The sequence below is a fragment of the Carassius carassius genome, chromosome 37, assembly GCF_963082965.1.
Source record: "Carassius carassius chromosome 37, fCarCar2.1, whole genome shotgun sequence".
In the NCBI taxonomy this organism is placed as follows: Eukaryota; Metazoa; Chordata; class Actinopteri; order Cypriniformes; family Cyprinidae; genus Carassius; species Carassius carassius.
This window is the reverse complement of record NC_081791.1, coordinates 6,136,121-6,208,209: the sequence shown is the minus strand read 5'-3', so window position 1 is coordinate 6,208,209 and position 72,089 is coordinate 6,136,121. Positions and strand designations below refer to the sequence as shown.

At 41.1% G+C, this 72,089-nt stretch overlaps 2 protein-coding genes and 1 long non-coding RNA gene across 3 annotated transcripts in view; all 3 read left to right on the top strand.

Moving 5' to 3' along the window:
* LOC132117662 (uncharacterized) overlaps positions 1 to 3,999 on the top strand; it is a 150,746-nt gene extending 146,747 nt beyond the window's left edge. The window contains exons 2-3 of the long non-coding RNA XR_009425813.1: positions 2,532 to 2,632; positions 3,582 to 3,999. This is a non-coding gene — a long non-coding RNA (uncharacterized LOC132117662). The remainder of the gene's footprint in view (positions 1 to 2,531; positions 2,633 to 3,581) is intronic.
* Positions 4,000 to 25,524: 21,525 nt separating this feature from the next.
* On the top strand, positions 25,525 to 30,350 carry LOC132117887 (F-box only protein 30-like). The gene is made up of 3 exons (XM_059527227.1): positions 25,525 to 25,712; positions 26,598 to 28,973; positions 30,041 to 30,350. Exons 2-3 carry the CDS (start codon positions 26,646 to 26,648, stop codon positions 30,242 to 30,244), a joined length of 2,532 nt encoding a protein of 843 aa, XP_059383210.1. The 5' UTR covers positions 25,525 to 25,712; positions 26,598 to 26,645; the 3' UTR covers positions 30,245 to 30,350.
* Positions 30,351 to 33,249: 2,899 nt separating this feature from the next.
* epm2a (EPM2A glucan phosphatase, laforin) lies at positions 33,250 to 56,623 on the top strand. The gene is made up of 5 exons (XM_059527226.1): positions 33,250 to 33,348; positions 38,834 to 39,119; positions 41,922 to 42,096; positions 55,566 to 55,810; positions 55,904 to 56,623. The coding sequence occupies exons 2-5, from the start codon at positions 38,870 to 38,872 to the stop codon at positions 56,185 to 56,187; spliced, it is 954 nt and encodes a 317-aa protein (XP_059383209.1). The 5' UTR covers positions 33,250 to 33,348; positions 38,834 to 38,869; the 3' UTR covers positions 56,188 to 56,623.
* Positions 56,624 to 72,089: the final 15,466 nt, after the last annotated feature.

Genomic DNA, 72,089 nt, shown 5'->3' with positions numbered 1-72,089 from the left:
TTGAAAAGCCTATTATTTGGCAAATAGACTAAAAATTCATCAAGCATGTTAAAATATGGCATGAATATTAAAAATTAAAGGTATTTAGCTGTGATATTGTCAGGCTTTTCTATTTACAGCGCAGTAAGTTAATCGACGACGCATAATATGATGGCATTATAATATAGCAATGCAACTTGTAACAATAAAGTTGGCAGCGGCATCATGAAATAATTTAAAACATTAAAAAACGAAGTATACCTAATGCACATTTCTTTGTTCTTAATTTTCTAGAACAAGAGTTTAAGAACATTGCTGTATTTTTGTGTTTTTAATTAAGAGAAAGTACCCGCCATCTTGCTCCGACGAAAGTGACTTGAACGCACATGCCGTCATAAGCACGACTTCCCACCTCGTGCGTACGAACTTCCCAGGAGGACTTGAACGCACCATAAGGGACAGATAACATTTAAACCTTAAACTAGCAGCGCTAGTCACTTTCTGAGTGAAGTGCGCGACGTGCGCGTGCCCGTCATTTTGTAACAGTCAACTTTCAGCGGACGGACACGGAGAAGGTAAGCGCTATAAATCTACTTTTATTAATAGATTTTAACTGATATAGCGTTAGATGCCATTGAAGAGGAGTAGTGTTTTGTATTTTTGTAGGTTTTCTTATTCAATTTAAAAAATAAATACTCTGTTTTGTTAATTAGCTCAAACGCTGTCTCAGAGGTGGTCTAAGGTAACGTTAACTTTTAAAATCTAATATAACGTTACCTGTTTTAAATTATTTGAAATTTAACACGATAAACTATACAGTATTCTCTTTCTAATTCTTACAATTTTAACCGTAGTAATGTTAATTCGTTTGTTTGAATGTCTGCTGCTCGCTCTTGATGATGCTCATGCTAGCCATGCAGTGAACTTGAATATAAACCGCTGTATAAAGTTTAACATTAATTAGACCGAGGCTGCCGAAATCATGTTCAGTGTATATGTGGGATTAATAATTACCCCCTTTCTCCCTCAAGTGGCAGGCCTGTAAATTGTCATCTGCTCATTATTGGTGTTAATGGTGTTTTTCACTGTGAGGAGCGGGGCGGGGCCGAGGGACGTGGGAGCGAGGCCGGTGGAGTGATTGGGGATGAACTACACCTGTTCGACCCACCGGTCTCGAGGCCCACGGAGGAGATGGAAGGATATAAAACTGGAGCGACGACAGTGAAGGACGAGAGAGGACCAGGCCTGGGCTTTATTTTAGGTTTTGGTTTTATTTTGTGCGCATCACATTTTGTTCCCGCCTCCTTCTTCCCGATGATTATTAAAGTTTAATTCATTACAGTGGTGCCGAAGCCCGGGAGAAGGAGGGACGCGCTGCTGAAGATCCCTCGCCGCTGTGGTGAATCCACGGTGCCATCGAGCAGGCGAGGAGTGTGCCGCCATGGACGCTCGAGGCGGTGGACTGGAGCGAGTTGCCGGGGACAGGCGAGCTCGCTGCCGGCCGCCCGCGATGTGGAGGGACGGCTGCCCTCCGTGAGGGAGCGGAGGAGTCGGCGCCGTTCGCCAGGGGGCCGGAGCCTGCTGCCTCCGTGAAGGTATCCGGAGGAGAAGGAAATGGGGAAATGCAGCAGTCCTCCATTCAGAACGTCTTATGCAAATACCCTAGCACAGACGCAAGCCAATCGAGTGCATGCAATACCAGAAAACTAATGTGATTGGCTGTCACTATGAGAAGAGACAGTATCTGCCAATTCCAATCCGATATCAGTGTCGTTTTTTGCATTTTTTAAAAATCAATGTAGATTTTCTATACTTCTGTGTAGGGAAGTAAATTTTGGATCATTCCCATGATCGATCATCGTTTAAATTAACGATCAATTAATCAATTAATCGTTAACCTTAATGCTGCAAAATGCTGCATCTATTGCAGGAACATGCAGTCACCGGTATGACAGGATGTGCAAAAGTATATATATATATATATATATATATATGTATATGTGTGTGTGTGTGTGTGTGTGTGTGTGTGTGTAAAATACATTTCTTTTAGATGTATAGCTCAGTAATGAAGGCAGCAACATGTGGTAGATGGGACAGAACAAGAAAGACTTAATAATCTTTCATTGTGATAATGTATTATGATACTAAAGGGTATGGCTCCTATACAGCGTGCAGCGCGTAAACACAACCAGTGCGCAGATTGATGCGCTTGACGCAACACAGAGTCACAGCGTGTAGCATTACTCATAGAAATGTTCAAAACACCAAGGGAAGAGATATTGATGTTGTGTATTATATGTGTGCAATATTTTGAGCCTTTTTTTAACAGTTTTAAATCTCAGTTATTGTGTGCTCTTGAAGAGATTTCATTGTTTTGACTGTAGTAACTATGTTGGGATGATACACTAATCTGCCGATTCAATACTCAATACTTGTGTGCCAATTCAATATATATTTATAATAATATATATAATTGAGTATTGTGATTATATAACTATTGCAATTCGTGACTTATCCAAATTGTCTATAAAATTATTTGTTTGTTTCTGTAGATTTGAGGGAAAGATTAAAAACAAGGAGGTCTGGGAACGACTGAAGAAGACAGCAGTGAGGGAAGGAAGTAATCACCAGAATGTAAGTTCTTTGAGAATGTGTGCATTGTTTATTTCAAGTTGTGTTTTCATTTAAATGTAGCAATGTACACAGCTGGTCAAATGTTTTAAATATATTTTAAAAGTATAGTTTATTATTTCTATAATGCACAGCTATTTTCAGCATTAATTACTCCAGTCTTCAGGGTCACATGATCTTCAAAAATCATTCAAATATGATGATTTACTGCTCAATAAATTTTTTCTGATTATTATCAGTGTTGAAAACAGTTGTGCTGCCCAATATTTTTGTCTACACTACAGTTAATTTTTTTTTAGTAGGGGATATAATAGCAAGGATGCAAATTGAATACCAGTGGTAGAAAAGACTTTTGTAATTTTAAGATTTTTAATTAAAAGATTGTTTTGCAATATTTTGAACTTTGTATTTATAAAATGATCATGAAGCTCTCCAGAAATGCAAAGTTTTCTTCTCCATCATTTCTATTATGTGTAGCGTTTCCCAAAACCAACTGTGGTCACAAGTTCCTTCATTACCAATAGAGTTCAGTGGAACTAACGACCGTAATAAGCTAACTGCAGGTGTGATTCACATCATTCATATATGTCATGAGCAGATACACACTTTGATCATAGCGGCAATAATGCGATTAGGTGCATGTAAATGCACTGATTGATGATTATCAGCAATGTTTCCCGAGTAGCAAATCAGTATATGAAAAAGATCATGTGACACTGAAGACTGGAGTAAAGTTACTGAAAAAATCAGCTTTGCCTCATAATTATTTCAATAAATATCTATTTTAATTATATTTTTTTACAATATTACTTTTTTTTTTTTGATCAAATTAATTTAGCCTTGGTGAGCAGAAGAGACTTCTCTTGAAAACCATAAAGAAAAGATTCCAGATTTTGACTGGTTGTGAACATACATGAGCAACATTAACAAGATGATCCTCCCTTTCAGCTGCCAGAGAAGGATGTTGACAGTGCAGGCCCAGGATGAAGAAGAGGAGGAAGAACACATTTAACAATTTTCTCATAAACTTGCCATGTGTTATAATAAAAACAATGACTACAGTAATATGCTAAATGTTATTAAAAGATTCCAGTTTGCAAGAAATCTGAGTGTCTGACTCTACACTAGAGGAACTCTTTTCTGAAGAACATCAGGTGCTGAGAAGAAGCCTTGTTATACATCAAAACACTGCATCAAGCCTCCTGTCCTTCCATCAGAAGAGCCTGTCTTCTGCTGCTGGTGTAAGAAACACACTCTTCCTCTTCTCTGTCGGCTGTCCAGCACCTAACTCTGCCTCCTCAGCACTGTCTGAAAGAGTCTTCTCCACAGTCAGTAATCAGAGATCACAGATTCTTCTGAGAAAGTCAATACGCTCATTTTCTTAAAAACTGTTTGTTTTTTTCGGGTGGGACAAATAATACAGGAGAGATGCTAGAAATCTCTATATTGTTCATTTTTCATTTCTTTACCTTTTTATGAATGTTTTTTTTTTTTTTTTTTTCTGAGAAGCTCAAGAATTATGGTTCTTTGGTAATTGCTTTATTGTTTAGGTTTATCTTCTGATAGTGAGCACAGAGCCCCGCTCATGACATGCAAAAAAAAAGGGGTCCTGTCCATGATTTACTAATTCTTTCCCTCGATGTACTGAAATGTGCATGATTACTTTTACATTTCATTGATTTGCTAAATCGTATGCACAATTTACTAATTTGTTCTCTTGATTTATAAATATTGTACACGATTTAGCAAATCGAGGGAATGAAATAGTACAGGAATTAGCCTAAATTTTTTCCTGCATGGCGTATAATTAAAGCAGATCACCACCAGACATTTATACCAGGAGCCTCATATATGACGCTTAAGAAACAGTTTTACTTTGTTTCGGAAAAAAAGTTCAGTATCTGCTGAATTTTTTCATATCTACTTATCATGTATTTATTTGCTGCACCAAATTATGTAGAGTTGTATCAATAAGTGCACTGATAATTATTTATAATTTTCACTGATAACTTCATTAACTATCCCCATCCTTAAGACAAACATTTTCCATTGTTTATATTGTGTAATCTTTGAATTGATGTGTTTAGTTTTCTGTGCTCGTGACTTAGTAACACTTTGCATGCTTAAAGAACTGGTGCAATGTTCAAAATGTTTTGGCTTAGTATTTGTAGAAAGTAGTGCAGAATAAATGTTGATTTGTGAATGAATGCAGTGTGTTTTTGTGTATTTTATAGAATTGATTGTTTTTGTATTGGTTTGCATTTCATTTATGTAATGAATGTATTTACTATGAATCCCCTATAATTAGATTACAATTAGATTTATTTTTTTACACCAGAGATGGATTGAGTTTATTAGTTCTTTATGTATTTCAAGGTAATGGTGAGGTGAAAATACGTTGATTGATTTATTCGTTGTTGTGACCAATATGATCCGGTAATGTCACGTCCTCATAACGTGCCAGTTTGGTCGTTAGGACGTACTCATCACGTCCCAGCGACGTTCCACTATAACTTCGCCACGACAGATATGGGAATCACAAAGTTATGTCGCTGGAACGTTATTTGGTACGTCGCTTCGACGAATATGGTCTAGTCCAGTTACGTTATCACGACGTAACTGTGTTAGCTGGGTTATTGTTTATGTCTTTTAATAACTATTGGATAGCTTAAGGATACATATTCATGTTTAGTGTGTATGTGTTTGAATCTGTTAGCTTGAAACAGACCTGACCATCAGTTATTTGTCAAATGTATCATATTCTTGTTATAGGAATCATGTCCAAAATTATATCCTGCAAGAGCGGGAAAATTCGGTCCACATGCTTGATAAGATAACATATGATTTATGATACCCCCGAGCCAAGACAATATCTGATTGGTCAAGACAACATTTGAGGTGTGGCCAACAGGCCAGTTTAAATACTCAGGACACCATAAAATCTTGCTTTTTGCTTTTGCTATCAGTCATGCCAGCTTTTAGTATGCTTTTAGTATGCTTTTAGCTTGTAGCTTTGCTTCTTAGCTTTTGCTTCTAGCCATGCTGTTAGTCATCACTGTTCTTTGAGCGCGGTTCCAGCGTGCTTCGGCCTGCACGCCTGCTGCTACTTAGCCATGATTAGAAGAAACACCACCTAGTCTCGTCAAACTTTACTTCTTTTCCGTTTGAGAGTTTCGTGTTCTGAGTTAAGTTTTGTAACGCCGTGTCTGACCTCGAGTGCCCGTTCAACTTCAACCAGCCACACAACTCTGCATCTTCAGCCAACGCCCAACCACGGGCTTCCCAAGACATCACTTCAACGACTACTGAACTTCCAGCCAATCATCGACATCGGGAAACCCCCTTTCAATGACAACTTAACACAGGCAATGTACCTCCAGACTGTGACCTTTACTGGTGTATCTAATATAATTTTAACCTCATTGAGGAACTCAATGCGAGGGTTAATTAAGTGATTGATGGTTGTTAATGTCTATGCAATTTAATGTATTGCTGTAAACTTGGGATTTCACATTTTAATTCTCTTAAACTCATCTTTCCCTAACTTTCGATCTTCCTGCAACTTGTGTGAATGTGTGAGTGTGTGCGTTTATGTGTTAGATTAGTTTATATGTCTTAGATTTATTTAATAAAGTCTTATTCATATTGAAAAGAGAAGTAACTTGTGTTTTGTGCTTACAAGTTAATGTCTTAAACTGCCGATCTTGTTACTGTGCTAATTAAGAGTGTTTTCACTATAGTTCAGATATTAATATCCAGCGCAGATTTGATGTTAAACGGTTCGTTCAGTGAATCGCAGGGCATCTCAGTGATCAGCCGTGAAACAGTGATTCTGTTCAAATTCCCTTTAAAATCTTAAATGATTCCCTTTGAGCTAAATTGACCTGTTTCCCTTACAGTGTCATTTAGAAACTGCTGTCTCTTTGTATATATGATGATAGTTTTCTCAAAATAAGTAAAATGCTCATGAAGTGACTCAGAGCAGTTCTAGAGATTGATGTGTTCATGTATTAATCTATTGAGGCAGCAGAGGTTGAAGACACTGTTAGCATCAGTAGGCCTATGTATAACGAAACCTATATTACCTATGGTAAACGAAACCGTGCCATTAATTTCCATGAGGGGCGGGCTAGGAAATAATTTCAGACCGGGAAATCTCAAACTCCTACAAACAAATTAATCGACAACACAATTTTTTGTATGGACCTGACATAAAAAAGGTTTAAATCTCTAGGTTGGGGACATGCCCTGATATCTATCTCTCTCGTGATTTTGATGCTCAAGATTTAACAAAACTATAATTTCTAGATTGCCTAAATGTCAAAATTAGTGCATCACTACAATATCTTTACAGAAAAATCCTAATACTGAACATGAGTCATGGTTTTACCTTATAAAAATTAACCATGCTTTTATTATAGTAGAAGTACAGTAACCAAGGTTATTATTTTTTATTTTGGAAAAAAGGATTACCAATTGTATTTATTTTTAAATAAATTGATTTGTAAATTAATGTTTAATTTGTGGTTACCATAGTTTAACAATAATAGTAACCATTGTCTTTGGATTCATAGTAAAATCATGTTCATTTTCATAAGGGTTGTGTTTTTGTCTGCCTTAGCTCCCCTTAAACCTATTATTAAATATGATTATTTGCTATTATACTGCTATTATACTGCTAAATTACTATTGTAACATTACAATAGATAATAATGATCTCCTTTATACAGTATGTTGAGTGATTACTGATGAGCAATATGTGCTGTTGCTGCTTAACTTAGTAAACAAAGACAAAACTACAATAGCATATTTACAGATGAAACTGGCCTGCACTTGAAACCCTGAATAGTCGTTTTGCTTCTCTGCTCCAGCTGTGAGCTTCCACGGTCCACTCCATTCTCTCTCTTGCATTGATGACTCTGAGTCTGATCCACACCGTGTGGCTTTGCAGTTACGACTAACCGATTCATGATTTATTAGAGATTTAATTATCGAATGGCGGATTCGGAAATAATCGCTTTAGTACATTCGCCATGCAATTATACAATAATAATATTAAAATAGCGGTACAAATTGGCTGCCAGGCCACTGGGAATTGTCCCGGTTTTCCCGATGACCAGTCAGCGCCTGATTTCCACAGACACACAGAACGTGCAGGATTCTTATATTGCCTTTTTGCACTTAATATTCATAGACACTAGTCCATATCGCGTTTTGATTCAAGTGTACTGGCCTACTTTTGATTTATTCGTCCAAACTGTGGCACATTCCGTCCGCATTAGGCTATAGGAATTCTGTTTTTATGACTGGATGACGGTGGCCGAGAGAGTTCAACACGCTGTAACATTCACACTGCGATTCCGGCAAATACATGGGTAAAGTGTTCCGGGAATTGTTCCCGGGTCGCTAGATTTTGCATTTACACAATGCCAGTGATACCCGGGATATGTGCCTGCTTTCAAACACAACCCGTAAAGATCCCGTAACGACACGTGACATCAGGGCGTGACGTGTAATGTACAAGTCGAAAACGTTAGGCACGTTATACTTTCACTGAAGCAAGCGAAAGATCTCGGCATCAGCGCAGAAAGTGAGGAACTAACTGATCTCTGCTTCATTACAGTTTGCACATATTATTTTGTCACGAACATTGATCTTCCTTCAAAACAGCCAGTAAAATAGTCACATAATAATTTGCGTCATCACTACGACACGGCATTAGATCTGGCTTTTGTTCACACAGCGCTCGTCCCGGGATTGAACCCGGCAATGTTACTAGGTCCCTGACCCGGGTTCAATTCCTGAATCAATCCCGGGACGTGTTTGCTTTCACACAGAAGGCTCCCCTCCGGCAATTTGCCGGGTCCGACGTGCAGTGTGAAAGGGGCTTAAGAAAACACATGCAAACTGAAAAAACACCAGCAAATGAAGAAAACATCTGCATTAGTTTGACAACACAAGTGTTGCAAATCATCACAACACATGCATATAACGAAACGCGCTGCAAATCATCACAACACATGCATATAACGAAACGCGCTGCAAATCATCACAACACATGCACATTAAGAATTAATGAAGCATTGCAAATTTATTTTCATTAACCTTGAAATTATATTTAGCTGAGGATATTAAAGTTAACCATATTAAGGAACATTTTACATTTAATCATGTAATTATTCAGCTTATGTAGGCTAATAATATCCAAAAGATAAAGGAATCACGCAATCAGGGTGTTTAAAAAAAAAACCCTCACCTTTCAGTTCACCAACAACTCCACTGTAGCCACTGCACGATAAGCAAATCCAAGTCGGGTCTGACATTTTTTGGGGTCTCCTTGAAACATTTCCATTGTGGTCATTGCTATTTGCAGCAGGATTTGCAGCACGTTTCTTTATATGCATGTGTTGTGATGGATTTTGCAGCGCGTTGCGTTTTATGTATGTGCTGTGAGGATTTGCAGCGCGTTTCATTATATGCATGTGTTGTGATGATTTGCAACACTTGTGATGTCAAATTGATGAAGATGTTTTTTTTTTTATTTGCTGTTTTTTTTCAATTTGCATGTGTTTTCTTAAATAGCAGCGCGTTGAGCTCTCTCGGCCACTGTACTGGATTCTACGAACCAGACTGTGTTTTCCTCATAATGGAAAATATAGGGTGGTATGTCTCAGAATAGTCAGTGCAATTTGGGAAAGAAATCAATTAAATCTGTATGTGGATGTGTGTAAAATATTCAAATGTAATCACCTTTGTAATCGTAATAATTTTTATAAGTAACTGTAATTTAATTACTCATTTTTCTTAGTAACTGTAACGGATTGTAATGGCCACCCTCTCTGGTTGCAGAGTCATACTCACTCACAGCCAGCAGTAGAGATGGAGATGTCCGCACCTGCAGAGGCACCACAAACAACTGCACCCTGCTTCACCTGCACTGCGGACAGATTTATAACGTTAGCATAACCGCTTCTGCTGGAAACTGCACCAGCATGGCCAGTCAGCAGGTCACCTTCTATAGTGGAGAGACCACATGTTGGCTTGAAGACACATTAAAAAGCATTAATTTGGCGTGAAATTCATGCCATACTATATTTCATCTGCTTTACATAGTGCCCTGTGAGTTACAGAACATGACTGTGAAAGTGCAGTGTGACACCAGAACTGCTACACTCCTGGGTGGAGGGCCAAGGTTCTGTGCAGTACTTCACAACGGCTCAAACTATAGATGGGCACACACTTCACTGCGACACCACGAGCACATCCTGTAGCATTCACAAACTGACTTGTGGGACACTGCACAATTTCAGTGTGCTGGCTTCAGATGGAACCTGCAACATCTCCCTCACTGTGCCAATCCCGAGAGGAGCAGGTATACAACCAGATATGTCTGAGAATGTAACAGGATCTGTTTATCTGAAGATTATAAAGCTAAAATTTGAAAACTGGTGGATGAGTAAAGAGGTGGATAATATAAAAATAAACTATTTTGCTATTATATCAAGTTACTGTTTTCTTAGAGCTTTTTATTAATGAAAATTGTTCTCAATAAATAGTTGACAACAATAACACTATCACTAATTAACCCTCTGCTGATCTCTCCTGTAGTCCCATGTCCTCCTGTCACCATGAGGGTGAGGACCCATCTGATGTGACAGTTCCTCTTCCACAGTGGCCTGGAGGTCTTCAGCTCTTACCACAGGATACAGGGTTTACCAGCTGAGCTCTGACGGCAGGGTGCCTGTCTGTCTCACCTCAAACCTCAGCTGTGAGGTCTCTGCCTGCAGGCCTCAGCCTGGAACAGTGCAGGAGAGAGTCTTATAGCCCAGATGAAATGTGAGATCTTCTTTTCTGCACTGAATTCAGATGTAAATGCAATTTGAACATTGATTGATTTATTTATTTATTTTATGTTCTCACTCCGTAATTACATTTCTTGCCAGAAATACTTATCATAGTTTTGCATAAAGTAGCTTGAAGTTGTACTGACTATTTATTTAGAAGTTTACTTATTTCTTTTTTTTTTTATTATGAACTGAGAGTAAATGTCTATATCAATATGAGGGGAATAGGGATTTTTCTTGAAAATAGGGATCAGCTGTTATTTAAACCCTAAGTTAGTATGTGCATATTTGGCAAGTATGTGTAAAACAAAACATTTTGACGCATTGTTTTACAGGTCAAACCTTAAACCATCGGAAGAGAAATATGGAATATGCAAGGATTTATGCATTACTGACCCCTGGTGAGATGAACTACAGACTCATTCACAGCTTTCTTACACAACAATTCAGAGAATTTAAAGATATTTAAAAAAGTTTAAGATGGGGGGGGGGGGGGGCAAAGAAAGAAAGAAAGAAAGAAAGAAAGAAAGAAAACACAATGTAACCACAGAAGAGTCAAGTTTTAAATAGGAAAAATATAGAAACTCTTTGTTTATTTTTGAGCGTGATGCTAACGGTCTAATCAGATTCAATGATCTATCCTAAGCTAAGCTAAGTGCTACCCCCAGACTCAAAAATTGGCTGAATGGATTCGAAAATGGTAAAACTCATCTCTTTAACTCCAAGGGAGTTGGAAAATGAGCCTATTTTTTTTTTAAAAGTGAAGGTTTCCTTTAAGATTTGAAAATCGTCTAGTGTGGCCTAAGATAGACAGCAGATAGAAGTTGTTTTTAATCAAATTCTGTTGCCTCTGCAGAAGAGCTGGCCGTCCCTGAGGTGAGGGTTGCTGTGATGGGACAGTCACTACAGGTGGAGTGGTTTCGGGTGATGGGGGCAGAGTCCTACACTCTGATTGTATACGAGGACAACGAAGAACGTCTGAAGGAGGTTGTGTTCGTATACAGGACTGAGATTGCTACAGTTACTGACCTTGAACCGGCAACACTTTACTGCATCATCGTATCTGCCAAAAACCACAACATTCAGAGCACCTATTCCCAGCCTGTGTGTATCACTACTGATGCCTCCGAGTAAACAGCCTTCCTGCAAGGTGCACTGTACAGGACTGTAGATACAAAACAAACCAGAGTGGTGTTCTCTTAACTAGCATCTTCTCTTTCTTATATCCCATGATTACTACTAAAAAGGCAACAAAATCAGCCTATTTGTCATAGCAGAAAATCTAACAAATATAGTTAAGAATTCTTGACTGATAAACTAATCCTTTTCCAGTGACTTCTGTTGATTGAAAAAACATTGACAAGGTCACTTAAAATTAAGAATACATGTGAAGAGAATATACATTGATTGACCATAGAAACATGTAATACTGTAACACGTAGTTTTAAAAGAAAGTTGTATATTTATCTTAACAAATCATTTTCTGTAACCAGGTCATACAATTATTTAATCAACAATGTTTTTGTAGCTAGATCAAATAAATGGTTCATTTATCCAGCACTATTTTTAAACAATACATTGTATTTTCTGATGTATACGTGGCACTGTTAACGATCTGAAATAGTATTTTTACACATATGAAAGGTTTAAAGTCTGTGAATGAAAACTTCACAAGCGATACTAGTACTAAGTACTAATAATATGAATCTTCATCTTTTCTTATAATCACCTAAGTATAATGCAACATGCGTTTCTTAAAAAAATCATGTTGCATGATTTTTCTTCAACAATCTGAAATCAAGAATTTTCTCCCAGCCCTAAAGCCATAGAAGTGCATGAGATTGTGATACAGGTGAAATTAACTTAAATAAAAATTTACATTACAAAAAAAAAAAAAAAAATATATATATATATGTGTTGAACCAGAAGGAGAACATAATAGTATTGCAACAACTAAACTGGGTCAATTTTGACAGTTACATTGTGGAGCAATGCTTTGCTAAAGGCTGAATTCAGTTAAAGGGAGCCACCTAATGTCTAATTGAGATAACTGAGGTATTTTTATTTTCTTTTTCATTGCCTTTGTCCACTTTGGGACTTAGCTGTGATATATTTATTTAAACTTATGGTTATCTGTAAGGTTTATACCAATAAATACTTTGAGGTCGTGCTCTCCACACAAATGTTTTTTACAGTTGAGCATGGACCCTCACATAAAATATCATATTCAATATAATCCTGCATCTTAATTAGAAATGAGAAAATCATCCTTTTTATTTCTTTATTAATTAATATTTTATTGAAATATATTTGCTGATAACTATGCTTCTGTACACAGATGATCCTAAGACACTTAAAATACATCTGCTATCTTAAAATAGCCAATAGAGAGATAGATTATCATCAGAATAATAACACATTATAATTGTTTAGATGTATGACCCACAGGTTTTGTCCTTTTAACCCACACAAGAGTTTCTCGTGAACAATCCACCATGTTAACAGAACAGGGAATCTAAAACTAAGATTGGATGCTAATCAAACATATTATTTTTTATGATTATTATTGCATTAAAATTAGATTTCTGTTACAGGGGCAGTAAAATCTAAACAATACATTGTCCATAACAAAAATCTAACATATTCAACATTCCATTAAATATTTAACTAAAATGACACACGGTCAACAAGAAAACCCATTGGTTTGTAGCAGCTGTTTCCAGATAAATGACATATTGCCAGATAAAAAAACATGTTTTACCATATTAGTTCAAAAACCCAATTAGACCTTATCAGGACATCCAATCAATCACAGATATATAGCTATATTTAAATACACTGAAACATTAAACATATCTGTTTTATATATTCATATATTTACACAAATGTGTTGTGAATAAACAGATTATTAACTGATTGGTTAATTCAGTTGTTGTTATTGCTGGTGTTCATTAGTGATGTGACAACAAGTATTTCTGCAAGGAAAAAAGGGAAAAAAATAATTAATAATATAATACATTAAATGGTGTGTCAGCTCTTCAGCACGTTATTAATTCTATCGAACTCTGCGTCGTTTGAGCTGAACCATTTACTGGATCGTCAAGAACTTAATGGAGAGAGGTTTGACTGCATTGAAGTCTTCAGGACATCCCAGAGTGTCCAGAAAGCACCAGGACCATCTCCTCCAGAGGAATCAGCTACAGAACAGGACCGTCTCCTGCTGAGGAATCAACTACAGAACAGGACCGTCTCCTCCTGAGGAGTCAGCTACAGAACAGGACCGTCTCCTCCTGAGGAGTCAGCTACAGAACAGGACCGTCTCCTGCTGAGGAATCAACTACAGAACAGGACCGTCTCCTGCTGAGGAATCAACTACAGAACAGGACCGTCTCCTCGTGAGGAGTCAGCTACAGAACAGGACTGTCTCCTCCTAAGGAGTCAGCTACTGAACAGGACCTTCTCCTCCTGAGGAGTCAGCAACAGAAAAGGACCGTCTCCTCCTGAGGAGTCAGCTACAGAAAAGGACCTTCTCCTCCTGAGGAGTCAGCTACAGATCAGGACCGTCTCCTCCTGAGGAGTCAGCTACAGAAACGGACCTTCTCCTCCTGAGGAGTCAGCTACGGAACAGGACCGTCTCCTCCTGAGGAGTCAGCTACAGAACAGGACCGTCTCCTCCTGAGGAGTCAGCTACGGAACAGGACCATCTCCTCCTGAGGAGTCAGGGACGGAACAGGACCGTCTCCTCCTGAGGAGTCAGCTACAGAAATGGACCTTCTCCTCCTGAGGAGTCAGCTACAGAACAGGACCGTCTCCTCCTGAGGAGTCAGCTACAGAAACGGATCTTCTCCTCCTGAGGATTCAGCTACAGAACAGGACCGTCTGCTCCTGAGGAGTCAGCGACGGAACAGGACCGTCTCCTCCTGAGGAGTAAGCTACAGAACAGGACCGTCTCCCCCTGGGAGTCAGCTACAGAACAGGACCGTCTCCTCCTGAGGAGTCAGCTACAGAACAGGACCATCTCCTCCTGAGGAGTCAGCTACAGAAACGGACCTTCTCCTCTTGAGGAGTCAGCAACAGAACAGGACCGTCTCCTCCTGAGGAGTCAGCTACAGAACAGGACCGTCTCCTCCTGAGGAGTCAGCTACAGAACAGGACCGTCTCCTCCTGAGGAGTAAGCTACAGAACAGGACCGTCTCCTCCTGAGGAGTCAGCTACAGAACAGGACCGTCTCCTCCAGAGGAGTCAGCTACAGAAACGGACCTTCTCCTCCTGAGGAGTCAGCAACAGAAAAGGACCGTCTCCTCCTGAGGAGTCAGCTACAGAACAGGACCGTCTCCTCCTGAAGAGTCAGCTACAGAACAGGACCGTCTCCTCCTGAGGAGTCAGCTACAGTTCAATTCAATTCAAGTTTATTTGTATAGCGCTTTTTACAATACAAATCGTTACAAAGCAACTTTACAGAAAATTATGTTTCTACAATATTTAGTAGTAGCTAGTAGTTTGTGCACGTTTGACAGGATTTTAGAAAAATAAAAATAATAATAATAATAATACAAGACGTAGTCAGCTAGATGATGAACTATCAATATTATTAATTAATAGTAATTATATGATGCAGTCACACATGTAGCAATAATTGTTAGTTATGTTTGTTGATTCAAGGTTAGGATCATCTGGGGTCCTCCGAGGGTTAGCATCATCTCTTCTCAGGTGTTCTGGATCCAGACTGGAGCTTGTGTAAATCCTAGTTACCACGGGATGTAAATCCCGTGGCAAAACATAGAAACAAAATAGAGACATCATTAGCATAGCTGCTGATCCAACAAAGTAAAATTAGTTTAACCCAAGCTAAAGAATAAAAATGCAGATGCAACTACACTCACAATTTAAGAGATACATTATTCGAATGCTTGGTGAAAGAGATGCGTTTTTAATCTAGATTTAAACAGAGAGAGTGTGTCTGAACCCCGAACATTATCAGGAAGGCTATTCCAGAGTTTGGGAGCCAAATGTGAAAAAGCTCTACCTCCTTTAGTGGACTTTGCTATCCTAGGAACTACCAAAACTCCAGCGTTTTGTGACCTTAGGGTGCGTGATGGGTTGTAGCGTGGTAGAAGGCTAGTTAGGTACGCAGGAGCTAAACCATTTAGGGCCTTATAGGTAAGTAATGATAATTTGTAACTGATACGGAACTTAATAGGTAGCCAGTGCAGAGACTGTAAAATTGGGGTAATATGATCATATTTTCTTGACCTGGTAAGGACTCTAGCTGCTGCATTTTGGACTACCTGTAGCTTGTTTATTGACGAAGCAGGACAACCACCTAGAAGTGCATTACAATAGTCCAGTCTAGAGGTCATGAAAGCATGAACTAGCTTTTCTGCATCAGAAACAGATAACATGTTTCGTAGCTTGGCAATGTTTCTAAGATGGAAGAATGCAGTTTTTGTAACATTGGAAATATGATTTTCAAAAGACAAATTGCTGTCCAATATAACACCCAGATTTCTGACTGTAGAGGAAGTAACAGTACATCCGTCTAGTTGCAGATTGTAATCTACAAGATTCTGTGTGGTGTTTTTTGGTCCAATAATTAATATCTCTGTCTTATCCGAATTTAATTGGAGAAAATTATTTGTCATCCAATCTTTTACATTTTTAACACACTCTGTTAGCTTAGATAATTGGGAAGTTTCATCTGGTCTCGTTGAGATATATAGCTGAGTATCATCAGCATAACAGTGGAAGCTAATTCCGTATTTTCTAATAATATTACCAAGGGGCAACATGTATATTGAAAATAGAAGGGGACCTAGGACGGATCCTTGTGGCACTCCATATTTTACTGATGATAAATGAGATGACACCCCATTTAAGTAAACAAAATGGAAGCGATTGGACAGGTAGGATCTAAACCATCTTAGAGCCTGCCCTTGTATGTCATGATCTATGGTGTCGAACGTAGCACTAAGATCAAGTAAGACTAGAAATGAGATGCAGCCTTGATCTGACGCAAGAAGCAGGTCATTTGTAATTTTAACAAGTGCAGTTTCTGTGCTATGGTGGGGCCTAAAACCTGACTGAAATTCTTCATACAGATCATTTTTATGCAGGAAGGTGCTCAATTGAGCAGACACAACTTTTTCTAAAATTTTAGACATAAATGGAAGATTTGAAATAGGCCTATAATTTGCCAGTACACTAGGATCTAGTTTTGGTTTCTTAATAAGAGGCTTGATAACCGCCAGCTTGAATGGTTTTGGGACGTGACCTAAAGATAACGACGAGTTAATGATATTGAGAAGCGGTTCTTCGGCTACAGGTAACAGCTCTTTTAGTAATTTAGTGGGTACAGGATCTAATAAACATGTTGTTGGTTTAGATACAGTGATAAGTTTATTTAGCTCTTCCTGTCCTATATTTGTAAAGCACTGCAGTTTATCTACAGAAACGGACCGTCTCCTCCTGAGGAGTCAAATACAGAACAGGACCGTCTCCTCCTGAGGAGTCAGCTACAGAACAAGACCGTTTCCTCCTGAGGAGTCAGCTACAGAACAGGACCGTCTCCTCCTGAGGAGTAAGCTACAGAACAGGACCGTCTCCTCCTGAGGAGTCAGCTACAGAACAGGACCTTCTCCTCCTGAGGAGTCAGCTACAGAACAGGACCGTCTCCTCCTGAGGAGTCAGTAACAGAACAGGACCTTCTCCTCCTGAGGAATCAGCTACAGAACAGGACTTTCTCCTCTTGAGGTGTCAGTCACAGAACAGGACCGTCTCCTCCTAAGGAATCATCTACAGAACAGGACTTTCTCCTCTTGAGCTGTCAGTCACAGAACAGGACCGTCTCCTCCTAAGGAATCATCTACAGAACAGGACTTTCTCTTCTTGAGCTGTCAGTCACAGAACAGGACCGTCTCCTTGTGAGGAGTCAGCTACAGAACAAGACCGTCTCCTCCTGAGGAGTCAGCTACAGAACAGGACCGTCTCCTACTGAGGAGTCAGCTACTGAACAGGACCTTCTCCTCCTGAGGAGTCAGCAACAGAAAAGGACCTTCTCCTTCTGAGGAGTCAGCTACAGAACAGGACCGTCTCCTCCTGAGGAGTCAGCAACAGAACAGGACCTTCTCCTCCTGAGGAATCAGCTACAGAACAGGACTTTCTCCTCTTGAGATGTCAGTCACAGAACAGGACCGTCTCCTTGTGAGGACTCAGCTACGGAACAGGACCATCTCCTTCTGAGGAGTCAGCTACAGAACAGGAGAAGTTGAAGTTCAAAGAAGTAGAAGTTCAAAGAAGTTGCTCTCTCTCTCTCTCTCTCTCTCTCTCTATATATATATATATATATATATATATATACACACACACATTTGGAAACATTACTATTTTTAATGTTTTTGAAAGAAGTTTCTTCTGCTCATCAAGCCTGCATTCATTTGATCAAAAATACAGAAAAAACAGTAATATTGTGAAATATTATTACAACTTAAAATAATAGTTTTCTATTTGAATATACTTAAAAAAAAAATTATTCCTGTGATGCAAAGCTTAATTTTCAGCATCATTACTCCAGCCTTCAGTGTCACATGTAACATCCAGTCTATCACATGATCATTTAGAAATCATTCTAATATTATGATTTATTATGAGTGTTGGAAACAGTTCTGCTGTCTAAAATTTGATGAATAAAAGGTTAAAAATTATAAAAAAAAATATATATTCTAATAATATATTTTCTTTACTATCACTTTTTATCAATTTAACACATCCTTGCTGAATAAAAGTATTGATTTTATTTAAAAAAAAAAAAAGCAAGTAAAAGAGATTACTTATCCCAAATTACTTACCAGTAGTGTATTTTGTTATTGCAAAATATTTATATTTTAAAAACATAGCTTTTTTTTTTAGGGGTGTCACCAGGACCAGGTGGAGAACCACTAGATTAGACAAATGTTTCACATGCTGAGAATGCTTACCTAACATATAATTATATAAACCATAAAAGTTTAAGAATCACAATCACTTAGGCTAGCTCAGGGCGATTCATGATCAGGTAGATCTTAAATGGGCCAGAAAACTACTTTTTGGCTAAAATGCTTCATTTGACTTTATGGAGATCATCTACTCTTCCATGTGGATTTCCTCTGAGCTGCTTTCTGAAGGATCTGAATTTCCCGCTTATTGAATCTTAGAATATTGAATATCATGTTCTGAATTTCCTATTCATCTTGAAAACTTGAAGCTGTATTTTTAAAAACTTGATATTTGCAGTCTAAGTGTCACATTCGGTGATACAACAAACACGGAGAGATCCAAGTGCAGGTAAGATATTTATTAAGGGGCAATCCAAAAGGGTAAACAGTCCAGGCAGGGTCAAAACCAGAGAATCCAAATAAACAAGAACAGACAAAACACAAGGCAGGATCAAGACTACGGAATGACAAGACATTAGACAAGGACTCTGTGACACATACTCAGGCAGACCGGGTATAAATACACAGAAGGTAATGAGGGAACTGGAGACAGGTGGGGACTAATCAATTAACCCAAACAAGGAGGAAGGTGACCAAATAAGGGAACAGAAGGTTCATAAAGTGACAGACACCGTGGAAAAGGGAGACATCTAGTGGAAACCCAGGGAACACAACACAGACACTGTGACAGTACCCCCCCTCTACGGAGCGGCTCCCAGACGCTCCACGACAGACACAAAACAGAGACCAGGAGGGAGGCGGACAGGTGGAGGCTCAGGGGGAGGGACGGAGGGCCAGACTAACAGAGAGGAACAGGGACAGGAGTGAACACAAAAACAAAAAACAACAAACAACATGAAGCCCCCCAGGGCAGAGCAGAAGACCACCACGTCCTAGCTGTCGAGGCCAGAGTCCTCCAGGGCGGAGCGGAAGACCACCACACCCCTGTGGTCAAGGTGGAAACCCTCCAGGGTGGAGCAGAAGACCACCACAATCGTGTGGTCAAGGCGGGAGCCCTCCAGGGCGAGGCAGAAGACCACCACGTCCTTGTGATTGAAGCCAGAGTCCTCCAGGGCGGAGCGGAAGACCACCACACCCCTGTGGTCGAAGCCAGAGTCCTCCAGGGCGGAGAGGAAGACCACCACAATTGTGTGGTCAAGGCGGGAGCCCTCCAGGGCGGAGCGGAAGACCACCATGTCCGTGTGGTGGAGACAGGAGTCCCCCAGGGCAGAGCAGAAGACCACCACGTCTGTGTGGTGGAGACCGGAGTCCCCCAGGGTGGAGCAGTAGACCACCATAACCGTGTGGTCGGGTCAACAGGAGGACGAGTCTGGTTGGGCAAGTCTGAAACAAAGAATCTGAACAAGTTAAGAGTAGCCTGCTCAGCCACGACAGGAACAGTCGGGCGCTCTGAGAGTTCCGCAGAGGCGAGGAAAGACTCTGGTCGGTCAGCCGAGATGTGACGAGGCTTTGGAAGTTCCCCAGAGGCGTGAAGAGACTCTGGTAATCCAGCTGAGACGAGGAGAGGCTCCAGTAGTTCCATGGTGTTAGGACTGGACTCCAGAAGATCAATGCTGACTTGACTCTGCTCCTGAAGATCATTGGTGACTTGCACTTGTTCATGGAGGTCAATTGGTGACTTGCACTTGTTCATGGAGATCAATGGTGAATAACCCTGACTCTGGAGGGTCATCGGTGACTGGCCCTGGCTCTGGAGGGTCATCGGTGACTGGCCCTGGCTCTGGAGGGTCATCGGTGACTGGCCCTGGCTCTGGAGGGTCATCGGTGACTGGCCCTGGCTCTGGAGGGTCATCGGTGACTGGCCCTGACTCTGGAGGGTCATCGGTGACTGGCCCTGACTCTGGAGGGTCATCGGTGACTGGCCCTGACTCTGGAGGGTCATCGGTGACTGGCCCTGACTCTGGAGGGTCATCGGTGACTGGCCCTGACTCTGGAGGGTCCACGAACCCCTGACTCGACTCTTGAAAGTCCACGGGCACCTGTCTCGACTCTGGAGGGTCAACCAGAACCTGACTGGACTCTGGAGGGTTCACTGGAACCTGACTCGATTCTGGAGAGTCAACAGGAACTTGACTCGACTCTGGAGGGTCAGGTGTGACTGTCATCCTGTGCAGCGGTGTTGGGCAAGCAGCCATCTTGGGCCATGACTCTGGACCGGTGGCCAACTTGGGCATTGGCGCTGGGTGAGTGGCCGTCTTGCGCTGTGGCACTGGACTGGCAGCCATCTTGTGCTGTGGCGCTGGATTGCCGGCCATCGTGGGTTGTGGCGCTGGCTCAGCAGCCGTGACGTGAACAGTCTTGGGCATTTCTAGGATCTTTGACAGCATGGAGAAATACTCCAAGAATGAGTCAGCGACCATATTGGGCGTTGGCGCTGAGCTGGCGGCCATCCTGCATCGTGGCACTGGATTGGTGACCACTTTGTGCTGTGGCGCTGTGCTGGCGTCCATATTGCCTCGTGGCGCTGGGTTGGCGGCCATCTTGTGCTGTAGCGCTGAGCTGGCGGCCATCTTGTACTGTGGTGCTGGCCTTTCCATCCACCATGGTGAGACGGCGGCTCTGGTCCCTCCCACATGAGCCCCGAGTCGAAGGGGGGCCATGGTGTAGAGCGATGCTGAGTCTCCTCTCGCCCACTCCCTCCTCGGCGACCTCCACTGGTCCCGCGAAACACGACCAGGTGGGTTCCCTCAAACCGATTGCTTCTCTCCCGCTCGGTGGCTGGGGAAGAAACATCACTCGACATACCGCTGGATCTCGTGTTGACGGAGTCCTTCTGTCACGTTCGGTGATACAAGAAACACCGAGAGATCCAAGTGCAGGTAAGATATTTATTAAGGGGCAATCCAAAAGGGTAAACAGTCCAGGCAGGGTCAAAACCAGAGAATCCAAATAAACAAGAACAGACAAAACACAAGGCAGGATCAAGACTACGGAATGACAAGACATTAGACAAGGACTCCATAACACATACTCAGACAGACCGGGTATAAATACACAGAAGGTAATGAGGGAACTGGAGACAGGTGGGGACTAATCAATTAACCCAAACAAGGAGGAAGGTGACCAAATAAGGGAACAGAAGGTTCATAAAGTGACAGACACCGTGGAAAAGGGAGACATCTAGTGGAAACCCAGGGAACACAACCCAGACACTGTGACACTAAGATTTCAGAAAAAAAAAATAGTACATAAAGACATTTTCAATGGATTGCCGATTTCAGGAGTCACCATGGAAACTCAGGGAGAGAAAAAAGCAAGCTACATACTTCGGTGAAACTGAGTTGGAGGTTTTAAGGGTTGGTTATGAAGACTATAAGCCCATTATAACTAAAAAGCAATAATGCTGCATCATCAAAAGTAAGAGAGTTGGCTTGGCAAAAATAACGGACAGAGTAAATGCATGAGTTTATATAATTATAAATGGGCTATTTTCCCCTTTCATTGTGACGCAAAAATTATTTGGGGCATGTAGTAAAAATAGACATTTACTTGTTGGCCTCCATACATTTCTTAATATTACAGTAGTAATGCACATAATTGGCTAGTAATATGTTGGCTTCTTGTTTTATTAGGAGTAATCCTTCTGGAGCCAGAAGAAGTGTGAGCTAAAGTCAAAATGAAACACAAAAACATTCTCCAGCAAGGTAATATTTTCTAACCTTTTTTACCTTCTAACCTTTTGTTACTGACGCCATGTAATTTAGTATTTAATGTGATTTAGTTTTCTATGTAGCCAATAGAAAGAAGACTGAGGCCCGTAAAACAGGTGGGGGTCCACCTCCACCTTCCTTCACCCTTAATAAAGGGCGACCTGTGGTCGATGGGATTCCAGGGGGCAGTTCGTCAGACTCCGCAACCAAGACAAGTGGCTTAGTAAAATGTAGGTGTACCATATTGATACTTATGATTTATTGATGTTTTCACTGTTTTTGTCAGTGTTTTAATAAAGAAAATCATCAACACTGTCACCATTTTAAAATGGCATTTTGAATGCATTTTACAGTCATTGATTCACTTGTGCAGTATGCATGCTGCTTTGACTACATATGCTTTATACTGTAATCTTATTACTAGTACTCTTAGATGTTCCTAATGTCCTTCTTTATTAATTGTATTTGTTTAAGAATATACATTGAGTATTCAACATGCATGATTATCTTATTGGTTTAATTATCTGGAAGTTGCTGGTGGCCACATTGTATTATTGGATCCTCCTGCAACACAACACTCTGTCACAATTGTAAGTGATTATTGTCTTTAGGATTCTGTTACATTACATTTAGCTGACACTTTTATCCAAAGCGACTTACAATTGCTATATATGTCAGAGGTCGCACGCCTCTGGAGCAACTAGGGGTTAAGTGTCTTGCTCAGGGACACATTGGTGTTTCACAGTGGATTCGAACCCGGGTCTCTCACACCATAGGCATGTGTCTTATCCACTGCACCAACACCACCCACCAGGATTCTGTTTGCTAGACCAAGGATCCTTCCTTATTTTCACTGTAGGATGATGATGAAGAGACAACTTCTGCTGTGACAGAAACAGAAAATGTGGGGCGGCTCATAGAGGTATGGTGCATAGAATGCATTCCCCTTTTTTTACATAAGAGAATAAATAAATTGTCATTCTCATTTTACAGAATATGGTAGGAGATAATACATATGAGGGTCCATCTACCTCAACACAGAATCTTGGCAAGTGTAAGAAATGTTCTGCAGTTCTCCTTCCTCATTTAAACATTTGGTCTGTGTTTGTAATACAGACATTATCAGTCATGTTTAATTATTCTGTCTTTCTAGTTTCCTGCCAAATAGCTGTATAAGGTCCACCTTCAAAAGCAAATCAGAAAAAGTGACATGGAAATGGACCTTATACAGCTTCAAATGGGAGGAGAGAAGGCTTAATTTAAAAAAGGCCAGACTTGAAATTAAATTGCTGGAGCACCAGCTTAAGATGGGAAACAGTATGTGAACTGTCTTTTGTTGTTTAATGAAATCTAAAGCAATACATACAAAAGTATTTTGTTACAGGAAATAAAGAAACAATGAACAACACTTGACTGTTAACTCACTTTTTTAATTAATAACTTTTTTAATTAAAGTGATTTTGGCAAATCATGTCTCGTACCACCCTGCCATCTCTTTGGTCTACTGGGTTCTCTGGGGGATCCTCTTGGCGATCTTCATCAAGAGGAATGGGGGCCCTCTCACCTCTCAGTGTGGCAATGTTGTGAAGAACAACACAAGCAGCTGTGATGTCACATGACCTTTCTGGGCTGACCCTGAGCCCACTCAGGCACTGAAACCTGCCTTCAGGATGCCTATGGTCATTTCCACCTTGACCCGTGTTCTGCTGTGGGCCAGGCTGAATTGTGCCTGTGGTCCAGGTTCAGGGGTAGGGTGTCATGTCATCATATAAGGCAGACAAGGGTACCCTCTGTCCCCCAGCAAGTATACAAGTGATGTTTCCTACAAAGGTAAAGTGTATAATTGCATTAAAAAAAAAAACCTTGTGTAAGGCAAACCATACCCTGTTGAAATTTGTGGAGCAATGATGACTCCCTAAACATTCTGGCATCATGTACAGACCCTGGCCATTTGACTTCAACATTACTTATGAGGTGGGTTGGATCGCATATTACCTAGTTAGTGGGGACCAGTAATGAGGGTGATTTAATGGTTTAAACACCCAAACATTTAGCACCCAAAAAATCTATTGTTTTCTCCATTCTGTCACCGATGGAGTTTCGGTTCCTTGCCGCTGTCGCCTCTGGCTTGCTTAGTTGGGGTCACTTCATCTACAGCGATATCGTTGACTTGATTGCAAATAAATGCACCGACACTATTTAAACTGAACAGAGATGAAATCACTGAATTCAATGATGAACTGCCTTTAACTATCATTTTGCATTATTGACACACTGTTTTCCTAATGAATGTTGTTCAGTTGCTTTGACGCAATGTATTTTGTTTAAAGTGCTATATAAATAAAGGTGACTTGACTTGACCTGCACATTCATGCTATGGATTGACTTCCTATTAACATAGTCTCCTTCATTGACTGAAGGAGCTTTAATGAATATGTGGGTTCCATTAATGCACCCAATCACATTTGGGAACCCTGAAATTGAAAGTTGTTTAATTAGAAACATTTACAATTATTGTGGCTGTATGCAGTATGGATAGATTAAGTAGTTCTATGTAACTAAAATGGTCTGTCATAGAATATCATGGAACGAAAAAACCAGCCACTCTGTGGAATTCCTCTTTAATGACCTTCAGTGGTTTATGGCCAGGGAACTGCACAAAAGTGTGTAGGAACCGTTTGAGTGCAATGCATACTGTACGAACAGCCCTACACACAGTTGCCTTTCCCACATGCTCTGCATCGCCTATTGTATACAAAAAAAAAGTTAAGGGCAATGCACAAAATGTGCTCCGTGTTAAGCGCTAATCCGCGATGTGTCACGTTTGCTATATATGGTTTCAAAATCATCCTTAAATAAATTAACGATTCTTTTGAAAAACGGTAACGCTCCCGCAAATATTCATTTGGATACGAAAACGAATCGATACGGTCGAATCACCCTCTCACGGCGGAAAGGATTTCGTATTATCTGTGTTTCCACATCCACTGGATCGTCTTCAAAAGGGCACGCCATGCTCCGTCACGTCTCTGAAACAAACTACCCTGGAAGTCATAATTAATAACCTTCTCTGGAGCAGGTTAAGTTCAGATAGTGAGTTCATGACCACTAACATACCCTAAAAGTTACCTCCGTTTTTGGAACCGAAACTTGAGGTTATCCGCTTACTTAACGTACTCTTAAACATACCCGGGTATGCTTTCTGGAATACACCCGTTTTAATAATATGAACGTATTTATATTTAGTAGGCAACTTTAAGAATATCAGTGCCTCCTTAAAACATGCTTTCTTTAACATATATTGCCTCAGAAGAATGCCTTCCACAAGCTGTTACAAGATGCATATCTTGTAGAGGTATACAACAGCATACGCTTTCGGAATCCTGTAAAAATAATACCAAAATAACCCCAGCGTCATGACGCTCGAATATGCGCGGTGACGTCATCGGCGCGCGTCCCGGCCGGATAGAGCATTCTTGGACAGGACAAACGGTGATGATTGTGTATATACAGCAGTGTTTTAAAGTGATCCGTTTCAACGTAAAATCGGACAAGTGAAAGAAACAGGCGAGAGTCGTCAGTGAGTAACGCGGGCAGTTAGTTGACATAGCTTGCGGGTAAGTGAGTGGTTTGTTCATGGAGACTGAAGGTAGAAAGTTTAGCTTGCTAACAGGCTAACCTAAGCAGAAAATAATAAAGTAAATCAAAGTTAAACATCAACAAAATAAAGACCTAAATACCACTACCATAATCCCGCCGACACTCAATAACTTCATTCTGTACTGTATGAAGTGTCATGAAGTTTATGTGGCTCTTTAATGTTTTCAGTTCTGTCAAATGTCTGTTTATCAACTTATTGTTTTGTAAACATTAAAACCAATGTGTGTTGGGGGAACTTTAACAGTAAGTTTAATGAAATGCTAAAGGTTCTGGCTGTCTTTTTGGTTTATGGTTCAGTGTGGTGTCACTGTATAAAAAGACCCGTAGAAGAGTAGCAGAGTTAAGTGGGCCAGTTTTGTTTATGCTGACTAGGAAAGCTGTGTTGGATTAAATCAAGACTGCATTTAAGCTGGATGAAGTCTGCTAGGAATTCAAGAATGGCTTTCAGTACTAATTTAAAGCTTTTTCAGTGTGCACTACATAGTTAAGAAAAATCAATGAGATATGACACCCTCTATGGATTTTCACCTTTTATTTAAACATTTTAAAATGTGTCCTTTTGCTGTCTTTGTGCCTGTTGATGTCTGTTGGCCATAACATTAATGGCTTAGTTTGCCAGCTGTGCAAACAACCCACCTACTAGTCAGTGTTGATAATATGTAGTTTTGCACATCACTGGTAAAGTACTGTCTGTTTGCCACATGAATTTTCATAATATGACAATAAACTGTTAAGATTTACAATATTACATTTACCAGTTGATGCATCTAAAAATCAACTTACACAGCCTGCATGTTGGAGAATCTTATCTCATTTTTTCTTTCTTTCATTTTTTTTTGCAGTGGTTGAGACTCCTGCTCTTTCGCCTCTTGCTGCTGTCATCTTAAATAATGGAGGAGCCTCATGTTCATTGCATGTCCTGCATAAGCAGAAGATGCATGGTCAAACCTGAACCCGGCACTTCCTGTGACCTCATCAGCTGCCCTCTTGTGTGTGGTGCTGTCTTCCACAGCTGCAAGGCAGTTGAACACAAACTGCTGTGCCCGCTTGAAAGGGTGCCATGTCTTAACCAAAGCATTGGATGCCCTTTTACACTGGCCCGTGGCCAGATGGCAGAGCACCTTGAGGTGTGTCCTGCAGGTGTGGTGTGCTGCTCTATGGAGTGGAATAGGTGGCCAGTGAACGACGAGGATTATCGTTCGTATGAGAGACTGAGTCAAGAAGCATATGAGGTGGAGCAGCTTGACATGGCGCTTGCCCTCCAGGACCAGCGCACCATGTTAGCGTCACTCAAACTCGTCTCTCTGGCTCCCACTAGTAGTCCGGAGAAAAGGACTCAGGCGGCAGGACAAAACAAAAAGCCTGGCCTAGTCTCAGTTGCTCAGGCTCCATGTGTGCAGGTGGAGAGTGTTGAGATGGAGCCTATGGCTGGTTGCTCGAAAGAAAAGATTTCCAATGGGATTAACGGTATTAAAGAAGAACATTATGGTGAGCTCTACCAAACCACAGTAGAGACAACCAAAAGCCTGTCTGCAGCTCTCAACGTCCTGATCCACCTTAATTCTTCAGAAACAGACGGTACAGACACTAATGCATCAGCTGGACTTACAGAACGCAATGGGAAACTGCATGAAAAGGTGAGGATGAGAGAGGATGCCGGGTTTAGCTGTGATAAAATAGCTAGCGAAGTCAATGGCCTAAAGGAGGAGCTACAGCCTCAACAGCACCAGAAACTCATGGAACTTGGCAGGAGCTTGGCCTCTGCTCTCGGAGCATTAGGAGATGCTGTCAAAGGCACTGAGACAATTAATGGTTCGATAGTAAATGACAATGGTAAGCTCATTCAGTCAGAAACTTTGGAGTCTGCAGATGTTGATATGAAGGATGTTACATCAGTGGTTGATGGTGAGCTTGGGGCTGTTGGGGGATTTGATAGTGGAGAACCCACTTTAGATGTTCTTGCTCATGAGGCAACAGGTGAGTGTCGACCAGTCATGTTGGAAGACATCGATAGACAAGGGTTCTGTAATGGCTCTCATAGTATTGTAGATGACTTAATGGAATCAACTCAAAACCCAGAGTCTCAAGGTTCTTGGGAGTTTATTGGTCCTTTAATTCCCCATAGGCCAGAAATCAGACAAGATCAACATGCTTTCTTGATTCAGGAGGCCTCTGGATCACAAGCTCCATTACTGCAGCAACCTTTACATGCTCAGACTCTGACCGTCCAGAGAGACAGTGCTCTACCAACAATGGCATTAGACTTTGAAGACAGAGCTTTTGAGAGGAAACTCCAAAACCTTCAGTTCCTGCGCAACTTTATGCCACTTGCTCTTAATGGACGGAAGGGGTCGTTTACAGAAGTCTTTCCTCATAGAAATCCACATTGCAAAATGGAGGACAAAGCGGTAGACACATCGGATTTGAATCAGGAGCCAATGGATGACCCAATGGGACTTGGCGAAATTGACTTTACGGCAGCCGCTCTTCTGTTCTGCTTGGAGGAGTCACCACGAGCTCGGAGGATATCCGACACAGTCTATGCGTTTGGGGGCACACGTGTTGACTTCGGTACCCAGACATTTAGTTTCCCTGCTGCCATCTTGGCAACAAGTACGATGGTTGGCGAGGTTGCATCGGCTTCCGCTTGCGATCGAGCCGCACCACGCCTTTCACAACCAAGTCCGTTTTGCACTCTACGGCTTGATCTGACGCTGGAGCAGCTAGTGCCTCGCCCAAGCTGGGCTCCACGCGAGGGCTCCATGTTTACCTTTGAGTGCGGCCAGCTCTTCCGTCGAGAAGAGTTCCTCTCGCATGTTCGCAATGTTCATGGAGATATCCATTCTGGACTCAATAGCTGGATGGAGCACCGTTGTCCTTTAGCGTATTATGGCTGCACATACTCCCAACGCAGATTCTGCCCATCCTCTCAGGGCTCAAAAGTTGTTCACGACCGCCACCTCAGGTCCTTCGGGGTGCAACCCATCTCGGAACCTGTGACTCAACCCAAGTGTGATCACCTTAGTGGATTGCCATTTGAAGTACTTCAACATTTAGCCCGGTTTTTGGATGGCTTTAGCCTATGTCAACTGTCAATGGTGTCCCGTACAATGAGGGATGTTTGCGCCAGTCTGCTGCAGACTCGTGGCATGGTGGTGGTACAATGGGAAAAGAAGCAATATTTGGATGGAAGACAATCCTGGCAGATAAAAGACAAGGTACAGTATGTCTAAATAGTAGCAGCATGCTATTGTTAAACCAAGGGTGCATCTCAATCAGCTCCCGAGCTCATACATCAGTATATTGTGAATAAAACTGTGAATAAAAACTACTGGTAAGGGCCCTTGCTCACTACACATGGGGACAGTGATTACTTGATTTCCAGCGAAATGGCTATGTACAATGTCAACATACATCATTGTGGAATGTCACCGCTGATATTAATCAACAACAGGAAGAACCCTATCTTTTTAATATTCGTTTTATGCTCTTTAAACACATTGTTCGATTACAGTGTACTATTATTTTCTATTATGTCTTTGCAAAATTCCAGCCAAATTCTAACTATAAATGTTAACTAGATGTGTTTACTACCTGTCTAGCGATATGTGTTTATGCTAAAATATACAAACAAAAAGAAAGGTTTGTCTTGTCAAAACTTCTATTGTCTCAATATATAGTTATTGCATTTGCTCATGAATTTTATGTTTCATTCTTCGTAACTGTGACAATTTCTGGTAAAGGGGCATAGTGAGCATTGATGCTCCCTGTTTTTTGCTGTCCATTGTGGGATTTTTCAGGGAGTGAAAATCACTGTGCACATTACTGAACTAGGGAGCTGATTGAGACACCCCTAGTGTGCCCAACACATGTCCTGAAAAGTGAAGCCAAAACATTTTGATCGCCCCTAGTGGCTAAACCCTGGCCTTAATGTAAACTAATTGGACATTACCACCAAAAAAAAAACATAAAATCTAATTACACTTCAAAATAATTATTTCCCAAATATGGTTTCTGTCATTTTAGCTAGTTAGTATTACAATGATGTATGTTCAAGTGTTTGTTTTTCTAATAAGTTTGGGATATTTCAGCTTCATTTTTCAACAGTGGAAGGAAATAGAGACGCATAGTCCATATATATATATTTTATGTGTTAAACAGTTTATTTCTTTCTGACTGTACTCTTTTTCCAAACGCAGTGGACGAAACCATCTAAAAGGATAACACGTGTTACCATAAACCTATGTTAAGCTGTAAATTAAGTAACTGCTTTGTTTTCCTGCAGGTTTGGCGTTTCAGCACAGCTTTTAGCCCAGTTAACCGCTGGGAGTTTGCGGACATCTCTAGCATGGCAGACCATCTGAAACATTGCCCATACAATGAAGTCCTCCGGCAAGTGGAGGCGGTTCCACTGCCCTGCATGTGCACGACCAGAGAGCTAACACGAGACGGCAGATCGCTTCGATCTGTTCTCAAACCAGTATCATAACACTACGAAAACGTAGTTTGCAAAACATAACTAAAACACTACAATATCTAACCTCTTCGATCTACAGTATAATATCACTGTGTAAATAAAAGGAAACTAAATATTTTTTTGTTTTGATGCTAAGATTATTTTTTTAATAATATATCAAAGATTAATTTGGTGTGAAGGTGTGTGATGCTAATAGTTTCTTTGACACAGACCCATGCTTTCCTTATCAAGACCAAGGACTGGTTTAAAGGAGAATAAACAAGGCTTAATTCAGTGGGATGTTATGATCCTTAACCTGACAAATAGCACTTGATTTATTAGTTTTAACACAGCAAGATAATCTCTGTAAAGATGATCAGATAATGACTTCTGGTTCTTGTCAGTACATAGCCACAATATAGTATATTTCCATGGTTTGGTTAAGATACTTTTTGAAAAAAGGACACCTTCTTTGATTATTTTTGGATGATTCAGGTTTGCTTAATTTTATGGTGACATTGCGGACAGGTGCACTTCCCCCTGACCCGGGAACAGTTGTCTGGCTTAAGATTTCAAGGGCTTGGATTTATATTGGGTTTCAGCGAAGAGAGCTGTTCTTCCTTTCACATTATCATAGAAAAGGAGGTTTCCATTTACAGCAGTTTTACAATTGCCATACTCTTAAAGACTTAATCCAGAAATGGCACCAATGGATTTCAGTCAAATGTCTTTGTTTGGACGCTTTCTTTGTACTGAAGCATACGCACTAAAACACCTTGAACTTGTTTAAATTAATTTTCTCCAGTACTATATCATTCAATATCAGCATGCCGACCATATATCAGCATTTAGATTCAATATTTGCACTTTACTGAATTTTGTGGCTGTCTGCACTCTGATCCTCACTAACCTGAAGTAAACAGATTCTCTGCTATTGTGTTTCCTATTGAGTGAGCAGGAAAAGCTTAGCTAACAATATATTTGAGTACAAAGAACTTACTCTATAACTTACGTATGTGATGTGTGACATGTCTTTACCTGTCTGCATTTAAATGTGTGCTGTGATAATTTGTGAAGGCTAATATTTGAAGGTGTGATCTGCAGCTAATGGAACACCACAGAACTGTTTCTTTTAACCTTCATGGTTCATGGAAAGCTATGCAGCATTTACGTGTTAGGAGCTGTTTTAGGCTTCTCAAATTGTGTGTCACCCAAGTTTGTGTGTTCATTTCCATGTAATCAAATTGAAGTTTTTTTTTTTTTTTTTCTGTAATGCAGTTCATATATTGTATTACTCAAGCCATGTTATATGAAGTCTGTTTTCTGGATCTTAGTTTGTTTGTTCATGATATAAGCAGGTGAATTGCCAGTACAGCCATTGATTGGAGTTGCATGTGGTTTTTGACTTAAATGAATTAAAAATAGCTATATATTTTATTATCTTTATTGTGGCTCAGTGATATTTTATTAAGTTTTAAATAGTATGAAGTGCTTACTTCATCCATACATCAAAACTACAGTTTAACTCAGAAGTGTTTACATTTACTAAAACAAACAAAAGAGGTGTGGCCTTTTGTAAATTATAAATATGGCTAAATTGAATTACAGTCTATAGCTACGGAAGAGGGGAAATCAAATTAAATGTTTGGGGAGTGGCATTTATTTTTGTAGAGCAGAGCCATAATCTAGAGAATTTGTTTCAATTAATGCTGACTAATGCAGCATACCCTTGTGTCTTAAATGTGTTGGATGTGCACATGTAGTGTACTTTAAATAATAAAAGTATATATATATATATATATATATATATATATATATATATATATATATATATATAAACAAACTGTACTTTTAGATAATATGACTTGACTTTAGATAATATATTACACAAAACCACGTCAGTGTTCTAAAATAGTCATGGAATTGAACTCTTCTCTTAAAAGGTCCACTTTGTTATAAAGTATTAAACACATTCAAAATCATTTATGTATTTATCATTTGTCACATGTGCTTTAAAGAAGCCAACTTTTGGTGTATTAACTCACAAATTAAATCAAATGCAATGGTCTTGATTAATAATTTTAATGGTATTGTGTTATTTTACAGTGCATTAAACGTTAATACATTTTAAATGTACTAAAATGCAACTTCATCATTACAGAAGTGTGTAATAAATATATGACAAAACTGACAATAGAAATTTGATACAAATACTATTCAAGTATTTTTAAGTTTACCATGCTTGTCAGTACATTGATCAGTACACAACAATATTGCAAAACCATCAAAATTATGAAATTACATTTAATTACATGCAAAGTAAAATACATTTTTATTTGCCTGTAAACCTCACAAACAGGTAGATTTGAATATTCTAGGTCAGAGTTTTGTGTGATAGAGAGTCATTCAAGTAGGCAACTATGTGCAATTTAACAGGTGGCAGGTGCAGGCTACGCAGTGATGATAAAATCAGATGATGTGATCAGATTTTCTGGATCTGGTAAGGTCTTAAAAAAGCATGAATAATAGGCCAATTAGCCCATGCAAGAATTAGTTAAATGTTTAGATGAACTGTAAAAGCATTGGATTACACTATGAATTTAATAATAGCCTGTTCTCAATTTATACACTTTGTTGCATTAACAATTATTATTATTAACTTAAAATATGAATGAATTATTTTTCACTGAAAATGGGTTTAATCATCTCTTTATTTGTGTATTCGCCGAACGATACACACATGAGCACAGAAGAGGGCTTAAATTAAGAAATTAAGTGTTTAAAAAATATTTTTATTTATGCATCTGGTTTTTTTTGTACGTTACTGTCAGAAATCTTTTCAATTAAAAATACGAGTGTAATCTCAAATTAATGAGATGAAATAGCAAAATAATCAGATCTGAATGCAGCTCAATGGAGGATTCATCTTTCTGAAGGATACTTCCAGTAAACTAATAACAGTTGACGTACAGTGTTACAAACCGTCCTGTATAAAGTGAAATATCTTTACAACCTTATAAAACGCACAATTGTCCCCTCTCAGCCACTGTATCGCATTAAATGTCAAAAGTACCGCGTGTATTTTTAGCGCACGCGGCCATTTATACTGTCAGTGACCGAGGACGCACGACGATCGAGTTTGGGGGATCGAGAGCGGCGGCAAGAACGGACCGGAAACGGAAGTTAGACTAACTTGTGTTTGCAACTGTCGTGAGTGTTTGAAATAAATTATACTGAATTGCTTTAAGTATAAAAGTTGCTGAAATAAGAAGAATACGATGGGGAAATCGAGGAAAAAGAAAAAAGAGGAGGCTGGATCAGAAACAAGAGCTAGAATTGATGAATCAGAGATTGAAGATGAAAGTGATGAGATGGGTTGGACACAAGTGGACGGAGGGAGAATAAAAAGTGTTGAAAAAGCAAATAATAAGAGGAAGAAAGATAATGAAGATGATTCAGTAGGTACAGATGAGGATAGTGAAAGGGGGGTAATAAGTGAAAGGAGAGAGGAAGTAAAAATGATTGTAAGATTTAAAGAGGGACAAGGAGTAAAAGGGGTAAACCCAATTGAGTTAACAAAGGAGTTGAGGAAACAATCAGGAGAGATTAGGGGTGCAAGAGTACTTCAGGATGGAGCATTATTGGTGATTTGTGATAATGAGGAGCAGAGGGATAAGGTGATGAAAATGAAGGTTGTGTGTAAACAAGTGATTTCAAGTTGTAATCAAACAGGTGGAAAATCATGGGTATGTGGAGTAATTACAGGGGTAGCATTGGATGTCACTATGGTAGAGTTGATGATAAATATTAAAGGAGGAAATGTAATTGAAGCAAAACGATTGCAAAGGAATAGGGAAGGGAATAAGGAAGAAAGTCTTTCTGTAATGTTGCGTTTTGAAAGTGGAGGAATGCTACCAAGTAAAGTGATGATTGGATATGTTAGCTTTCGGGTGAGAGAATATGTGCGTGCTCCGCTGAGATGCTATAACTGCCAGAGATATGGTCATATTGCGAGTGTATGCAGAGCCAAAAAGAGATGTGCACACTGTGGGGAAGAACATGAGTACGGAAAATGTGGAAGAGGTGTGGAGGCAAAATGTTGTAATTGTGGAGGAGCCCATAATGTGGCATATGGAGGATGTAAAGTGAGAAAGAGAGCAGTAGAAATTCAGAAGGAAAGAGATGGGAATAAGCTGTCATATGCGGAAGCAGTTAAAAAAGTAGACTCAAGGAAAAAGAAAGAGAGTGAGGAGAAGGAGATGTGGAAAGATCAAATCAGAAATGAAGAAAAGGAAAGGGAAAAATCGGATGACACAATGACAGTAAGTAAAAAGAGTTTTGTGTTATTCATGGCAGAGGTCATAAATTGTTCAGCGCAGACTGAAAGAAGAACAGAAAAGATACAGATAATAGTGAGAGCAGCAGAGCGGTTCCTGGATATCAAAGGGCTAACATGGGAAATGGTTAGAGATGGTCTAACTTTAGAAGTACAGCCTAGTCAAGAATCATGGGATGGACAATAATTTTGATGTTAATAATTTTACAATGGAATGCTAGGAGTTTGGTGGCTAATGGACTGGAATTTAAGGGTTATCTAAATAAGATGGAGGAAAAGCCAGATGTGATATGTGTACAAGAGTCTTGGCTGAAACCTAAATTTGATTTTGTAATTAAAGGGTATGTTTCTGTGAGAAGAGATCGGGAAGAGGGAAATGGTGGTGGGTGTGTTACTTTCATTAAATCTGAAATACAGTATAGAATGGTGGGGAAAGGAAGAGAAATGGAATATGTGGTGGTGGAGGTATGGAAGGATGATAAGAGTGTTGTAATAATAAATTTTTATAATCCATGTAGACAAATGACATTGGAAGATATGCTGGAGATAGAAGGGCAAAGTAGAGAGAGGGTGATATGGTGTGGGGACTTCAATTCCCATAGTAGTATGTGGGGAGGAAGTGTAACTGACAGAAATGGGAAGGTGGTTGAAGAATTGATGGATGAGATGAATTTGATCTGTATGAATGATAGGGGAGGTACACGAGTAGACATGAGAACAGGTCAAGAAGCGGTGTTGGATTTATCTCTTGTAAAAAGTAGGTTAGGGGGAATAATTAACTGGAGGGTATTAAGGAAATGTACTATAGGTAGTGACCACTTTCCTATTTTGATTGAAATGTGTACCAATATGAATAATTGTGTAGAAAGAAGTGAGAGAAGAGAAGGGAGATGGAAGTATGAAAAAGCTAACTGGACTGAATATGTGAAAAGGGTGGAGGAGGGTTTAGACATAAATGAAATAAGAAGGGTAGATGATATAGAAGCTATAAATGAGAAAATTATAGGAGTTATGAAAAACGCAGCAGTAAGTAATATTCCTAAGGGTAAAGGAAGAAGAAAGACAAAAATGGTACCATGGTGGAATAAGGAGTGTGATGAAGCTATTAGAAGGAAAAGGAGAGCATACAAGAAGGCAAGAAGAATGCATAATTATACAGATTTAATCGAATATAAGAGAGAACAAGCAAAGGTTAAAGAGGTGGTAAGAAGGGCAAAAAGACAACATTGGAGAAATTTCTGTGATAGAATAGGGAGAAGTACACCAATAGGAGAAGTATGGAGTATGATCAGAAGGATGAATGGAATAAGGAAAGATATGGAATATCCTGTTTTAAATGAAGGGGAAGTTACAGCAATAGAAAACTGTGAGAAAGCAGAAATGTTTTGTAATACATTTATAAAAGTAAACAGTACGGAAAATCTGACTGAAGAGTTTAAGAGGGAGAGGGAGGAAGTATTACGAGAGCATCCTCATCTATTGGGAAAAAGACAGAAAAGAGATGATATGATGGATGTCCCGTTTGAAATGTCGGAACTAAAGCGAGCGCTGAGGAGAATGAGAGAAACTACTCCAGGGCAAGATAAAATCAGCTATTATATGATCAAGCAGTTAAGTGAGGAATCGTTGAGAGTAATGTTAGAATTCTATAATAAAGTGTGGGAAATGGGGGTGCTAACGCAAAGTTGGAAAGAAGCATTGATATTGCCAATAAAGAAACCAGGGAAGGATCCAAGTAATCCGGCTAGCTATAGGCCAATAGCCCTTACTTCTCATGTAGGTAAAGTGATGGAGAGAATGATAACGGATAGGTTAGTATATTCTTTGGAAAAAGAAGGAAAATTAACACCTTTTCAAAGTGGATTCAGGGTAGGAAGAGGAACTATGGATCCGGTTATGTGTTTGGAAGCGGAAATAAAGAAAGCTCTGTCAAATAAAGAATCAGTAATTACTGTGTTTCTTGATATTGAAAAAGCCTATGATATGTTATGGAGGGAGGGTCTGATGATTAAGTTGGAAGAGATGGGGGTAGGGGGAAGAATGTTTAATTGGGTTAATGACTTTCTTAAGCAAAGAGTAATAAGGGTGAGAGTAGGAGATACTATATCATCTCCAGGAATAATAGAAAATGGTACTCCTCAGGGAAGTGTGATAAGTCCAGTACTTTTTATAATAATGATAAATGATATATTTAGTAAGGTGGATAGGAGTGTTGGTAGATTACTGTTTGCAGATGATGGGGCTTTGTGGTTCAGAGGGAGAAACAATAAGTTCATTATTGGGAAAATGCAGAAGGCTGTGGATGAGGTAGTTAAATGGTCATATAAGTGGGGATTTAAGCTATCGGTGGAGAAGTCACAAGTTATAATATTTTCCAACAAGAAAGTAGGTAATGAATGGAAGTTAAGGATATATAACAGGAATATGGCACGAGTAACATCAGTTAGATTCTTGGGAATGTGGCTAGATACTAGACTTACATGGAAAGAACATATTGATAAGATAGTGAATAGGTGTAAAAGAGTGTTAAATATAATGAAATGTATGGCAGGACAAGAGTGGGGAGCAGATAGAGGGGCACTTCAAACAGTATATATAGCAATGATAAGATCTGTACTAGATTATGGAAGTATAGCATATGGGTTGGCAGCAAAGTCACAATTAGAGAAATTGGATAGAATTCAAGCACAGGCATTGAGAATTTGCTGTGGAGCATATCCAACAACACCTATAGCAGCAATGCAAATAGAGATAAATGAAATGCCGCTTAATATTAGAAGACAACAGTTAATGGCTGTGTATTGGACAAATCTTAATAGTCAGAATGAGGTACATCCAACAAGGAAAATATTAGGAAAATGTTGGGAACAAGGAATGAAGAAACATAAGAGTTTTGGGTGGGTGGTAGAAGAAGATATTAAGGAGATGGGGATAGACAATTATAGATGTGTACCAAGAGTAATATATATGCATACTCCTATATGGATTATTCCTCAGCCGGTAGTAGATTACTAGATAGTAGATAGTAGCCGGTAGTAGATTAGTAACATTACTGAAGATAAGACAGAATGAAGGAAATAATGAGATGGAAGTAATGAGAGCAAATGAGTATTTAAGAATAACGTATGGAGATAATATACAGATATACACAGATGCTTCTAAAAAAGGAAGTAGAATAGGAGTGGCAGTCAATGTGCCAAAGTTAATGGTGAAGAAAAAAGCTAGAATTAGTGATCATTTGTCGGTGTATACAGGTGAGTTGATGGCTATTCTGCTAGGAGTACAAATAATTAAGGAAAGGAAAATTCAAAATGCAGTCATATGTTCAGATTCTTATTCAGCAATAATTAGTATTGATAATCAAAAGTCAGAATCAAGACCAGATTTAATCATGGAAATTCTTCAAAATCTCTTTGAATTGAACCAAATTAAAATAGAGGTACAGTTTATGTGGGTCCCAGCGCATGTGGGAATTAAAGACAATGAGGAAGCAGATAAATTAGCTAAACAAGCAGTAGATGAAGAGATGGTAGACATTGAGTTACAACATAGTTTAAAAGAAATTAAATCAGTAATAAAAGAGAAAATGAGTAAAAAGTGGCAACAATATTGGGATAATGAGAGTAAAGGGAGACATTTATATGCAATACAAAAGAAAGTGGGAAAAGGTAGAAAAAGAGGGAGAAATAGAAGGGAGGAAAGTATAATTACAAGACTAAGGGTGGGACATACCGGTTTGAATAAAACATTACACTTAATATCTAAGCATCCAACAGGTTTGTGTGAGAAATGTGGACAGAGTGAAACTGTAGAACATGTGATTATTAATTGTAATGGGTATGATGAAGAAAGAGAAGTGTTAAGAGAAGAATTATGGAAGAATGAAGGGAAAGAGTTAACATTAAAGAATATATTAGACTCAGATATAGGAAATAGTATGGTTAATGTGTTGTTTCAGTTTTTGAATAATACTGGTTTAATGAAGAGAATATAGGATTAATATGTATTTAGGCTTGTAGAGAAAGGTAGAAGATGTGGATGAGTATAGTGTGAGACAGGGTAAGTAGATTTGGAGGTAAATAAGGTTACGGAAGGTTACGGGAGTTAAAGGGAAGTGGGGTGGAAGCTGGAGGAGGAGCTTTTTTTTTTTGGGGGGGGGGGGGGGGTGATTAGAAATGTTTCTGATCCAAGATCCAAGCTACCGGGTGATGGCAGTAATGCACTGTTAAGTGCGGTTGCCAATAAAACAAAAGAAGAAGAAGAAGAAGAAGACGCACGACGATCAGTCCCAGTTTCAGAGCACCTGTGTGTTTTTACACGACATGGTTGTGTTCAGGGTTGGTGTCATTCTGACCCCAGAGCGTTTGGATCTCGAGGTGTTTGTAGTGGGCTCTCGGCCGGAGATGGGACACTGGGATCCGGACCGAGGTGTGAAGATGAGTCCGAGCCGCTCGGTCCTGTCCCCCGATGAACCGTGTCTGTGGACCGGGGACGTGCGTCTCTCCGAGCCGCCTACAGATGAGCTGTGCTTCAAGTTTATAAAGCGTGTGGATGGCAACTACATTTGGGAAGGTAGGTGGAGACCTTTACAGTCTATGGTGGAGAAGGACGACACAAACACACTGTTTCTAGTGATTACCCAGCTTCAGTTTAAATGAAACATCACTTTTAATGAAGGACACAGAGTGCAATACATGTACTGACGCACCAGATAGAGCTGATGTTTTAAAGTCCGCCTTACACAAGGCCACGGATTTATGAACCTTTTCCATTTAACGTGTGACATTGAACATGTTTACAGTCGCTAACTATTAAGTTCGTACTATTGAACACTATTTAAGAAATAACGACTTGCACGTCAAAGCCTTCAAGAAATAAAATATGAAATAATAAGCTAAAGTACTAATTATCGTATTTAATTATAGGCAGTTGATTGGGACCTTAGACTGTGTGATGAATCACAGCAAAGAGACACGTCTATGTGACTTTAAGCGGGATGTTGAAACCATAATGAAATTAAAAAGGATTCATGAATCAAGTACTGTGTGACATACAGTGTTCAGTGAAAGTGGTGATGTCATAGTGGACTTACCTGATGATGTCAAAGGGGACACTTTTTTTACATCTCAAGGGTTATTAGAAGAGGAAGTCATTATAGTTGGGTAAACTTCTATAATTAAAGACTTACAGCGATTCATTAATTGAATAACTTTTGTGGTCCCATTTGATCAAATCTTGTTTTTAAAGGGGAAAATATGACGCTTGCAAACTTTAAAATCATACAAAAAAGGCATTTTCTTACTTTAAAATAAACATGAATTGAAATAAAGTAAAACATAAAGATCTTGAACATTGATTCAAAATATTAAACTATTAATCTCAGTGATACTAAAATAACACTGCTTTCTATTTTTTATCTAAAAAAAATTTCACTTATTTTTTTTAAGTCATTTTCAGCAAAAGTAAAACTGCAAAATCATATACAATGTATTGAAGTCACTGTATCTATATCTATGGGATCTAGGATTTGAATCGATTGGGAATATACTGGATAATATACAAATGTTGTTCAGTATATGTTTGTGCATGTGTGTTTGTTAACTGCCTTTATCAGTCTTGTTTTATTCTTTTACACACCATGTAGGAAAGTATTAGCCATAAGAACAAACTTTAAACTTTGCTTTGGGAGCCAAGTGGCAAATATTTGAAACTGATGAAAAGTGCAGTGTCATTCAACCCTGAACATGACCTGGTTTGTCAGCGAAGCCAATCTGCTGTCCTCACGTCGCTCAGTGGCGGTTCTCTCATTCTGTCATGTTTCTTGTTTGAATGAATGCGCCTGCGCCTGACAAATGGACGATCTGCTCCAGTGCTCACGCCGTCTCTTGAATCTTGTCCATTCACACAGTCTCATATGAAAACAACCAAGATCCTCATTGTGTTGAGATGTGTTTTTCTGATTGAAATGATGCTTGTTGATTGCACACCATGCAGCAGGTGAATTGGCTCTGAGCATGCCTCAGGTAAGCAAGCATGAATTGACAGTCCTCCAGTTGAGATAAAAGTACTCTGATCAGTGGAGTGTTTCAGTTGGCAGCGTCCAGACATGGACAGACCTGGTTTAGGACATATTGGCCTGTACTCTTCAGTAGGCTCTAATTCTGCGCCATTTTTTTTTTCTGTGTTCTGTGTATGACCTGGAGGAAAAACCATAGAGTGTGAACCATTTTTAGTTCAGAGAGGACTAGCTGCTGCATGTGGGGTGGAAATGATAGCAATACTTATTTTTAAATGATTACATGTAGATGAGTTTGTTTCTCCATCAGATTTGGAGAAATGTAACATTGCATCAGTGTCTCAGCAATGGATGCTCTGCAGGGATTGGGTGCCGTCAGAATGAGAGTCCAAACAGCTGATAAATACATCACAGTAATCCAAACCACTCCAGTCCATCAGATAACCTCTTCTATCCATAAAATCGCTCATTTTTGGGTTAACTATTTGAGCGCAAAAACATTCTGTATTCCACTGTAATGCTTTACCATTGTTACAGTATGAAGTGTCAAAACGATCTATTGGGGCGGCAGTGGCTCAGTGGTTCATGTAGGTTGTATACAAACCGGAAGGTTGGTGGTTCAATCCCCGCTCCACCTGACCTAGTGTCGAGGTGTCCTTGAGCAAGACACCTAACCCCAGCTGCTTCCGACGAGCTGGAAGGCGCCTTGAATGACAGACACCGCAGTCGGTGTGTGAATGTGTGTGTGAATGGGTGAATGTGAGGCAAATTGTAAAGCGCTTTGGATGGCCATGTGGTCTGTTGAAAGCGCTATATAAATGCAGTCCATTTACCAATATACCATCTATTTTTTAAATGAGATTTTAGAACTGAATGTCAAAGCACGCAAAAATAAATAACAGTTTTGGTAAACTTACTGCATTTTTGCTTTGTATGACTTTAATTGCTTTGAGAATTGCTTTAAGACATACAAACTCAAGGCCGCCCATTTAAACTCCACCATCCTCATACTGTGTGGTGTATACAGTATGCAGTGTATGTACAGTATGTGGCTTCAGCTGAGACTGTAAGCATGATGGTAATGGCCTAGGTTTTGTTCATGCTATATGAGTCAGCGTGAGGAGCTTGTTTGCTGTGAGGTTCTGATCAGCCCGGCAGTGGAAAGGGTGGCATTGGGGTGGGATGATAAATGTTGGACATATAAACCCCCCCCCCCCCCCCCCCTAAAATCAACTAAAAACTAGATTTTTACAAGAATATTCTTTTCATTGTATAATTTATTCTAGTTTGTCATTGATGTGTAAAGGATTGAGATGATTTGTAAATGACTGATAATTGTTTGCTGTGTGTGTCTGTAGGCAGTGGGCCGCATCATGACCGACACTGCTTGTATGATGACAGAAACATGGTGGACGGGATATACTGCCATCCGATTGGTCACTGGATCGAAGAGACCGGCCACACAGATGAGATGAAACACACTACCAACTTCTACTTCAGCATAGCAGGACAGCAGGCCATTCACTTCTCCCAGTATGTGTGAATGAATTTCCCATCCATCATGAATTTTAATGAGAAGTCACATATACTTTTGCTTGCCAAAATTCATTTAAGAAATCCAGTCATTTCAGTACAATCTGTGTGAACTTTTGCACTTTTGAACTTTTTCTTAAGCCCCTTTCACACTGCCAATCCGGAAAATACAAGGGTAATGTGTCCCGGCAATTGTTCCCGGGTCGCTAGATTTTGCCCCTTTCACACTGCCAGTGATTACCCCGGAATATGTGTGTGCATTTACACTCGACCCGTAAAGGTCCCGTAATGACACGTGACATCAGTCGAAAACACTAGGCACTCAGAATCACTGTCGGTCTCCACAGATCGGGGGTCCAGTCCAGCTGGAGAGTCATCTTCTTGACCTTAATTAGCTAGTTCATGTGTGTTTAATTAGGGCTGGAGCTTGGCAGGAAGGTGCCCCTCCGTGAGCAGGATTGGACACCCCTGATATAGAGTGACCTGAAGTGAAGTGTCTTGGTCAAAGGAACTATGCTGATAACAGACCTTAATATGAATCACTTTATATTAAGGATTAAAAGCCCAGAACATGAGACACTAAGCTACTGCTATCCTATTCTGCTCAGAGATACACATCAGAAACACCCTTTTTCTTTTATCTCTCCCTCTCCCTTGCTCTCTAAATTAAAACAGTATGCTTTTTTATTAGTTTTATATTCAGAAAACTGTGTGAGTGTAATTTCATAACACTGTGAAGTTAATAAGGCTCTTGTAACAAAGAGTGTCTCTACTAGGAGCTCCTAGTAGTCTCATTCTCTGTCATGCTTCTTCTGAAATTTTAAGCAGCAATTTTAACAAATGCCAGTTCCCACTTTTGCTTTAGTGTTTAAGGTAAGGATCAGTATTACTGTTACTCATACTTAAAGCTTGGAATTTAAACACAGCATCAGTGCTTAAGTCATGTGACTTCTTTTGTACTGTAGACTTTAAGTTTTTCCTTGTCTGTGTTTTTTTTTGTTTTTGTTTTTTGCCACCATTACTGCATTTTTTATTAATTTCACACACCTTTCATGGCCCTCTATATATTTTGTTATATGAATAATTGAACATGCAGTATGTCAAAGTAAGAACAGAGCCTCTGCATTTAAATGAAACCATTTTATTCTAGCATCATGCATTTGTCAACACATGAATGTGGGTAAATTTAATTAAAAAAGCAACATTTTGAGCAAAAAGCTGAGAGAATCATGTCCACAGCGGCGACTTAAAGTAAAAGGCACGCACTTTGAAGGTCGCAGACTATGAAGGCCAAACCTCTGAAGTGCATGAAGGATGCTCCGCCTTCGCAGGATTTCCTAAGTGTGCCACAAGGGGTTCCCAATTACCGCTCCTGTCATGGAGCAATGGTGGGAGAGCAGAGCTGTCATCCTGATAGGATAGGTGGAGCCAGAATTGCTCATTTTTGTTTTTATGTTTAACGTCATAATGGAGGAGATGGTGGGAATGATTCACCGATGATGCACCTCAGGCTTAGCCATGCATACTTAATTGCAGGAATACAACTTTAAATGCAGCTATTGACTTGGAACTTACTTGAATAATGTAAGGATGGATACATATGGAAACAAAATACATGCACACACATAGCGGTTGAAATATTCAAGTATATTACAGTATGCAAGATGATACATTTACTTAAAGGATAGTTCAGTTAAAAATTAAAATTCTGTAATTATTTACTTCACCCTTAAGTTGTTCCAGGTTTGGAATTTTCATTTTTGGGTGAACTATCCCTTTAGCTAAGGTTTTAAAAATGACTACTAGTCCCCCCACCCCCCCAATATGGTATTGGTAGTTACTAAAATTAGTTAACTAAAGTATCTCAATATTTGTTCTACCAATTACTTTGTCTAAATAGTTTCCCTTTTCCTTCTTTCCCTAAATCAGACCAGACCCCTGTACTGCAGGATAAAGCTGAACGTGGCAGTGTTGGACAGGTTTTTATTGGTTTTAGGCTGAGCAGCAAGGCCCAGACAGTGCTGCTGGATCTTCTGAGAAGTGAACGTTAACACGGATGGGGTGCCACAATCCAGACCCTGGTGTTTCTCTTCTGTCTGGCCAGTGGTACATCATACAGAGTGGCAGAGGTGGAAAGAGTACAAAAATATTCTACTCAAGTAAAAGTACCATTACATTAATGAAATTTTACTTAAGTACAAGTAAAAGTACCAGTCTAAAAATCCACTCAAGTAAAAGTAAAAAGTAGCTCATTTAAAATTTACTCAGAGTAAAAATTACTTAGTTACCTTTTAACCAGTGGGAGGGAGTCAAAAATGGGACAGGCCAAGGGTGTCAAACTCAGTTCCTGGAGGGCCACAGTCCTGCACAGTTTAGATTTAACCCTAATTAAACACACCTGATCCAGCTAATCTAATCATTTAGGTTTATTTGAAAACTACATGATATGTGTGCTGGAGCAGGGTTAGAACTAAACTCTGCAGGGCTATGGCCCTCCAGGAACTGAGTCTGACACCCCTGGGATAGGTCTATTAATCTCAAACTAGTTGTTTTTAATTAAAGGAATCAGTTATTTAGAATAATAAAACATTTGGGCTGTTACCAGGCAAATCAGTATCAACAAACTCATCTTTTCAATGCAGAGGAAATGCAGAAGCTTCATCGGACGTGACATTTAGATGTATTACACTGTTTAGTGCAGGACAAGAATGCATTTAACCTGCAGTTACAAATGCATGAATAATGTTTTGATATGCCAGACATAAAATGTTGAATACTCATTTGAAATTATAAAAACTTAATTATAAAAAAAAAAAAATCAAAAGATACTTTAAATGTGAAATTAAAATGGCCAGTATGTGTCAGCTAGTCACTGTTAATAAGTGAGTCATTGCGATTGAACCAAATCATTTAAACAGTTGATTCATTCAGAAATGAAACACTGTCATGTTGCTCAGAGATGCAAAATTTTGCTTTGGTGGCTGTGTTTGGAATAAATTTTTGTTGTAGAAATAGAGCAAAAACAATGGCAATATGGTGTCTAAAACGCAAGTCTCTTAGTTTACTGTCCTGTTGTAAAAAAAAAAAAAAAAATATATATATATATATATATATATATATATATATATATATATATATATATATATATATATATATATATATATCAGTGGCGGCTGCTGGTCTTTCAAAGAGGGGAAGCTCATTTTCGGCCTACATTATAACCCTCTGATGGTCTTCATTTGTAATGACACTCGGGGTCTTTTTGACCCCAGACAATAACATTTCATTTTGTAATAGTAAAATATTTACATTTTTTACAAATATAATTTTACTCTGTTCATTTATGTTTTTACTAAACTTTGTACAGTTTTTGGAGGATTTAAATCTTTTACATTTCTATAAATAAATAAATATTTATTTAAATAGGCTTTTTTTTTTTACAAAAAAAGAAAAAAGCATTTCAGGTAAAATTCACTTCATAAAAGACCCAGATTTCTAACTTTCATACATGGGGATACCATGGATAATTTTATAAGGTTTAATGTAAGATTTTTGCCCATTTTTGGGGAAATTCAGTTTAAAAATTGTAATAAATCACTTTAACCACTAGATGGCTATAGTGTGTGTGTGTGTGTGTGTGTGTGTGTGTGTGTGTGTGTGTGTGTGTGCGCGCGCACATTTTCAATCTGTCTTAGTTACCAATTTAATTTTGTGGTGGTTCTGCATTTTACAAATATCAAGAAATATTGCCGCAGTTTGTCTTTCGAATACACTTGAGAAATCCGCGATCATGGGACTGAGCGTGAAACAGCTTCGCCGACTTCTTATGGTGCAGACCGCTGTCAGTCAAAAGGAGATCGACAGATCCTCCAATCATCACGCGGAAGCCCAGTCTTCATTCACCTCCAGAGACGCTGAGCGTCCGTGGGCGGGACATAATCGCAGCATTTATCCAATGACCGTCTAGCTTCGGAGCACTGAAAAAAACTGTTCAAAGCAGCCCCATCGAAGTCAATGGACGCTCGGCTTCAACAGGGAAATGCACTGTGACGCTACGGGAATGTATGAGAAGAAAATCGAGTCAGCCGACATGTAGCTGATTAACACAATACATAATACACAATAGTACATATTTGACCGTTGGGTTTTTTTTACATTAGAGGGGAAGCTGAGCTTCCCTTGCAGTCTTAAAGAAATCCCCACTGATCTATATATATATATATATGTGTGTGTGTGTGTGTGTGTGTGTGATTATGATTTTTAGAGGAAAAGACAGCATTCTTTGTGTGATTTTGATTCTAAATGATTTTGATTGATTTCATTCTAAATGCATTTCAACAGACTGAATCACACAGTGAAAGAACACTCTAAATGCGCGCGTACATCATTAAAACAACAATTATGATATTATCGCAGACAATATATATCGCACACTCCGCACCAGTCTTTTTGGCTAATTTGTGCAAAACCTCTTGCTAAAATGTCAAAGCATCATTTTAACCACCAATGCAATGACGCAATTATTTAGCTCACCTCTATATGCTTACGTGGGGTTGATGTCTTGTCGAGATTTTATAAACTGCTAGTTTGGTCTCCCTAGGCAAGCACAGCATACACAGCATAATAGAGCATACATATGGCCAGGGGTTCACTTCATTTCCTTGAGTTCAACTTCAGAATATGACGGGGTTTCGTTTTCAGCGGTGTCTGCACCACTAACGCCTGTTTTGTCCGTCTGCATCTTTCTTGTGATTTTAGCGCCAGTTTGCCCTCCTGCCCATTATTTACTGACTTTTTTTTTTACTCAGTAATTAATGTGTTTTAAAATGTAGCGAAGTACAATACTTCAAACAAAATATACTTAAGTAAAAGTAAAATTACAGATTAAAAAAAATACTTAAAAAAGTAGAAGTACACAAAAAAGCTACTCAATTACAGTAACGCGAGTAAATGTAATTCGTTACTTTCCACCTCTGCAGAGTGGTCCCCAGAGTGTTTGACATGTGCCTCCTTCCACTGTCCAACGCATTGTCCTCCGAGTCGCTGAGGAGGTGGTGGCTACTCGCTACCAAATAATTCACCTCCCAAAGACTCCAAAAGACCAGGAGGCAGTTTGTGTTGGGTTTGTAGGGCTGGGTTTAAAATTGATGTTGTCTTTCTGATATTAAACCAGTTATGTTGTAAATATAGAACAATTTGTTTTAATGTGTAAAAAAAAAAAAAAATACTGGACAAAAAAAAAATGTATATAAAAATGTTTTGTGTAAAAGCTATAAGGTGTATTAAAAATAACAATGTACATAACCATTAATACAAAACTCTTTTATTTACACCTGTGAACATGCATAACAAAAAACACAAAATGTACAGAAAGTACTCGGGCTCATTTACAAATAAATTACATTACAAAAATGAATAATGTATACAGATTATTCATTTAACAACAGAAATTGGGTTTTTTAATTGAAAATGTGATATTAAAGAAAAAAAAGATATAGAAATTTTGAACTCATTTTTTTCCCCACTGGTTTCTCTTATTGAGAAATAATTTATTCGTTAACCATTCTCACCCTGCTCTCCTGTGCTTTTCTCTCCTCTGTCTCTCTCTGGAGTTTGATGTCCTCTCTGAGCAGCTTCACCAGCTTCCACTCACTCCCTCACCTGTGCCAGGACGCTCTCGCTCCCTCACCTGTCCCAGGGCGCTCTCGCACCCTCACCTGTCCCAGGGGCGCTCTCGCTCCCTCACCTGTCCCAGGGGCGCTCTCGCTCCCTCACCTGTGCCAGGACGCTCTCGCTCCCTCACCTGTGCCAGGACGCTCTCGCTCCCTCACCTGTCCCAGGGCGCTCTCGCTCCCTCACCTGTCCCAGGGCGCTCTCGCTCCCTCACCTGTCCCAGGGCGCTCTCGCTCCCTCACCTGTCCCAGGACGCTCTCGCTCCCTCACCTGTCCCAGGACGCTCTCGCTCCCTCACCTGTCCCAGGGCGCTCTCGCTCCCTCACCTGTCCCAGGACGATCTCGCTCCCTCACCTGTCCCAGGACGATCTCGCTCCCTCACCTGTCCCAGGGCTCTCTCGCTCCCTCACCTGTCCCAGGGCTCTCTCGCTCCCTCACCTGTCCCAGGGCGCTCCTTCCCTCACCTGTCCCAGGACGCTCTCGCTCCCTCACCTGTCCCAGGACGCTCTCGCTCCCTCACCTGTCCCAGGGCGCTCTCGCTCCCTCACCTGTCCCAGGGCTCTCTCGCTCCCTCACCTGTCCCAGGGCTCTCTCGCTCCCTCACCTGTCCCAGGGCTCTCTCGCTCCCTCACCTGTCCCAGGCCTCTCTCGCTCCCTCACCTGTCCCAGGGCTCTCTCGCTCCCTCACCTGTCCCAGGGCGCTCCTTCCCTCACCTGTCCCAGGACGCTCTCGCTCCCTCACCTGTCCCAGGGCTCTCTCGCTCCCTCACCTGTCCCAGGGCTCTCTCGCTCCCTCACCTGTCCCAGGGCGCTCTCGCTCCCTCACCTGTCCCAGGGCGCTCTCGCTCCCTCACCTGTCCCAGGGCGCTCTCGCTCCCTCACCTGTCCCAGGGCTCTCTCGCTCCCTCACCTGTCCCAGGGCTCTCTCGCTCCCTCACCTGTCCCAGGGCGCTCCTTCCCTCACCTGTCCCAGGGCTCTCTCGCTCCCTCACCTGTCCCAGGGCGCTCTCGCTCCCTCACCTGTCCCAGGGCGCTCTCGCTCCCTCACCTGTCCCAGGGCGCTCTCGCTCCCTCACCTGTCCCAGGGCGCTCTCGCTCCCTCACCTGTCCCAGGGCGCTCTCGCTCCCTCACCTGTCCCAGGGCGCTCTCGCTCCCTCACCTGTCCCAGGGCGCTCTCGCTCCCTCACCTGTCCCAGGGCACTCTTTCCCTCACCTGTCCAAGGGCGCTCTCGCTCCCTCACCTGTCCCAGGGCTCTCTCGCTCCCTCACCTGTCCCAGGGCTCTCTCGCTCCCTCACCTGTGCCAGGGCGCTCCTTCCCTCACCTGTCCCAGGGCTCTCTCGCTCCCTCACCTGTCCCAGGGCTCTCTCGCTCCCTCACCTGTCCCAGGGCTCTCTCTCTCCCTCACCTGTCCCAGGGCTCTCTCTCTCCCTCACCTGTCCCAGGGCTCTCTCGCTCCCTCACCTGTCCCAGGGCTCTCTCGCTCCCTCACCTGTCCCAGGGCTCTCTCGCTCCCTCACCTGTCCCAGGGCTCTCTCGCTCCCTCACCTGTCCCAGGGCTCTCTCGCTCCCTCACCTGTCCCAGGGCTCTCTCGCTCCCTCACCTGTCCCAGGGCGCTCTCGCTCCCTCACCTGTGCCAGGGCGCTCCTTCCCTCACCTGTCCAAGGGCGCTCTCGCTCCCTCACCTGTCCAAGGGCGCTCTCGCTCCCTCACCTGTCCCAGGGCTCTCTCGCTCCCTCACCTGTGCCAGGGCGCTCCTTCCCTCATCTGTCCCAGGGCGCTCTCGCTCCCTCACCTATCCCAGGGCTCTCTCGCTCCCTCACCCGTCCCAGGGCTCTCTCGCTAGTAGAACAGTGTTTTACAAAGTAACTAAGGCACTTTATCAAGTAATTTATCACAATTTATCAAGTAATCAAAAATAGAGAACAGAAATGATTGTAGCAGGAGGAAAGATTACAAGTAAAATTTCTGAAGGTTACAGCAAAATTAGTAGGAAGTGTAGAGGCCAATGCTTTGAATGACTTCAGCACAGCTGTGGCCACAGTACATCACTAGTCTCTCACACTGCCCTGGTGTGGTCATGGTCCACTCTTCTTCCAACCTCTTCCACAGTTCATTGACTGTAGTGGGGTTCTAAGCCGTAACTTTGTCACCAAGTATTTTCTAAATATTTTTAGTCAGGTTTAGATCTTTGGGCCCACCCCCAAAACATCTCCCAAACCATGACACTTCCTCCTCCATCTTTCACTGACATCTTTGCACACTTGTACTTCAGTCTTTCCTCAGTTTGACGACAAACTCCATCAGACTCCAAAAAATTTAACTTTCATCACTAAAGTGCACTTTAGACCAGTTCTCCTCTCTCCACACAACATGCTCTTCAAAGGTTAGATTAGCCTTTTTATTTATTTATTTTTTTACTGAAGAGAAAAGAGATTCACTACAGAATGCACTTTCAGTTCGACTTCTCTTAAAGGTGCACTTTGTAAGATTGACAGCTAGCGGATGAAATGGGTTCTGCAGCCCAAATTCTAAATATTGGAGAGAGCGGTTTCTCCTTCTTCCTTCTACTCAGACTCGACGCTCACGCAGGTTTGCCAGATTGAGGACACGACAAGCCTTGCACTTTAATTTGATAAGTTGATTTACTCTCTTTCAATGTTCCTCTGCTCACAGAGCATTGTGCAGTTTGTAATATTGCCAGCTAGCGGTTGAAATTGCTGCAATTCCAACCCGGAATCTACCAGAAACTCACATTACAGAGTAGAATTACTGGCTATAGCATTATTTTTCAGAGAAACAGTATAAACAATGTAAAAATAACATGCAGGATTGATTCCGGCATTGAACCCGGGTCAAGGACCTAGTAACATTGCCGGGTTCAACCCGGGACGAGCGCTGTGTGAACAAAAGCCAGAACTAATGCCATGTCGAAGTGATGACGCACGTTAACGTGCGACTCTTTTACTGGCTGTTTTGAAGGAAGATCAATGTTCGCGACGAAAATATGTGCAAACTGTAATGAAGCAGAGATCAGTTAGTTCCTCACTTTCCGCGCTGACGCCGAGATCGTTCGCTTGCTTCAGTGAAAGTATAACGTGCCTAACGTTTTCGACTCGTACATTACACGTCACGCCCTGATGTCACGTGTCGTTATGGGATCTTTACAGGTTGTGTGTGAAAGCACGCACATATCCCGGGTATCACTGGCAGTGTGAAAGTGCAAAATCTAGCCACCTGGGAACAATTGCCGGAACATTTTACCCATGTATTTGCCGGAATGGCAGTGTGAAAGGGGCTCATCTTACAAAGTCAGTAAAACTGGAAAGTTAGGCTGCCAGTTACTGTAAATTGGGTTTGTCAGATAATTAAGGAAATTAGCACCAGGTGTCAAATTAACACCAATACCTTTGAGGTATCTGTAAGTGTTCTCCAATTTTGTTCAGTGTTCTTTGTTAAATATCTCAAGTTTTGTTTTTTTATATACAGAGATTCAGTACTCTTTAAGAAACACCTACTGTATACCAGTAAAAACATGGGAAGTCGGAGTATTCCGTCAATGGCGTTGAAGATATCTCAAACTTAGTGGCTCCTAAAGGCTGTTACTTTTCTAAGAGATGCGAAAAGAAGAGATTTCCTCTAAACAGATGATAAAATTACATACGTTTACCTGTATAGAATTTTGAAATCCGATTTGTAATGTCAGGTGCACTAAAATATTTATAGTTTGAAAATGTTTTTACATTGATAAGAAACCACATAGTAACCAACAAAAACCCTATTAACCTAGCAGCCAAAGATTCCTCATAATTCACAAACACAAGCGGACACACAAGTAATATTAAAAATGAAAACATCTGATTCAGAGTAAAGTGTCTCAGTGAACAACAGATTAAAGATAATTTAAATTTAACTTGCCATAAGCTTTTTCCAACTCTTAAATCCACAGATGGCAACATCTAATTACCCAGAGGCATTTTACTTTATTTTCTTTTCCCCTCTCTTTTTAATTGTGTGTGTGATTTCAACAGTGCTATGTAATTAGCTCAATGATTCTAAATCGCTTAACTCCTTTGGCAATGAGCTCTAAGTGCTTGTTTCGTTTGACATCTGACCTCATTCTAACGGCAAAATTTGAAAGTGGAGGTGGATACAAAAGTCTGGGTCATTGAGTCTGGTGTTGGGGAATCCATTAGAGTAATGGCAGATTTACAGTGTCAAAGAGGCTGGTGTAACTCCAAGAGGGCAGAGATGTCTTTTTAAGACAGAATGCACAGTCATCTCAATAAAGAGTAAAAATTGTGGAAAACACAAAAAGACTTTAATTAGGTGAGTGTCAGTGTCAGTACTTCCTAAAAGGAAAAGTTAACCCCAAAAAACATTTACTCACCTTGGTGTCCCAAACCAGTATGGCTTACTCTGATCTGTTTAAACACAAAATATGTTTATCAGAATATCCAAACTGTTCTTCTTGTTATTTAAGAGCTTTAAGTGAGGAACGGACCAAATTGAGGTTGTTGTTTATAAATTTATAAGTTTGATTCCATCATATAATAATTAGTGTTAATAGTGTTCATCTTCTGTTTGACTATGTATTTAATAGATTTTTCCATACATTTCTGCCATATGCACATAAACTGACAGTCACCACTGAAAAGCTACTACTAAATATTGTAGAAACGTAATTTTCTGTAAAGTTGCTTTGCAAAAAAAGTTGTTGTTTAATTTCTGTTAAAACCTGTATAGTATGTAATATATTTAAATATATTACACATTTGTAATAGTTGCAATTTAGTACATAGAATATGTTAACTTTGTGTTATATCAAATAACATACTGTAGTTAAAATTTTAAGTCCTTTACATGTGCTGTAGTATTTTAGTCTACACACCAAAATAAGTGAACTTCTGAAAGAATTACAAAAGATGATTAAAACTTAAAGATTTAAAATGTACTTTAAATACTTTTTATGGACATTACAAAGTGAATTTTTGAAAAGTGTACTTAAGTGTAAAGTAACAGTCTTACAAGCAATTCATTTTTAGTGTATTTTATTTAATTAATATTATTATCTGCAAGTACAGGTTATATATATATATATATATACAGTATATATTAAATTTGTAATCATGTACCACAATTAAGTTCATGTCTTTCTCACCAAGGCTTGAAAGAAGGACATGAATTACAAAAGCTACAATGACAGGACTGAGAACAGGAAAATGTACTACAAGAACTACACATCTGATCTTTCTTGTCAGATTTTTCTATATTTACAAAACGGTATGAGTCAATGTTCGCATTATCACTCTCACAGAAGTCTGTCATTGACTCTATAAGAAACTAACAACCATAAACTCAGGAAACAGTGTCTGTGTGTAGTGTAATAAATACGAAGTCTAATTCACACGAAATGGGCCGTGTGAAATAATCTCTGGCAGTTGAATGCACAAAGTCGCAAGGAAACATATAAGGATCTTTTTTTCAGAAATCAAGTAGAGCTTGTTAGGTCTTTGACCACTAATTAAACATAACTTGTACTTGTCACCTTTGCTCAATTAAGGCACAATTAAATGCACTACATGTGCCCACTTCTAATGCAGTGCTCAAACACGCACACACACACACACACACACAAACAAGTCATTAACAGGGAATGAATGCATTGCACACACCTCTCACATCGTCTACATCAGCACCAAAAAGAATTTGGACACTTAGGCCACAGAGAAAAAATATATACATGTCATTGCCTTCGACATCAATCCAAGCGCCCTGCCCTGCAGAAGATTTTGGGCAGAGGATAGATCATACTCAATGCTTCAGACCATTAACCTGCAGCAAATTCACTTTCCCTTCAGTCATCTCATTTATTCTTTTCCCTCAAAGAGGCATGTGGGTTTGTGAGGTAAAAACACATCTCTCACCTGATGTCTCTGACCTTCCTGCCTTCATTCCCCTGGCTGTCAGTCTGTCTCTTCACACCACTAAACACTCATTAGCATTTCCATTATTTGAGTCTGGAGCTCTCACATTCACAAGAGAGGGAGAGTCTCAGAAACAATAGACACTGATAATGTACATTTAAAATTATTTCCTTACCTTGCCTTGCCTTGCCATGCAGTTAAGCTATGCTTATTTGCTGTTGCTACAGTGTTCATTGTAACCAGTGCTTTGCCCAAGTCAACTTTCCACGTTGATATGATATGACAAACAGTGCAGGATGATTTGTGTAGGGGAGTTACAGTTAAAGCCCATAGAGAGACCAATATGCTCAATTAAGGCCAGAGGTCAAATTTGGAGTTCAATCAGTTGACAGAGTTTACTAAAGAAAAAAAAAAAGAGAAAAAAACGAGTAAAAGGAGACCGCCTTGAACTAACTTGAATACAGAAAGACTTGTACTTACAGTCTTAGGGATCATTTGATGTCATTTCTACAGGTACTGTTGTGTTAATAGTACAGATACTGTGTTCCTATGTTCTGTGCAATCTTTACACAAATCGTATTATCTATAAGGACAGTTTCTTGGAGACATTAAATTCCATTCGTTAGGAATGATCCTGAGGGCTGCAGGCGAGTCATAAATCTTGTGAGGGCACTTCAAATCTGGGCAGTTGTTGATTCTTCTGTAGACTTTTCCTTTGGCATAATCGCATGCTTATTATATTCCTAAACAAGCCCTGCAAAAACACCGTGTGATAAAACATAGGCAATATCTTTTCCCTTCAAGGTTGAGTTGCAGTACATCACTGGAACAGAACAGTACATTCACACAGTTCACTGATACAAACTTCTACACATCGCTGTCATAGGCTCTCAGTCACCTCTCAGATACCAATTACAGAAATTATTTGTAACATAAAAACTAGAATATATACTGTACATAGTTTTTAAGAAAACTATTATTGTGTATTCATTATATAATAGAAGAGGAGGAGATTGGAAATCTACCGCTTCATTTTGCAGTCCTAAGATGAATACAAAGGGTCAAGGGTTTGTTTCAATGGCAAAAGGCACTCAAAGGTAAATCACTATGCAGTAACACTGTCAGTGCAGCTGTCAAAGTACATTTATTTAATATACTGTATGTTTTATGATCTCCCCTATCAAACTGCCACATCTATTTCTCCTTCTTGCTCTGGGATCTCATGATATAACTATTAAGCGCGGGTGATCGTATGTTACACCGGTGGCACATGAGGGAATTTTCCAGGGAAGAGTACAATATTGATCAAACCGATACAATTTTATTTTTATTTATTTTGTTGTTGTTGTTTTGCTTCTCATTATACTCCTATACACAGATGATCTCTGGTCTACCATACAATAAAAAATAATGGTAACACTTTACTTAAAGCCTTTATGTATAATGCATTATAAAGGGTTATTAAAGGGTATAATGCTCTATAATTATTCTTAATGTGCGTTGCAATACATTATATCTTGTCGTTGTCGTAAATAATTGTAACAAATTTAAAATGCATAGTGTAACAATGAATTGAGAAGTGTTATAATGTATTAACTGTGTCTAAAATTATGCATGAGATTTACAATGCATTATAAGTTGCATTACAAAGCATAATTTATGCTACTTTTAAAATAACAAATAACTACTTTTGTATTGCACTATACATAAAGATTTTAAGTGTTACCAAAATAATAAGTTTTACTAAAAAAAAAAAAAAAAACTTATACTTTGGCACATGTGACCTCTTCAGTTGTTATATTCAGCACATTTTCCTCTTCTGATAGGCGTCACTGGTTTGCTATGTTTCCTCTCTCTCTTCTCCTTAGGGTGCTGCCACATGTCTGGTTGGGCAGCTGCCCTCGACGGGTCGAACATGTGACCCTGAAGCTGAAACAAGAACTGGGTGTTACAGCAGTGATGAACTTTCAGACTGATTGGGACGTCGTAAACAACTCCCATGGCTGCCGGCGTGACCTCAGTCAGCCCATGACCCCAGAGACCATGACGCACCTGTACAAAGACTACGGCCTTTCGTACATCTGGATCCCCACTCCAGACATGAGCACAGAAGGTCAGGCATTGATTTGTTTTAATGTGTAGACTACTAACACTAAAAAAGCGCCTCTATTGTTGGATATCTGTATTGTAATTCTGCCCTCTGCAGGTCGCACACAGATGCTGCCGCAGGCCGTGTTCTTGCTCTATGGACTGCTGGAGAACGGTCACACGGTGTATGTTCACTGTAACGCAGGAGTGGGTCGTTCCACTGCGGCCGTGTGTGGACTCCTGATGTATGTGTTAGGCTGGAGACTCAGGAAAGTGCAGTACTACCTCACTGCCAGAAGGGCGGCAGTCTATATAGATGAAGAAGCACTGGTGAGGGCTGAAAATGACTTTCATATGAAGTTTGGACGACTCCGTCCATCTGTCTGCAATCCAGAGACATAAGAACAGCGCCCTCTACTGGATGGGAGGACAAGGGTACTTCAGTTTAATACTGTCAAAGAAGTTAACACAATTAAAAGAAATTTCAATATTGTCACAGATTGAGTACTAATTATCCAGTGTTTTAAAGAATACTGCAATATGTTGTTTGTACACTGCCATCTGCCGTTCAAAGGTTTGGGATCAGTTAGATTTTGGACATTTTCGTATGATTTTTCTTCTGCTCATCAAGGCTGTATCTATTTAATAAAAAATACAGAAACAAACTATACATTTGTGGTATATTACTGTAATTTAAAACAACAGTTTTCTGTTTTAATATACTCTAAAATAAAATGTATTGCTGTGATCAAAGCTGATGTTTCAGCATCATTACTCCAGTCTTCACTGTCACATGATCCTTTAGGAAATCATGCTATATATGATATATAATATGATGTATGATAAATAAACAAACAACTGTTTCAACACTGGTAATAAATCAGTTTATTAGGGTGATTTCTGAAGGATCATGTGACACTGAAGACTGGAGTAATCATGCTGAAAAGTCAGTGCTGCGTCACAGAAATAAATAGTATTTTAAAGTATATTAAAATAGGAAACCAATATTAGAAATCGCAAAAATATTCCACAATATTAGTATTATTAATATTAAGTTTTTTTGATCAAATACAGCCTTGATAAGCACAAAAGACTCGATTAAAAAAAAAAAAAAAAAAAAAACCTTACTGATGCCGAACTTTTGAATGACAGTGTATATTAATATTATGAGTAATTCATACTGAAAATAAAATACATTATTTAAACTTTGTTTGCTTAAAATATAACAGACTCTTAATTTTGAATGTTGCACATCCCTGTAAATGATGGATAGCAAATGTTCATTTTATGAGTATAAAACAACTAAACATGAGGATATTAGCTTTTATTTGCCAAGAATCATAATCTGAGATGCAGCACAGATGGCCATAACCACATGAGTGCATTGCTCTGTTTATCCTTTGAAATGTTTCCACAGCTTCGCCTGGGTATTCTTCATTCATCTTGACATGGTCTTCATTTGAAAAGGCACCTTGAGGCATTTGTCACCCTGGACTGCTAATGTGACGGTTATTGTTCGACTATCTGGCCCTTTTCTCCTTTAACAGGCCACTTTCATTAATTTATGAATGTAACTCAATATTCTTGTTATATATTTAGCACAGCAGTTCCCCTGCCCTTGAAATAAGCTGTCATAGTGAAAAGCACTTTCCACTTGACCTTTCAATAAATAAAGACTAGTGTCACCACACTGAGAGACTTGATGTAAGAATTGAAAACTTTTTAAGTTTTGCTCCAGAAAGAAAGAAAAACTAAATAAATCATCAAATGTAAAAGCACGAGATGGAAAAAGGAGAAATATCAATAGAGGTATAATCACACCACAAAAATAATCACTTTATTTATCAGAATTTTCATCCTTTTCCAGGAAAATAATATGTAAACATCTAAATAGCAATCCTATGGTGCTAGGTGCTAGGACAGCACCTCTGAAGTGAATATACTGTACACAGTCTATTCCAGGAACTAGATAAAGCAGCTTGGTGTTTTGAGTATACGTTTCTCTCTGTCAGTGAAGTATTTTACAGTCACATGATCTTTTTGAGCTGGTTCAAAAGGCTAATATTATTCATCTATTTCCACAATCCTAATGCAGTCCTGTGTCTCACTGAAAGTCTTTATTTAGACTGCAAGACAGATTAAGAATAAAGATGAAAGCATTATTGCAGTTTTGTTTAAAAGCTACATTTATTGTGAAAGAAAGAGTGTGTGTGTGTTTGTGGGGCAGAAGATGACCGGTCACCGATATTTAGGCATGACTTTGAAAATGTCACTGTGTTTGTGTGCATGCGCCATTGTTATGTTATTATCGGAGGTGCAGAAGCAGATATTTTCCAGCACCTCATCTATTTTTAACAGTGTTGGTTATGGAGCAGATGCCTATTCTGAGTCGTTCCATACTCTTCCACTACAGATAACGCAGAACTGGCATCCTGAATGTACAGGTTTCAAACAAGATCCCGATGCAGTGATCAGGATCATCATCATCTTCATCATCGTAAAACTATAGATATGAGAAAGTTTCCATTTGAATGGGTTGCAAAGATTGTTGTTAAGAAAGAAAAAGTTAAATAAAAATCCACACCGCTCCAGTCCATCAATTAATATCTTCTGAAGCCAAAAACTGTGTTTGTAAGAAACAAACCCATTGAGAAGTTTTAACTTTAAAGCATCACTTCTAGACAAAATAATAATAACTCTACTTGCAACAAGTACCTGATCTGTGCATATTTCTCTCCTGATTCAGATAAGACCACTTTTTCACTTAAAGCACCTTTTTCATTTTTACTCTTATTTACTGTATCCATCCAAAGTATTTTTTTTTACACTTAATCTTAATAATGCAATGCTGAAGATTGGAGATGCTGATTAAACAAGGCCTGAAACAAAAAAATTATGGACATCAACCAAACAAAATGACATCCTGAGTGAACACGTGTGTGTTTGTGACCTCCGCTGACTTCGATGGAAAGCAATGAAAAGCAGCAAACTGCTGTGAGAAACATCATTTACATTTGAATATATAATGTTCCTAAGTAAGTTTTGATCAGTTTCTGAAGTTCTTCCACCAGTCCAAATAACTTTCCACATTCACACATACTGTAAATACCTCACAGATAGAGACAGTGAGAGAAATGCTCACACTGACTGAACCCAGTTATTAGTCCAAAAATTGTTTACGAGGTGCCAAGTTCATAATGAGTGCTTTTGAGGAGAAAAAAATTGTTACTGGATTTGCTGTGGTATTGCTTTTTGCAGATGCTATTGAGAAATATATATATTATTGTTTCCTCTTGGACAATTACACACTTGATGCGTCCAGAAACACATACTGAGTATTTACTGCATTTGAATTTGAACACTGTAACAAATTTCTGTAGTTTTCACAGCATTATTACTATAAACTGAACAAATCCATAATGTAGAACATGGTTAAATGTTTGTATGTTGCTGTAAATCTGCAAAGCATCATGGGTAAAAAATGAAAAATCATGGGTAGAAACTTACAGTACCAATATATTTTCCTGTGAATCATAATACAGTAATTTTGAGCAGGATTTTTTTTTCTCAGCTAGATTTAACAATGTGATACAATTTTTTTTTTTTTTGAGCCCAGAAAGTTAAAGTTGCTAATAATTTTTTCATTATTTTTGTCATTATTGTTATATTTGCAGTTTTCACTCATGAAGTTAACTTGATGTTTTTTTTTTATTTCAGAGTCCCCCGTTAGAGAGCACGTGAGAGAGAGGTTGAAAAGGACATCCGCATTAGCCGGTAAATGTTTGCATATTATTACAAAAAAACACATCAAATTTTGATATATATTAATTCCTGGCATAATTTTTGGATGACATCATTAGTTCGGTAAAGTACTAACACTGCTGGATAAAAGCAACTCTGGAATTGTGTCTGTGTATGTTTGGATTAGCCGATATTGCTTCAAAACTGAAAGAAAATGCAACAACAGGTAAGACTTTAAAACTGCTCGACATTTTTCAGAGGACTGTTTTTATTCATCACATGTAGGGGCACAGTTTAGGACATCTTTAAAGGTCTGCGTCAGTATTCAGATATCTGTTAAAGTGGCATCACGCCACAGACTAAACGGTATCATTTCTTAACAAAACCACATCAGAACTTAAGGTAAACAGGCGAAAGGATATCAGACTCATAAGCTTAATGTTTGCTTTTTAGGCTAATTGTAATAGTAACATTTCAGATGTCACAGTGCATTGATTGTCTTTCAGTTATTATAATACAATACAATTCAGTTCAAATACACTTTAAATTCATTACCGTGTTATACATTAATGCTATCAGAATAGCATGTCCTTTTTGGTGTGGCATCATAACGTCTCGGTTACGTATGGTAACCCTCGTTCCCTGAAGGAGGGAACGGAGACGCCACGTCGGTGACCGACGAATATGGGATATCGCTTTGATAGACCAATCTACTTCGAGTGTAAACTAAACGAGCCAATGCACATTGGCATGCAATTATTGCATCCAGCTGCCGCTGATCACTGCGTGAGTATAAGAGGGCAGCAGGTGCAATGCATACCAGTTTTTCGCTGAGGAGCCGAGCCGGGGACCCGGCAGCTCAGCGGCGGTACAGCAACCATGGCGACGGGACGTGGCGTCTCCGTTCCCTCCTTCAGGGAACGAGGGTTACCATACGTAACCGAGACGTTCCCTTTCAGTAATATGGGATCCCTATCAAAGCGCCATGGGTGCTGCCCCTTCCAGTGCCCTGTGAGAGCCGCCTGCGCCCCTATTAGGTGTAGGCCGGGGCTCTGAACAAGTAGCTCCACTCACCGTTGTCAAAGCAATACCTCACTGGGTGAGATTGGATAACACTGGGAAAACGTACCCGGTCCGCTTGGAGCCGGGACGCTGCGGAAGCCCCATCGTTCCCGAAGGAGGTCTCGGAGGCAGATACACATATAGCATCCGTTTAGGAGTATAAGGAGAAATTTGAGGTGATTAAAACCCTCCTGGGAAGGCAGAAGTCTGCCGGGGAAACACAGGCTCTAAGGCTATACCGTGGACTATACACATATGAGTACCGCTTAGGTCTCAATATGGAACCCACCCTTCCATGGTTCTCACAGATTCATCATGAAGGTCTGGCGCCGGACGTTCCGCTGCGTCCAGCTGCTTAGGGTGATGGAGGATCTCAACAGGGTCTACAATACGGACACTCTGGAGCGGTTTAAGCAAGCCGACACTAACCGAGGCCTCTCAGTGCCACTACCCGTTTGAGGTGAGAACACAGGAGGATACCGGCTCTACACGAAGGCTATAGAACCTAGCGAACGTGTTAGGGGTCGCCCAGCCCGCAGCTCTACAAATATCTGTTAGCGAGGCGCCACGAGCCAGCGCCCAGGAGGATGCAACACTTCTAGTTGAGTGAGCTCGCAACCTGAACGGGCAGGGCACATCCTGAGCCTGATAAGCCAGGGTTATGGCATCCACAATCCAGTGGGCCATCCTCTGCTTAGAGACGGCACTCCCCTTCTGCCGGCCTCCGTAACAGACAAAGAGCTGGTCTGAGGTCCTGAAGCTTTGTGTCCGGTCTACGTAGCACCTTAATGCTCGGACAGACAAAGCAAAGCCAGGGCTGGGTCTGCCTCCTCCAGGGGCAGCGCTTGCAGGTTCACCACTTGGTCTTTGAAGGGTGTAGTGGGAACCTTGGGCACGTAGCCAGGCCGGGGCCTCAGGATTACCTGGGAGTCAGCCGGCCCAAACTGTAGGCACGAATCGTCGACCGAAAATGCATGCAGGTCCCCTACCCTCTTGATGGAGGCCAGTGCAAGCAGGAGCAGAGTTTTCAATGAAAGAAACTTTAGCTCAACTGAATGCAAAGGCTCGAATGGGCCCTGCTGTAGTGATTTAAGCACTAGAGACAGGTCCCAAGAGGGTATACAGGGGGGGGCGGGAAGGATTTAACCTCCTGGCCCCTCTAAGGAACCTGACGATGAGGTCATGCTTACCCAGAGACTTCCCATTCACGGGGTCATGGTACGCAGCAATAGCGGCAACCTGGACTTTGAGGGTGGAGGGAGACAGCCTTCGCTCCAACCCTTGCTGCAGAAAGGATAGCACGACCGCAATCGGGCATCTTCGGGGGTCTTCTCGGCGAGAAGAACACCACTCAACGAACAGGTTCCACTTCAAGGCGTAAGCGTGTCTCGTAGACGGTGCTCTCGCCGAAGTGATGGTGTTCATTACCTCTTGGGGTAGGTCACCTAGAACCTCCACGTCCCGTCCAGGGACCAGACATGGAGTTTCCAAAGGTCTGGACGCGGATGCCAAATAGTGCCCCATCTCTGAGTCAGTAGATCCTTCGTCAGAGGAATTGGCCAAGGAGGGGCTGTCGCAAGGAGCACTAGTTCGGGGAACCAGGTCCACATGGGCCAATACGGCGCTACTAGCAAGACTTGCTCCTTGTCCTCCTGGACTTTGCACAGTGTCTGTGCGAGAAGGCTCACTGGGGGAAACGCCTACTTGCGTAGGTCCCGAGGCCAGCTGTGTGCCAGTGCGTCCGTGCCGGGAGTTCCCTCGGTCAGGGAGTAGAACAACTGGCAGTGAGAGGTCTCTGGAGAAGCAAACAGGTCTACCTGAGTGGCTCCAAACCATCTCCAAATCAGCTGGACCGTCAGGGGATGGAGTCGCCATTCTCCCGGGATCATTGCTCGAGACAGCTCGTCGGCTGTACGACTGAGCAGGCCTGGAATGTGAACGGCACGAAGTGACCTCAGAACCTTCTGACTCCAAAGGAGGAGGTGGCGAGCGAGTTGCGACATGCGACGGAAGCGCAGACCACCTTGTCGGTTGATGTACGCAACGGTCGCAGTGTTGTCCGTTCGGACCAGCACATGCTTGCCTCACAAGAGACCTTTGAGACGGTTCAAGGCAAGGTGTACTGCTAGCAACGCTAGGCAATTGATGTGCCACTGCAGCTGCGGGCCCGTCCAAACCCCTGAGACTGCATGCCCGTTGTACGTGGCTCCCCAGTCGGTGGTGGAGGCATCCGTGTAAACCACAGCATGCCTGGAGATCTGCTCTAGGGGCACCCCTGCCCGGAGAAATGCAAGATCTGACCACGGAGTGAGGGTTTGGCGACAGGCCGGTGTAACTTGGACCCGGTTAGTGCCGCGCTTCCACGCCCACCTCGGGACTTGGCCATAAAGCCAGTGCTGGAGCGGTCTCATATGTAATTGGCCGAGCGTTGTAAGTGCCGCCGCGGCCGCCATATGCCCCAGGAGCCTCAGAAAGTGTTTCAGTGGGACCGCTGTCCTGCTCTTGAACGTATTCAAGCAGGCTAGCACCGACCGCGCACGTTCCTCTGTGAGGCGTGCTGTCTATTCGACCGAATCCAACTCCATATCGAGAAAAGAGATCCTCCACGGGAGTTTGCTCTTTTCCGAGCTGACCTGAAGGCCCAACAGGCTCAGGTGTCGGAGCACCACATCCCTGTGCTCGCACAACTGATCTCGAGACTGTGCTAGTATCAGCCAATCGTCTAAGTAGTCGAGAATGCGACCACCCTGCTCTCTGAGAGGAACGAGAGCTGCCTCCGTGACTTTCGTAAAGACACGGGGAGACTGGGACAGCCTGCAGGGCAGGACCTTGTACTGATATGCCAGTCCTTCGAACGCAAACCGCAGAAAAGGTCTGTGGCACGGAAGGATGGACAAATGAAAGTGCACGTCCTTCAGGTCGATCGCTGCAAACCAATCTTGGGGACGGATGCACCCGAAAATGCGTTTCTGTGTCAACATTTTGAATGGTAGCCGATGGAGGGCCCGATTCAAAACTCGCAGATCCAAGATCGGTCGTAACCCACCGCCTTTCTTGGGTACAATGAAGAACGGGCTGTAAAACCCCATCCTCATATCGGCTGGAGGGACCGGCTCTATCGCGTCCTTCGCCAGTAGGACTGCGATCCCTTCCCGCAGGACAGGGGCATCGGACGCTTTCACTGTAGTGGAGCGGACACCGCAGAGCTTGGGGGGGAGCCGGGCGATCTGATACGCATAGCCGAGGCTGATGGTTCGCAGAAGACGGGCTGGGTAGCGCTGACCAAACGCTTAAAAACCGTAAAAGCGGGACCAGCGGAACCACAGCCGTACCCGCAGTGGGGCAGCGAGGTGGAACACAGGGACCCAACTCGGGCGGCTTGTGAGCAGGCCGGAGTGTGGTGCGAGTGTGGGGTGCAGGGCTCACCTGGTTCCACGGGTTGGCAGAGGGTGCGTGAGTAGGGCCTTTGTTGACGCTCTCGAACCGCCCGCTGCTGCCATCTGGCGAAGGAGGAGGATGAGTGAGGTCCGGAGCTTGGTCGTCCGCTACTCTCCGTGCCCTCCTGGGACCGAGAGAGGAAGAAAACTGCTCTCCTGTCGAGATTTCCAGATTCTCCGCCTGGCCCTCCTCCAGGGGAGGGAGAGGTGCCTTCACCATCCCCCAGAAAGCAGCTACCTGTCTCCGGGTCACCCGTCCCGGGGCCTCTTGCTCTTCTGCTCACCGCCAAGTTTGACAGGGGCCGGGACGGGAGGGGCAGCCTGCCTGCGCCCAGCTCCACGGCACCACTTGGAGGCTGCTGCAGATGCGGCGCGGGGGCGGATGCAGGGGGCTGCCCTCGGCGACGAGCAGGCTGGGGCACTGCGGCCGGCGGGCGGGTAGAGGCAGCAGCTGCCCGCCAGGGCAGGATGTGTCGGATCGCCTCAGTCTGCTTCTGGGCAGCCGAGACTTGCTGGGCCAAGTTCTCGACTGCGTCGCCAAAGAGGCCGGTCTGGGACACAGGGACATTGAGAAACCGGACCTTGTCGGTGTCCCTTATGTCTGCCAGACCCAGCCAGAGATGGCGCTCCTGGACCACTAATGTGGACATCGCAGAAACGCACGGGTGAAACGGCATCCTTACAAGGACGATCCGTCGTCTTTACAAAGACGCACCTTTTAGAGAAATTTGCTCTTTAGGAAATGCTCTTTTAGTGCTGAGGCGCACAGGGGAATTGGCCGTTTGCAACACGACAGGGGTAATGCAGCCTGAAGTGTGCAATCCACTCGACACAGGAACGACCGCCGCTTAAGCGCCGTCTCGCCAACACACGAAGCTTCCGAGAGCGTGCTGAACTCGTAGTTCACAGCAGACACAGTTGAGCAGAGCGATACTAACGCTCGGCTCCGAAGCGAAAAGCTGGTATGCATTGCACCTGCTGCCCTCTTATACTCACGCACTGATCAGTTATCAGTTTTAAATCAATAGATATCGCTGTTATTTTATAATGTTGTTAACACTTTCTATGACAAGCGGCAGTACTGAGAAGTTTTCTGGTTTGTTATGTGATATTTGACATATACCCTATACTGGAACAACATTTTATAGTTAAAAAAATCGATATATTTTTTGTTTTTTTGCAAAATAAAAAGTGTTTACTGACTGAAAAATACAAAGTTGAAATCTATTTTTTGCCTTTCTTATGTATTTTCACATTTTAAAGTAAATAAATGTTATTTTTTGTGGCAAAAGCCATGTCTTCCTTTCACACTATACACAAATAACACAGTAACACAGCATTCTATTACTCTGATTGCAATTACGGTACCATGATGTTTACTGTAATACAAATTAAACTATTTACAATAAGTTACTGTGATTAAACTTCTAGTCAGCATACTGTGGAATATATTACTGCAACTTACTAGCCAATTGCTGCCAGCAAATTACTGTAAATTTCACAGTAATCTTTTTATAGTGTATGTTCAGTATAGTTCTATACTACATCTGCCATGTCACATGACCCACCTGTGCCTGTCTGCCACCTCACTGCCACTCATAAATCATCTCCCATGGCCTCATGGTATATTAAAGAGTCCGTCAGACATGCTCGTCATAATCTCACTGAAATAATAGGTCTTCCAGGTACTTTTCACCTACTATTTTTCGAATACTATGACTTCTGGACATTCTACTTGTTTGGCGCACTGTTTTTTTGCATACTATAAAGTAATGAAGTATTTGATTCTGGATGCAGCAAGTATATTTATAATGTGCATACTGAAGCCACACTGTAACACTATGATTCTGCACTGCAAATGATTGTAAGGGCATTCGACACATACAAAGTGCATGTACAGCTATCAGAGAGATAATCAGATCATGAGACAGAGAGATGGAGTTTGTGAGAGAACTGCATTTGATCAGATAAACACTATTGAAATCATTTCACACAAACAGAAACGAGACGCGAATGCTGTGTGTGTCTGAGAGAGATAAGTGTTGACTCCCACAATAGTGGTTGAACTGACGGAGCAGAACTTTGAATAAATGAATGTGAATGAACCACAACAATTACAAAATGAAAACGAATAGCTGTTTGAAACGCATGGCTGATAATTAAAATTGAAATTAGAATTACAAATCCAAAATGTTCTCAGAAATTAACTGAAGTGCTCAGTAGCGAAATAAACCACATAGACTTCATCAATCAATCAATATATACTTGTAAATTAAATCACAATTAATTGCAATAATTGATGAAGAAAGTCCCCAAATTATAATTTAAACAAGTCACTTTAGACGAAAAAAAGAATTGAACTCCAGGTAGATTTTTTTTTCAAGGTGACATGTTGTAATAATGTTGGTCTGTGTAAACATGCAGGTGTGTGTCGTTTTCCTTTGTCGCATAAACTTTTTTGTATTAGATTAACAAGATAAATTGACAGCCCTTAAAAAGGGACTTCTGATTACATGCAATTAAGATCCAGCAGGTATCAGAACTAAACAAGAACATGACGTCTGAGGTTGGTGATTCATTTGCAACAGATGCTAAACTGCAAAAACTTGTCTAAATATAGACTGTTTTGAATGAATTACTCATTTTGTGCATGTGTTTGTGTGGAGTCAGTACTTTGCATTTCTCTGTGAAACTTTCCAGATTGTTCCATTAGAAATACAAAAAATTGTAATATTTTACCAAAAAATTCTTACTTGACCGCAAAAGTAACAAAAAACACAACAACAGAAAAAAGCCTTCAAAAATAAAAATAAAAAAATCAAGAGCTTATAACCACATAATTTATTCAGTCAGCACTGCATTGTTCAAAATTAAACTCTTTGTTCAGAATACTCTGAATCACACACACACAATTCAAAGTAATTTAACTACAGCCTGTCAAGAACTTTAATTCAGAAAAAAACATCACTTTCCAAGTCTCTGTCACAATTTTCACACTCTCAGAAAAGTGCAATTATTGGACCTTTAGAGGCAACAACAGCTTGTCACTGCAGTACCTTGAAAAGAAACCCTTCCGTACCTTTTTTACCTTCTGAACGGTGCATATTAGTACCTTAGAATAGTAATATGTACCATTAAGGTGTACCATTATGGTACTATTATGAACCCTTTAGGGATAACAAAGGTACATTGGTGTCCCTCTGGGGATGCTGCCCCAGTGACAAGCTATGGCCCCTAAAGGTACAATAACTGTGTTTTGTTTATTTTTTTATTTTTTTTTCTGAGAGTGTATGAAATGTCTGTAGCTACTCTTTGTGAAAGAGAGTATAGTCACTGTGTGTGCACTCTTTAATGCAATCTTATAGGAATAGGAAGCACTGTGAGTGATAAGATAACAACTGCCCTTTTCTGTTGATTTTATCATTTTGAATGATATGAATAGAGGAAGGCAATATAAATATAGCACTAACATAACATTTACAGCTCACTTTGCCAGTGGAAGAGGTCAGAAAAACCATGGTTTGTAAAGAGAATCAACTGATGTGCCTCTCACAATGAATCTTGAGAGTAAATGTGTTGATTATGATGAGGCATGTCATGAGATTGAGGTGAGCAGCTGCTCATTTATCATAATATGATTGACATAAGATGAACAAGTACGTCCAAATTTGACATTTATAACACACATTTATTTGCTATTGTTGCCGTAATCACTAATAAATCATTATAAATGTGTATAAAGAAAGTAAACAGGGCCTATTAGAATTTTATGTTGGCTTAATAATGATGGGAAGAAGTCTGTTTTCTCTCATTCCATGATCACTTGGTACTGTAAGTATGAAAAATTGTTCAGAATACTCTGCTACAAGTGTGACTGCATCATATAATAACTGCTGTTAATAATGTTTATCGTCTGGCTGACTACTTCTTGTATTAATTTCTCTGAAAAATCCTGCCATATGCACACAAATTGACAGTCACCACTTACAACCCGAATTCCGGAAAAGTTGGGACGTTTTTTAAATTTTAATAAAATGAAAACTAAAAGACTTTCAAAACACATGAGCCAATATTTTATTCACAATAGAACATAGATAACATAGCAAATGTTTAAACTGAGAAAGTTTACAATTTTATGCACAAAATGAGCTCATTTCTATTTTGAATTCTGCTACAGGTCTCAAAATAGTTGGGACGGGGCATGTTTACCATGGTGTAGCATCTCCTTTTCTTTTCAAAACAGTTTGAAGATGTCTGGGCATTGAGGCTATGAGTTGCTGGAGTTTTGCTGTTGGAATTTGGTCCCATTCTTGCCTTATATAGATTTCCAGCTGTTGAAGAGTTCGTGATCGTCTTTGACGTATTTTTCATTTAATGATGCGCCAAATGTTCTCTATAGGTGAAAGATCTGGACTGCAGGCAGGCCAGGTTAGCACCCGGACTCTTCTACGACGAAGCCATGCTGTTGTTATAGCTGCAGTATGTGGTTTTGCATTGTCCTGCTGAAATAAACAAGGCCTTCCCTGAAATAGACGTTGTTTGGAGGGAAGCATATGTTGCTCTAAAACCTTTATATACCTTTCAGCATTCACAATGCAAGCTGCCCATACCGTATGCACTTATGCACCCCCATACCATCAGAGATGCTGGCTTTTGAACTGAACGCTGATAACATGCTGGAAGGTCTCCCTCCTCTTTAGCCCGGAGGACACGGCGTCCGTGATTTCCAACAAGAATGTCAAATTTGGACTCGTCTGACCATAAAACACTATTCCACTTTGAAATAGTCCATTTTAAATGAGCCTTGGCCCACAGGACACGACGTCGCTTATGGACCATGTTCACATATGGCTTCCTTTTTGCATGATAGAGCTTTAGTTGGCATCTGCTGATGGCACGGCGGATTGTGTTTACCGACAGTGGTTTCTGAAAGTATTCCTGGGCCCATTTAGTAATGTCATTGACACAATCATGCCGATGAGTGATGCAGTGTCGTCTGAGAGCCCGAAGACCACGGGCATCCAATAAAGGTCTCCGGCCTTGTCCCTTACGCACAGAGATTTCTCCAGTTTCTCTGAATCTTTTGATGATGTTATGCACTGTAGATGATGAGATTTGCAAAGCCTTTGCAATTTGACGTTGAGGAACATTGTTTTTAAAGTTTTCCAACAAATTTTTTATGCAGTCTTTCACAGATTGGAGAGCCTCTGCCCATCTTTACTTCTGAGAGACTCTGCTTCTCTAAGACAAAGCTTTTATAGCTAATCATGTTACAGACCTGATACCAATTAACTTAATTAATCACTAGATGTTCTCCCAGCTGAATCTTTTCAAAACTGCTTGCATTTTTAGCCATTTGTTGCCCCCGTGCCAACTTTTTTGAGACCTGTAGCAGGCATTAAATTTTAAATGAGCTAATTAAGTGCATAAAATTTTAAAATTTCTCAGTTTAAACATTTGCTACGTTATCTATGTTCTATTGTGAATAAAATATTGGCTCATGTGATTTGAAATTCCCTTAGTTTTCATTTTATTCAAATTTAAAAAACGTCCCAACTTTTCCGGAATTCGGGTTGTATAAGCTACTACTAAATATTGTAGGAATGTTATTTTCTGTAAAGTTGCTTTGTAATGATTTGTATTGTAAAAAGCGCTATACAAATAAACTTGAGTTGAATTAAAAAAATTGGGTGTGGAATGGTTTTTTATGCAAATATTGTTTATGAATCACGCACAATACAATATTGAAGCATATCATCTTTGTTGCGTATGTAACCCTCGTTCCCTGAAGGAGGTAACGGAGACGTTACGAATGTGATCTCGCCCGAGAGCCCAATCACCTTCGAGTGGTACAAAATGAGCCAATGGTACACAAAGTACCTTGGTCTGCGGGATTTGCATTGCGAGCTCTGCCCCGCAGAGCGGGTATATAAGGAGCAACGCGAGCAACTTGCATTCAAGTCTTCGCTGAGGAGCCGAGCCAGTGACCCGGCCGTTCAGCAGAACAGCGATGTGGCAAGGGGACGTAACGTCTCCGTTCCCTCCTTCAGGGAACGAGGGTTACATACGTACATACGGTCACGTTCGACTTTACGAATGGGGTCCCTTACAAAACGCCACATGGCTGTCTTCCAGCGACCCGTGTGAGTGATAGCACCCTGTCGTGAGGCCAGCATGAGTAAGGGCCTAAGCTCACACAGAATACACTGGGTAACATATTCCAGCTGGACGTATACTAGCAGGCTGCCTGCCTGTGGGAGGATTTACAGAAGGCAGGTATCTACCAAGGTGGTGATACATAAGAACTCTGAGGTACCCAGCCCGCAGGGTGGAAGTTTCAACGACAGAGCTGGCAAGGGGCTTGCCAAGGGAAAGACACATGCTGCGGAGAGACTTACTGTGGACATACACACGTGGGATTACCCAGAAAAGGGGAATCACAACACATGGAGGCACCTAGTCCCACACAGGGCTGACCAAGGGGCATGTACGCAAGTGTTGGACATCAACAGTGCTGGAGGAACCCAGGGTTCTGACTGAGGAACTCACCTGAGGGGAATAGCGCACGCATCCAGTCCGCGGAGTGGAATGGCGCAGCAAGCGGATTGACACCGAGCAGGTCCTTACTGGCCCAAAGGGGCGAGTACCCGGGAGGACACGGGCTCTACACGGAGATTATAAAATCTTGCGAATGTGTTAGGTGTCGCCCAGCCCGCAGCTCTATAGATGTCTACTAGTGAGGCGCCATGCGCCAGCGCCCAAGGGGAAGCTACGCTCCTAGTTGAGTGAGCTCTCACCCCTAGGGGGCATGGCAGGTCTTAAGTCTGATAAGCCAGGACAATAGCATCCACTATCCAGTGGGATATCCTCTGCTTGGAGACAGCCTTTCCCTTCTGCTGGCCTCCGTAACAGACAAAGAGCTGGTCTGAGTTCCTAAAGCACTGAGTTCTGTCCACGTAGGTGCGGAGCGCACATACTGGACAGAGCAGCGCCAGGGGTGGGTCTGCCTCCTCCAGGGGAAGCGCTTGCAAGTTCACCACCTGATCCCTAAAATGAGTGGTGGGAACTTTGGGCACGTACCCAGGCCGGAGTCTCAAGATAACGTGAGAGTTAGCCAGCCCGAATTCCAGGCACGCTTCGTCAACTGAAAATGCCTGCAGGTCCCCGACCCTCTTCACCGAAGCCAAAGCTGTCAGGAGCGCAGTTTTCAAAGATAAAAAATTTAGCTCAATTGAGAGCAAGGGTTCGAAGGGAGCCCTCTGCAGTGCCGATAGAACCACTGCGAGGTCCCAAGAGGGGACTTGCTGAGGGTGAGGCGGATTGAGCCTCCTTGCTCTCTTCAGGAACCTGATGATCAGATCGTGCCTCCCCAGAGACTTACCTTCAACAGGGTCATGGTGAGCCGAAATGGCGGCCACATAGACCTTGAGGGTGGAAGGAGACAGCCTTCGTTCCAACCCCTCCTGAAGAAAGGAGAGCACTGACCCAATCGGACATTTCCAGGGGTCCTCACGCCGTGAAGAACACCAAGTGATGAAGAGGTTCCACTTCAAAGCATGGGCGTGTCTGGTGCACACGGCTCTAGCTGAAGTGATGGTAGCTACCACCTGTGGTGGCAAGGTACCTAAACCTTCTGTGACCCGTCCAGGACCCACACATGTAGGTTCCACAGATCGGGACGTGGGTGCCAGAGGGTGCTCCGTCTCTGAGAAAAAAGGTCCTTCCTCAGAGGAATTGGCCAGGGAGGGGCTGTCGTGAGGAGTACAAGTTCGGGGAACCAGGTCCGGCTGGGCCAAAAAGGCGAAACCATGAGGACCTGCTCCTCGTCCTCCCTGATCTTGCACAACGTCTGTGCAATAAGGCTCACTGGGGGAAACGCATACTTGCGCAGTCCCAGCGGCCAGCTGTGTACCAGGGCATCCGTGCCGAGAGTGCCCTCGGTCAGGGAGTAAAACAACTGGCAGTGGGAATTTTCTGGAGAGGCAAACAGGTCTACCTGAGCGTCTCCGAATTGTTCCCAAATCAGCTGAACCGACTGGGGGTGGAGTCTCCATTCCCCGGGGC

Coding starts and splice junctions, on each gene's coding strand:
- LOC132117887 (XM_059527227.1), top strand. CDS start 26,646: ATGGAGGAGCCTCATGTTCATTGCATGTCCTGCATAAGCAGAAGATGC. Junction 28,974..30,040: donor CCTGGCAGATAAAAGACAAG/GTACAGTATGTC, acceptor GTTTTCCTGCAG/GTTTGGCGTTTCAGCACAGC.
- epm2a (XM_059527226.1), top strand. CDS start 38,870: ATGGTTGTGTTCAGGGTTGGTGTCATTCTGACCCCAGAGCGTTTGGAT. Junction 42,097..55,565: donor CAGGCCATTCACTTCTCCCA/GTATGTGTGAAT, acceptor TCTTCTCCTTAG/GGTGCTGCCACATGTCTGGT. Junction 55,811..55,903: donor TCCAGACATGAGCACAGAAG/GTCAGGCATTGA, acceptor TGCCCTCTGCAG/GTCGCACACAGATGCTGCCG.